Source organism: Netta rufina (assembly GCF_964035555.1).
Source record: "Netta rufina genome assembly, chromosome: 1".
NCBI classification, from domain to species: Eukaryota; Metazoa; Chordata; class Aves; order Anseriformes; family Anatidae; genus Netta; species Netta rufina.
The window spans coordinates 17,402,584-17,463,742 of NC_140123.1; the positions used below are offsets into that span (position 1 = coordinate 17,402,584).

The 61,159-nt window shown below is 43.6% G+C and overlaps 1 protein-coding gene across 1 annotated transcript; it reads right to left on the minus strand.

Moving 5' to 3' along the window:
* Nucleotides 1-24,944: 24,944 nt before the first annotated feature.
* On the minus strand, nucleotides 24,945-38,286 carry SLC35F2 (solute carrier family 35 member F2; the record flags this gene model as incomplete). The annotated part of the gene is made up of 7 exons (XM_084281983.1): nucleotides 38,127-38,286; nucleotides 37,445-37,572; nucleotides 32,248-32,407; nucleotides 30,624-30,780; nucleotides 29,772-29,824; nucleotides 28,954-29,108; nucleotides 24,945-25,163 (listed from the first exon to the last, which is right to left on the minus strand). The coding sequence occupies exons 1-7, from the start codon at nucleotides 38,269-38,271 to the stop codon at nucleotides 24,945-24,947; spliced, it is 1,017 nt and encodes a 338-aa protein (XP_084138109.1). The 5' UTR covers nucleotides 38,272-38,286.
* Between the last annotated feature and the right edge of the window lie 22,873 nt (nucleotides 38,287-61,159).

The window sequence follows — 61,159 nt, forward strand, 5'->3', positions numbered from 1 at the left end:
GCATAAAATATTAGGCATAAACAAGGGAAAGCAGAAAAGAAAGAAGACCATTCAGGCCCCAGATTTTTTGACTAATGGGCTCCCAGGCCTGATGACCTGCACTTCAGTGACTGCGAGTGACCAGGTAACACAGCCAGTAGTGCAAACTCTTAGCTCCACAGTATTGTGTCCTCACAGCTAACTTAGACTATGGCTGCAAAGGACTAAGTTTTCCTGTACTAGTGATGCTTAATATTGTGTAAGAATTGCCCATTAGCAAGCGTGTTGCTGGTGAATTAATTTAGCAGGCTATTTAGTTTTAAAGCTGGCTTGATTTGCCACTCTTCTAAACATTCCCATCACAGAGATCTCTACCAGCCAAGCTGATATGAAGATACACTCAAACAAAATGGCAAGACCTACCTAAGCTGCAGCTGTATCTCGTGTCAGCTCTGTTTAAGTACAGTTTCATCTGTACATTAAAAGCTGCAGCATAGCCAATGGCTACCTGTGAACTTCCCAGTAATATTCCTGCTGCCCTTTGATTTAGGACTTGAAAAGCGAAACATTAGCTTGAAAGGTGAAACACAAATTGCTGGGGCAGGAGGTCATTTTCTTGATGTTTTTATACCTTGGGAGTCCTATTTGCAAGCTCTTCTGACTACAGTAGTTTCACATTTGCGTTTCAGTTAAAGTGGAGTGCTCTTGTTTGTTAAGATGATTCCAGGTGCTGAAGCTGCAGGGAGGAATTCAAACATACCATGATGATCATTATAACCCACATGACCTGGCAACTCTATCCTAATTAAGAGTGCAACTTCTTAAAGATTTAACCTGGCCCTTGCCTGACAATGGGATCCCAACCATGTTAGATTTGTTTAATCTGTTTTAACAAGGGCAAGGAATTAGAGCGGCCCACTGACTCAGCCACAGTTTCAAGGAACAGTCTCAGAATTAAGACAACCCTTCTCCATTTCAGACTCAGCTAAGCCTCAATCTTTTACATGGGGAGCTTGTAGATCAGTCTCCTCATGTTGCCCTGCCTACCAGTTTATTTGGAAACCTCCTTCTGCTCTACTGCAACTAAGCACAGAATTTTGTCTCATGGTCAGAGTGAGCTCAATGTTGTTAAAGACATTTTGGTCTCAGTTCCTCCACCAAGGTGACTGTAAACAACTGTAGCACATCTACATTTACAAGGGAAAATTGTTGGAGAAGAATGTTATTTGAAAAAGATGTTATGCCTGTTTAAAAGGCCAGCTTGAGCTATAATTAGGCAGCACTCAGCTGGATGCAGAGGAGGTCCCTGAACTGTAACGTAATACTTGTGTGGAATAGGACTAGAAACAAATTTATAATGCCAGACCACAAAGCAACTAAAGTTAAGAATAAAATTGGGCAATAGAACAAAATAAGGCAGGAATGAAATCTACATCATGCTTACTAGCCACTTTTTAGCCCAAACCTACCTTTTAGCCTACAAATGAACTCCCTCCACATTCAGATATTTCCCCTGTAGGAAGGGGGAGAGGTGAAAGTAGAGTGGGGTGGCTCTGGGGAAGCTGGGACCATGCCAAGGTGTCCTGCAGTACTGGAGATGCTGGCAGGGGCACAGCCACCCTTAGAAGGAGGCAGGAGTCACGGCAAGGCAGAATCCTGCAGGTCCACCCCAGCTGCCCAGCACCGTCCTTCCTTACCAGGAAATTTGCTTCCAGCCAGTAGCACCTCAAAAACAGACCGCTGCTGCTTGGTGCGGTTTTGACCAGATATGAGTAGCTCCAAAACTCAAAACTGGGCTCAGAGGAGACCAGGTAGTATGTAGGGCACTGGGGGAAGCCCTGTTTTAGGCACCTCCATCTCCTGGTGGACCCCTGGCCATTGTTGATGCCCTGGGGCATCAATTCTGATGAAGAAAGGGAAGAATGTGACCTGAAATTCATGCTCAGCCTGCGTGTCCTGGAGGTGGTCACTCTGACCGGCTTCCAGGGCCTGTGGGCAGCCAGCGCTGGCCGGGGACAGGAGTGAGCCGAAGAGCTCCAATTCCAGGAGTCAGGCACATGGCTGGACCTACACAACCTACACATCCATCTTGGGTCCACAAAACAAGACTGCGGCACTGTGGCTGGAGCTACCCTGCTCATGCACACCCTGTGTTTGATTAGCAAGTGTGAAGGACTTATCAAGTTGCAACTTCCTTTTTTGTCTCATTAACTATTTCACTTTACCATGGGATGTGTAAATAAAAAGGCATCCCTAAGCTGTACTGCTGTCTTATTTCTGCCTGGCCTTGGGAGTGCTCGTGGCACTCCCCCACTGCAGAGAGGTCTCAGACCATGGGCAGCACAAAGGCACAACGTGGAGATAAACCAAAACGTGGAGATGAACCAAAAGAACAGGTATTTGGAGACTAAATCCACCCCGTTTATCTCTCTGATTCAGCATATTGCAAATTTTTGACCTTGTATCGATTTCTGGTTTTAGCAGGGATGGTGTTTACAAGAACCAATTGTAACTTGACCTACTTACGCTTTCTTGGTCTAAGAATAGCTCGTCCTGGGCTTCCATTGCCTGCCAGGACTGACAGCTGCTCATGAGATCACTATCAGACATATTTTAAAGGGTGTTTTCCACTTAAGGAGACCTACAAGATGCCTTTTGCCTTTTTTAGGTTTCACTTATTGCTATAAAAAAATAATAATATTCATTTAGAAGAGATTGTGGCCTAAAAATGACCTTGCAGAACACATCCAAAGGAATTGGTAAAGCAAAGTGAGAAAGAAAAATAGCAAAGCAGGACAGACCTATGTCTGTTTCTTCTTTATTTTTGGTTTCTAGGGTCCCAGCAGCAGCTTGGACATCTCTGCAGCCTGTTCCCTTTTTTGGGCTCTTTCACCCAATGCAGAGGTGTCTTTGTGAATGTTGGTCCATGCCTGGGCACACTTATATCCTGTCTTTCTCACCCTCCTGCCCCAAACCCCTGATACCCACACAACACTGGCAAAAATAAGGTGCACTTCCACTGACCAGCCATGCATGGACACCGCTGGATCTGCCCCACTGCCCACCCCCTGTCCTGCCAACACAGCCAGTGCAGAGTGAGATAGGGCCCACAGCCAGCCCAGTGCTGCTGTGGGTGCAGGCGCTGGTGGCTCTGCTCCCACCAGTTCTCTGTGGGTTCCTGGGTTTGGGGCTTTTCAACCGGGTTTGGGGCTTTTCAACTTCAACCTAATGTTTTTTTCCAGAGATAAATCTGTTCACTGGCACAGCTTGCCCAGAGAGGTTATGGGACCTCCCTCCCTCCATGGAGATCTCCAAAAGCTGCCTGGACGTGGTCCTGGGCAGCCTGCTGTAGGTGTCCCTGATTGGGCAAGGGTTGGACCAGGAGACCTCCATAGGGCCCTTCCAAACTCAGGTATTCTGTGATTCTGTGAAACATGCATGCTGGCCTTCTGGTGACAATTACATGTCTTTGAATTTCTACTTTTTTAGTTATAACTTTGTTATTTTCCTACCTTTGGCATTGTAATGCACCTTCTAGTTAATAGCAGTCAAATTTTCTTCTCTGAGAAATGAGACTGACAAATAACAGATGCAAGTATTGGAGGAAGGGGGGCTGTCCTGGTTTCAGTTAGAACAGAATTTTCTTCCTAGTAGCTGGTGGAATGCTGTGTTTTGGCTTGGGATGAGAAAACTGCTGATAACACCCTGATGTTTTAATTGTTGCAGAGCAGTGCTTATACCAAGCCAAGGACGTCTCAGCCTTTTGCTCTGTCTTGCCAACAGGCAGGCTGGGGGTGCAGTAAGAGCTGGGAGGGGACAGACCCAGGACAGGTGACCCAAACTAGCCAAAGGGGTATTCCATACCATCTGACATCATGCTAAACAATATATAGGGGTGGCTAGCCAGGGGGAGGGGGGCCGGACTGCGTGGGGTTAGGCTGGGCATCGGTCAGCGGGTGGTGAGCAATTGCATTGTGCATCACTTGTTTGTACATATTATTAGTAGTAGTACTATTATCACCATTGTATTGTTATTATTGTTATTATTGTTATTATTATTTTCCTGTCTTATTAAACTGTCTTTATCTCAACTCACGGGCTTCACTTTCCATTTCTCTCCCCCGTCCCAGTCCCAGAGAGGGAGGGGGAGGGGGAGCGAACGGCTGTGTGGTGTTTAGCTGCCAGCCGGGTTTAGGTTAAACCACGACAGGGGCAGAGCAACAAAGACTTGAATTCGTATTTGAGAGCAATCAGAGGAGGAGCCTCAGTTCCTCCCCTCTCACAGGGTGAAGTCCATGCATCTCCCCTGGGGCATTTCCCAGGGGTGCACTCCAGCTGCATGGGCCTGGATCTGCAGGCAGAGCCAGGCTGGTGCTGCAGCAGATAACTCCACCAGAAAGTTTATCACCAGGGCTGGCAAGGTGCAGACAGCCCATGTGCCAGCGGTAAGCTGTAGCAGTTTGTGGCAAGGCCACGAGCCCCAGCAAGGGCAAGGCCAGGCTCGCAGCATCCCACCCCTGCAGCCCCTCAGCTGCACACCAGGCCCTTTCCCTCCCTCCAAGCCACCCAGACCACTACCCCACTATGCAACACTGCACCACTGCGTACAGGAAAGTTAGAGTAAATCTCTCATTCTCCAAACCTTCCAAGACCAAGGATACGAATTATCTGACACTGTCCTAAAGGCAGGAGATGGGGAGTGGAACACCCCTGCTTTTTTCTTCTTGCTTCCACTGCTGTTGTGGAGACTCCACATGGCCAAGTACACACCCTGGTAGGCCATGGACAAAAACTCATCCTGACGTCTGTCTGAGACAACAGCAAGAAAGGAAGATTTTATTTGAAATATGAAGACCTCATCAGCAGAATGTGATGCCTATTAATGACATTTATTTGCATTAAGCTAGTGATATTTATTCATGCTCATCATTCACAATGGACATGTTTTGCAGAAACACGTTTTGATCCGTCATTTGTTGTCACCTGATTGCTGTTATTAACTGCTATGGCTTCGTGATTTGCTGCTTTTGTGTATCATAGATCACTTGAATCGTACGTGATTGTCATCTTCCTGACTGAGCACTGTAGATTTTATGAACAGGAATCTCTTTATGTCCTCAAGAAGTGCATACAGATAAATTAAAATTCTTAATTACTATCTCTAATTTATAAAGTCCCTTAACTATTTGTTAAATAAAAGTTGTTCACAACACCCAAAAAGAAATTTCATTATGTACCCTTTCGAAGACATTATTTTCATCACTATGTTTTGTTACTACAATGGTAGTATCAGAGTATCAGAGCTGCTTGAGAAAGCACTGAGCAGTTAAGTAACAAGAATATCCCTAACCTGAAGAACTTGAACCTATGCACAAGAATATAAAAAGATATAAAACATATAGATCTTATTTGGATCAGATAAATTAAAAAAAATAGATGAGGAAACACAAGAAAACTAATGGCACTACTGGTTGGGAGACTGGGAAAAAAAATCTACTGGCACAATCCAATATATTGTGCTTTATTCAAATTATCCATCAGAGAAAACTTGTGCATTCAAATACCTGGAAAATTTGTGACTCATATGATGTGTACTGGTAATAATATCTTCCATACTTTTTTTTTTTTTTTTTTTTTTTTTTTTTACTCTGTTTACCCAGTCCTCATCTTCAGGACAACCTGCTTTATCCCACCACAGCACCTGAGCACTCATCAGTCTTCTGGAGTGATGCCCATGGAATCCATGGCTGTCATGATGAAAGAGGGAAATTAGCCCGTCAGAGCCTGGTCTGAACTGGCTAGTTAGCTGTTTCTTTTGACACGAGAACTTAAGCAAAATTGCAAACTGTTCATAGAATCATAGAAATATGGACTATCCTGAGTTGGAAGGGACCCACAAAGATCATCAAGGTCCTGACTCCATGCAGGACCACCCAAAAATCTGACCAGATGCCTGAGAGTGTTGTCCAAGCACTTCTTGAACTCTGGCAGGCTCGGTGTTGTGACCACTGCCCTGGGGAGCCTGTCCCAGTGCCCGAGCACCCTGAGGGTGCAGACCCTTTCCCTAACCCCCAGCCTGACCCTCCCCTGTCCCAGCTCCATGCCGTTCCCTCGGGTCCTGTCACTGTCCCCAGAGAGCAGAGCTCAGCACCTGCCCCTCCGCTCCCCTCGTGAGGGAGCTGCAGGCCACCATGAGGCCTCCCCTCAGCCTGCTCTGCTCAGGGCTGAGCAAACCAAGGGACCTGAGCTGTTCCTCAAACATCATGCTCTCTGGACCCTTCACACCCTTCTTAGCCCTCTTTTGGATGCTTTCTGATAGTTTTATGTCCTTCTTATACTGTGGTGCCCAAAACTGCACACAGTGCTCAAGGTGAGTCTGTACCAGCGCAAATAGCGAAGTGTAGTGGAAGCACAGACTACACTGCTTCTACAAAGAAGAAAAATTGAGGGATATCATATTTGCCAAGTATGTAAAGTGTTTTTTCCCTGAGTGTATAAAGAGTCAGCTTAGCAACACACACAGTCTATGGCCACGACCTTCACCTGAAGTTTCATGCCTTGTTTTTTCGCCTGGTTTCACAGAAAGCACCCCTCTGGTTGTCTTCACATCTGGTCCTTGGTGGTTTCCCTCTTCTCACAAAAAAGCAGCAGCTACCACACCTTTTCTCCCGCCTGAGATTTTCACTCAGAGCATTAGGAAACACCTTGGACCCCAGGGTCCAAACACATCCCTTTGCCCACATGCATTAGTTTTCTGCTGTACCTAACCAAGGAGACATTCAGTCTTCCCTTGTTCTTCAGAATGGAAGGCAGCTGTCATGACTTCATCAAAATGTGAGCTACCAAATCGTATTCTGATGTGAGCTTCTTACATCAAAAAGACCAAGAGAAAGCCCTCAAAATGAAAAGTCTTATTCTGACTTTTATTTACAATTAATATGGAACTCGGTGAATGAAAACAAGCTTGAAAAATGAAGAAAATGCTTCACAGAATTACATTATGCAAATTGTTCTAATGGAAAAGCCTGCTTGCTTTATTAGAGCCCATACTGTCTGCTCAACAGTCATGTTCCTAATCAGATTAATTGCTCTTGCTTCTGCAGTTTAGAGGAAAGCCAGGGATGCACACAATTGTTAATGTAGATTAAAACCAATTTACAACCTGAAAATCTGCACCATGGTCTGCAGCATCTCAGCTGAGCCACATACACCTCCCCTCCTCTGCCCAAGCTTGATGAGATTGAGAGAGGCAACAGTCTCTTGTATAAATGCTGAAGTGTGGTTGTGCTAATGCTATTGCTCCCTTTTTTAATTTAATCAGGCTCTCTCTCACAACAAGATGACAAGCAAGTGCCCCAGGAATTGTGTTGGATATGCATGGACATCTACTGCATACATAGTAGCAGGACTAAAAACTTGTCCCCTAGATTTTGAGGACCTCTGTAGCAAATTCACACATGCAGAAAAATTGCTGTGTACATGCACAAGGTATAAACTGAATAAAAAGGCAGTTGACCACCCCTGTATTTGCCTGTTTAGGAAACGTGATTTTTATTTAGGAACAGAGTGTTGACGCAGAGTGCTGTTCTGGTTAGTCAATTTGCCATGTACGGTAAAAGCATCCAAGAGCTCATGCGCTCAGGTTACCTATAATAAAGATTTCCATTGCAAACCCAGTCTTCATATGGGCTTTCCGTGTGAGAAACAAAAGCCTACTCAACAAGATTGGATCTTACTATGCTTCAATATTGTACTATAGTGCCTTTTTATACAGTAATAATCCTAATAGCACACATTTCTGGTAGTTCCAAAATAAAGTATCTGCAAAATGACAAATAATTGTCTTTCCTTCTACTCTCTCATGCAGAAAATAACATGAGAAACATACAATTTCCTTTACTTACAAAGTAGACTTTTTTCTAGAAGAGCTGGATCTCAGTTTGAAACATGAAGTAAACCTTCAGATCATCAGGTCCAGCCCGCTGCTCTTGCAGGAATTTATGCCCCCAGATCACCAGGAGGGCTCCAAGCCAGTTAAATCAGCATACTACTGGATTTGGAGCTTGGGTTTGTTTTCCATCTTGTTTCACTTTTAAAACAGCAAAGGTCAAGGCTGTGCCATTACTGTGAATTCAGGCACTAATACGGAAGACTCAGCTCCCTGCATGCTGTCAGTACCGTGATTACTTTGTGGAGAGCCTGTGGAATTTTTAAGAAGAGAAACCAGGCTTACTTGGGTTAGTACTGCCAATTTCAAATAGTTAAATATCATGAGTCAGAACCTGAAAAAAAAAATAAATTCTTTGAATAGCAGCAAATATAGAAGTCTTTTGATTTAAGGCATTATTGTTCCCTTGGATCACATTTCTTCTGCAAGTGCAAAGGCAAAAAATATATTTTTTGTAAAAGGCTGGACCTTCACCTCATCTCAAGTTGCCAGGACCCACAGGTCTAAAAGCACCCTGAGGTGCCTAAGAAAATCACAAGAATTAGTAGCTTAGTGCTAAATAAACTTGTCTCCAAATGGAGTTTTGATTCCCAAGTACATTGACTTGGCTGCTATTCTCTTTAAACCTGGAACCTGAGTAAGTGATGGATTTCTCTTCTCTTCAGTGCTCTTTTGTTTCATGTACAGGGGAACAGTCATTATTCAGAAGGTAGTGTGATAACTTCCTTGCAAGTAAGTCAAGAATCTCTTCTTCCCCTTTGAAATGCCTTAGATTATGAGATAGTTTCAAGTTAAAAAAAATGCCAAGGAATGAAATTTCTTCAGAAGTGTCCTTTGAGTCAAAGATGAAAGTGATGCCCAGCAGGTACGGGCTAGCTGTAGTCAAAGAGAAGATGAACTCCCAGCAGAAGCTGTGAAATTCAATCCCTCTGGTTTAGCTACTGTGTAAGACTACACTGTTCTCTATTAATAATCCTTTTTTTTTTTTTTTTTCCTGTGCACTGGTTATACCAATAAATATGCAATAAATCTGCCTGTGAATCTGCCCTTTTATCCTAATTATCCTGGTGCTTATGGCGCTTTCCCTGAGAATAGGACTTAGACCACCAAAGACCTCATACGGTGACCAAGTGCCATTAAGGGATTACACATCTGCACACCTCTGCAGCAGATACAGGACACCAGGGCGGTGAGAGGGGGCACCAGCTTGTACCTTGGAAAGATGATCTTCCAGGTTTAGCAATGATCTGCTGATATATCTGTGAGCATTTAGCATCTTCTGCCTTGGTAAATGTGATATTCTGGGAAAGTTCATTGATATTCTGTGGAATCATATGTTTGAATTCAATGCTACGAATGCAGAAAATCTAAGATCCTCTTGCAGGAGGTGGAAAATTAACATGGAGAGGCTGGGTAAGCATCCAGACGAGAGATGCTGGCGGTAAGAGGAGTGTTTCTGAGAAAACCTCTTTCATCTCCTGCAAATCTGTACTACCCTTAAGCCTATATTCCTTGATTGCATTCATTCTAACCTCAGGGAAGGGAAGCTCAGGCTCAGTTTTGTGATGCTGACTCTGTTGCCAGCTCCGGTTTCCCCAAGAAAGCCGTGCACACAGAATAAAGACATGTCACAGCCTGTTCTGGTCAGGCAAGTTATAACACTCATTTTTTTTGGTGCTACAACATAATATCAATGTTGCACATTTAAGGGTCCTTTAATGGATATCAGGAAGGAAAAGCCATTGTTGTCTGACTTGAAAAATTAACTCTTAAAAATTAACAGCGTTCCCAGTAGATCTCTAACTCACAGTCCTCTAAGATTGTTGAGGATCAGAGCATTCCTAGGCTACTTCTTGTCTCTAACTTCACAAGTATTTGCAGACGAATCTGGTATCTTCTTATCCCCGTCTAATACCTGGGAAACATGAGTTTGGAAGATCAAATGACTTTCCCCAAGCACCTAGCAGTCCCGTGACACAGTCTCCTGGCTCAGCTCCTGGGGTCCTGGCTATCATCACAGCTCCTCAGACCACAGCAGTTCCATTGTGTTATCCGAGAAGCTGTAATAAAATAGCTTATTTCCATGCTTTCTGATTATCCTGTACTTCATGCACCTCCATCGTGCCGGTATGGCTGGCAGTAACCCAGTAAGCCCGTGCTGACTGCTGCATACCCAACCAGCAACCAGACAACACCGTAACCCTGCCATGCAAAGTGCTTTAATGCACTCCTTCTAAGTTAACTAAATGTTGCTGCTGTTCTCTGATAAATAAAAGCCCTCTAAACTGTTCCCAGTGGTACAGTACTGATCAGGGAGAAGTGTATCTCAAGGCAACTCCTTTACGTTGAAGTTTTATATAAAGAATATGCTGAAGCTTCACCATAAATAATTAACTCTCTTTTTAAAATATTAATGCAGTTTGTTGATAGCTTCTGTTTTGCTTATGGTGTTTCAAAGATGTTGTCTGTAGGCAAGTATAGATCTTATCTCTGATGAAAAAAAGCTTTGAAAATAGTCTAACACCTTTGCAGTTGAAAGTCTTCCTCCAGACAGGGACTTTCAACTGAAGTGTGCTGTCTGTGAGGCAGCGCTCCTGAGGAGGAAGATCTAAAGATCAAAACAGAATACAGCAAAGTCACTGCAAACAAATCTGTTCTGTGTTTGACCAGCTAATGTCAGCCACTTACAAATCCCAGAATTTTTGTTCTAAGGCCACAGTCAGAAGTATGCAATTATTGATAGAGATGGTCTGAGGCAATAATTGACATTATTTCCACGCTAACTAATACTGAAAGTGTTAATTCAAGGCAGCTCAGTGCTGAGCAATGAGAGAGCAGTCTGTAATACTTCATTTTCTTTACTGAAGAAAGAGCATATGGGCATCAAGGCTGATGGCATCTAACAAATGAGTACTATCCCCGTTTCTGGAGCCAATCATGAGGCTGCAGATAGTTAGAACTGCATTCTTAAGCTCATAGAAATGTGACAAAGCTTTTCCAATTATTCTTCTGTTTGGAAAGACTCAAGGTTTCCAACCAGCTGATGACGGGGCACCGAGAGGAATCTGGAGCATTCCAGTCTCGACCCTCCACAAAACAGAGGGCACAAATGCCACAGCTCTGGTGCCAGCTTTATGAGTCAAATACCTCCCAAAGCTCACTCTTCTAAGAATGGTCCTGCGTGGCCAAGAGCAACTTTTGTTGTCAGCCTCACATCCTCTGCTCCTGATAGCTCCAAGCTGATCCTTCACAATATTTCTGTGCTGTTTCTTGATGCAGCTTGGTAACAGCATCTATCTGGCCTGCACTGAACACTAGGGATTTCATTTTAAAATAAATATATAAATAAATAAAAAGTTTTTATTAAAGGAAACTGAGAAAAATGAAGTATAGAATAATAATAATAAAAAAAAAATTCTTCCTTATGGTTGGAAAGTTGACAATTGCCAGCTTATAAGCAGAGTTCCAGATGTGGAAAAGCACCCCTCCACATCCTTGCCTTTATGCCGATAGTAAAATAACCACTTTCAAAATGCAGAATTAAATTGCCTCCTGTTCCTGCAGTAAACCTGCAGATGAGCGTGGCTAATCTGTTGTACTGAACACAGGCGTCTATTGTTTGTGTCATTATCTGCTGAGCACAGATTCCAGCACTGAACACAAATGCAGGGCATTGGTATGCCGGAGCTCCTGCGCTCCACGGCTTGTGTTAAATGGGTTCGCATAAGTGCTAGTGTAAATGGTCAAGCTCATTATTCTCTCCCAGGAATGTGCTAGCTGGGTTTCAGATGAGAAGGAAGTGCTTCTGTTGACTCCTGCGGCTTCTTCAGACACCCAGAGCAGCGCTTGCCTGCAGCCCTGTCACTGCAACGCGGCCTCCAGTCAATTAGGCTATTTCAAAATGCAAAAAGAATATTCGGTGTCACCAGCAGATGGTGAAGCTCTAGAAGGAGATAGTCTGGATACATTTTCAGGGAAGAAGAATGAAAGAATAAGCACATAGAACTGAAATGTTGCTATACCTTAGAACAGAAATGTGGTTTTCTGGATATATTCTGCCTTGGCTGAGCAGTGGTGTACAAGGTGGCATTTTCCTGCACTGGATCATGGTCCTGTCTGCTGCAGTGACATTTCCAGAAGACTCTACTCCTGGCACAGCCTAAACAGAAAAATCAAAGTCCTGAGAGCTCCACACCCGTATAAAGATGCATACATCTTCTCCCCTCCTCCTGGTGGTATAGCACCTACCTGGCATCGTGCTGGGGCACTGGTCTTTTTTGGGTGACTGGTCCATATTCTAAATGGGGCACTTTCAAAACTACAATATTACCTTCGGCTTGCTTTTGTATCACACTATTAGTTCAGATCCTTATCTTAGCAAGTTAGCATCAAAATGTCACCACATGATCAAAGCACTGGAATTTACACTACTTTCCCTCTTTGCTTGAAGAAGTGAAATTATTAACTAGGTTATTAAAATAAAATTTTAACACTGTATGCATTTACAACATTTTGCTTCCACTAATTAATTTCCAACTGAATGCCCTGACAGAGGATCAGCTTACTACTGAAACAGAGGTCACAGCATGCAGAAGCTTAATTGGAAGAGAAGTCCCAGAGGGACACAGCCCCGCTGCATCCCCACACCAGGCTGGACCAACGGCTGCCACAGGCCAGGCAGAGCTGGAACTGCATGAGATTGTGCTGCTGTGGGGCTCTGTCCTCACTGCAAGCACCAGAGCATGCACAGGAATGTGTTATCTTCATAACGAAGAGCCTGTCCATGTGGCCTTCAGCCGGAGAGGGGGAAGGTTATGGGAAGAGAGGTTGTGCTCATCCAAGGGGCCACATCCCACCTGCCTGACCACAGTGTTGGGAGCCACCATAGACGTCCCTGCTTCCTCAGCCAGGATGTCCACAGTCAGGCAGGACTAACCTGGCTATCATGGAAAGGGGATACCAGCATGCTCAAGTTCATTTTAGTGATCATTAATCAATATGACCGGGCATGTGACAAAATTCATCCGGAAAAAGCATCCATAGGTCAGTCCCTTGCTGGGAGAAATTGGATTGGCATCCATCTGCTGCTGTCTCTTCCCTTTTTTAAGGGAAGCATGTGAAGGACTTGGTTTCAGGGACATCAGTCCATCAGCTTTGTCTGCAGGATATGGGACACAAACCTCTGAGTTCCTCCTTGAGGCTACAGGCTGATCCAGTAATAAGTAACTCAATGTGCAACATCCCCAATTTATAATTAAAATTGAATATTGGATTATTTTAATGAAATTTCTCAGATCTGCCACTTCTGCTAATTTGGCAGTCAAAGGACTAGGGAAATTTCCCTGTGGAAAACTTTGTAGTAGTATCACCAAATTAAAAAGCAAAATTCAGGTCTTCTTTAAAGCAATTTTAATTCAGTTTGCTAAAAAAAATATATATAAAAAAAAAAAAGCCTCCAAATTCTACCAGCCATCTTACAATACTACTAAAAGACTATTGTACTATTTTTGCAGAAAGAAAAGGTAGCAGTTCTTCAAATTCTCTTCTTTTAGTACAGAGATGAAAGGTCTTTTTCTTTACAAAAAGTTGCCAGCTCTTAGTAGACCATAATCCTTGTAATGGAGTCTTAAGGTTAACTGTTTGGGATGGGATATTTGTCTTTTGAAATGTCTTTCATGTTTGGATAAATCATTCCCTTCCCTCGATGTAGTACCTTCTTTTTTCCCAGCTGTCGTTCAAACACCATCAGAAAACCTGTGAAGGAACCGTAGAGGAGAGACAACAGACAAAATTACAAGGACTTTTGCAAACACCTAAAGAAAATGCAGATGGGTGTTTGATGCACATTTTACTGCAAAAAATGTTTTATTAGCAATAGTCAAAGTAGGTCACTAGAGTCTTTGAAGTGGCTCTCTCAATCCACTGGGTGACACCACAGAATTTGCAGAATTTGCAGAGCAGAATTAAGGGGTGAGGAGTGTGCTCTCCAAACTCAGCGCCTGTCCTCTACTAAAAATAGACTTCAGTGAAAGAAAGCAGGACCCAGGTATGCGCATGGGCTTGACATTTAAGAGGCTGTCGCCACACTGGCACTAATGAAGTTTGCACTAACACTTGTCACTGCTTGTTCCTGGATGAAGTACATACGGATTCCTGGCACCCAAAAGATTCACTGCAGAAACTACACAGCAGAGGGGAGAAAAGGACATTAAGAAGGCATCTGTATTGGGGGTGGGGTGGGACTCAGTCTCCTGAAATGGTGTCACAACAGGATTGTTCTGCTCATCCAGACCCTGGACAATGGAAGAACTGCTGGGTCCTCCCTGTTCTACTTCACCTGAGCTATCTGGTGGTGCAGCTCACCTCTACCACAGCTTTCACCTGATAAAACACAGAAAATAAAACCAAAGGCCATCAGATCCTGTCCTGTGCTGACTGGTCTTCCCCAGAAAAATTTGGGGAGGATGAGCACAGACCAGAAGCTCTTCATGGAAGGCAGATGCATGAGGCTCAGTTTTAAGGCAGGGATTTGATCCACAGGGACAGGAGCTGTGTCACACCACCTGTAGGCAGGGGCTTCTTCAAGCACCACTCCATATGGGCAGCAAGGGCAAGGCTGCAGCAGCCTGGGCTCCCATCGCCCTTGGCAGAGTCCGGCAGTCTCCTAGAAGACCTTGCCCATCAGACAGCCCCTCAAACCACGTGTCAGGGCCTGAAAGATGCATCCTGAGTTTGAGGACATAAAACCATTCTTCTGGTGAACTACAACTCAGCCTTCACACCTTTTCAGACTCTGTGAACAAAAGGAAATCTCAGAATAATAACTAACATCCTAAAAACACTGAGGATTTCCATAGAGACCAGGGAAGACCGGGACCAAGTACTGTGCAATGGACTTGGAAGCAAACCATGTGGACACCACACGGGCAGGATCCGGTGTCACTCCCCACTGGATGCAGTTTGCTCCACTTCAGCAGAGCTCCCTTCCAGGAAACCAGAACCTGAGCACCAGCCACAGTACGTGACATTTTTCAGTTCCCCAGAAAAATACTTACTGCAAGTCTGAGTGTGAAGAGACACCTAGTTGGAGAGTTCCTTTTCTTTCTCCTTCCTGGTAGACCAACCTCCCCGAAAAGAAGTTGGTTTTTACAGCATGTGGCTAGAATTATATTCATACCAAGCATATCAGGGAAAAGAAAAAAAAAAAAAAAAAAAAGGAAATACAAGGCAAAGACTTAATGTGGTGATCTTTTGGTGTTTCCCAGAGCCTGCTACATACCAGCTTCTGTGAAACCATCAATGCCTTTCTCTATGCAGAAGCAAATCCTCTGGTAGAAGCTGCAGCTCTTCCACTTGTGCTAGAAAATTGAACAGACCAAGTGTGGTGGTTTTACCCTGCTGGGCAGCTGAGCTCCACCACTACCACTCTCTCACTCACCTTCCTCAAAGGAAAAGGGAGAGAAATTACATACAATTGAAAGAGCTCAAGGGTTGAGATAAGGACAGGGAGATTGCTCAACAATTACTGTCATGGGCAAAACAGGCTCACCATAGGGAGATTAATAAAATTTATTAATTATCTTTATTAGAAATAATTATATTAACTATTAATTATAATTTATTGCCTATAACTAGCAGACTAGACTAGCAAGAACTAAAAACAAGCTAAAAACACCTTCTCCACATCCACCCTTGCCTACCTCCTCCCCCTGAGCAGCGCAGGGGAACGGGCAATGGGGGCTGCGGTCAGTCCCTGGCACTTCGTCTCTGCCGCTCCCTCAGGGTCCCTCTCTGCCCCTTCTCCCCGTGGGGTCCCTCCCATGGATGCCATCCTTCCCGAACTGAGCCTGCGGGGGCTGCCCACAGGCTGCAGCTCTTCAGGAACTGCTCCCACACGGCTCCATCCCGCGGGGTCCATCCCGCAGGATTAAGGGCCACAGTGGAGCTTGTGCTGCCTTGTGCCTGGAGCACCTCCTGCCCTCCTGCTGCACTCCCCTTGGGGGCTGCAGGGCTGCTGCTCTCTCAGCTCTCACCCCTCTCTCCCAGCTGCTGTAGCACAGCAGATTTCCCTTTCCTTCAGTCTGCTCTCCCAGAGGCCCACCCAGCATCGCTCATGGCTCGGCTCTGACCAGCATCAGGTCCCTTTTGGAGCCATCTGGAGCTGGCTCTGATCTGACCTGGGGAAGCTGCTGGGCTCTGCTCACAGAGGCCATCCATGCAGCCCCACCGCTACCTAAACCTTGCCACATAAACCCAATACACCAAGGCACAAGCTCAGGCTGTGTCCTGCAGTCATCCATATCACTAAATTTTGTCGTGGTTCCCAGCACTATTTTGGCTCTCCCATGTAGTCCCTAGGATGGCTCAGGGCTTGTCATAGGCCAGCAAACATTCCCTACAGGTACCAGCACTGCAGCCACCCCACTGGGCATGAATCTGCTCGGCTGTGTGGGTCTGAGCCTCTCTGTGCCATTGGTGTAAGAGTCCCAAAGCACCTCTTTTAGTTACCAGTACACGGTTTGCACTTATGCAGCCATAAGGTCTTGGCAGTGACTCATTATGTGGCAGTTACCAGCACCATGGAGGACCTCTGCATGTTGTGTCTGTAGGAGGTCCCCAGCAGGCCAGAGGGCTGATGTGGCTCCAAATCCTATTGCATGGGCCTCGTCTCTGCCTTTCCTGCTGCTGCAAATCCCTTTCAGTAGAATTCATCACCTGTGTATTTCAAAGGGGGTTTCAAAATTGAGGCTGGGCCCATGTTTAACTGGCATGTGAAGATGATTTTCAGCCTTGTACCTTCACCCCGTCCTCATGAGCACAGACCAGGTAGTGCTGCATGACACCCCAACTGCTGCAGTGGCTGCCCTCTGCAGAGCCCAAGGGACACCTCCCTTTGGCAGATGACCCTCAGCTGGAACTTGAGACCCAAAGCCAGTCATCCCAGCCATTGCACGTCCTACCTGCGATGGGCCTGTGGCTCCTGCCAGGCCTGGCAGTGGGCACAGCAGCATCTTCTGTGCAAGCCAAGCAAGCAGATCCTTCCTGCCCAATGACTTAGATTAAGGAAAGCAACCAGAATAAAAGCCATATCTCTTCAGTGGAGCAAAGTGTCACCGTTCACAAGTTCAGTGTCACTGTTCACAAGTTGGTGCGGCTCAGAGATAAAATGGCATCTTGAGTCTGCACACATGAAAGTCATGGGTAGCTCTCTGATTGTTTCTTGGTAATACAGACGTTTCTCATGTCTGCACAACTAGACAAATACTGTAGGGAGGAAGGCACCATATCTTTGTGAATGCTGATTCCTGTTTGACTAAATTCATAACCTTAATATCGCATTAACACGGCATGTACATTTATGCTGTAATTGCATTCCAACTGCCTGAATGCTCCTCTTAATTTGCTCATGCTCATGTGCTGTTTTGTTGTGAGTTATAAATCATTCTTGCTCTCAAGAAACAAATTAATTTATGGATGCTACAAGAGATAGGATTACCAAGCAGGATTTGTATTTATTTATTTATTTATTTATTTATTTTTGAGCAAATGCAGTGTATAAACTTTATTAAATGAAAGTAATTTCTTCAGGGAAGTCCAACAGGCACTTGCACTATGGCAGAGGGAGACAAATTACACAGATTTTTTAGCTTCAAAGAGCGTGGCAGTCTCCTTGTGACTGATTGGAAGGAGCTCTGCTGCAGATAATTCAGCAAAGCAAAAATACCAGTGATATCATGCACTGGTCCAGCTTTTCAATACTCACTGATTTTTCCAGGGCACAAATATTATGCATACATACATATTATCATCAGAAGCAATGGCTTGTTTAAGGTCGGTTGACGCCTTCTACGCCAAGCAAGCTTGAAGTCATGATTAAAAATCATTTATAATTTTTTGTCATGTTAGTTAATTTTTCAAGGATGGGGTGTTTTAGTGGCTCAATAGTTTGAGGCTAAAATGTAAAACATTCCTCACTTTATTACAAAGATCCATGTGTGGATGAGATATCTGGTTTCCTAAAAAACAGGAATAATCCGTTAAAGCAAAACCCGTCTTTTCTGGAGGACTGACTGGCATTCATGCTCGTGTGCAGTCCTCTGTCTGCCACGTTTAACCTGTTTGCTACCGTCCTCTCAGCCATGCACTGAGTTACATCATTGACTTCTGGAAGGCGCACTCTCAGAGTGCTCTGTGCAGAATCAAAATAACTAGGTGTGGTGTCAGTAGATGGTGCTGAAGAGCAGCAACATCGACCTGGACTGTTGTAGCATCAAAAATATACCTGGAGAGTTGCAATGGCTTTTGCTAGCTGCTATTTATATAAATTTTCTGTGACCTGCGATTCTGGGGATATTGCACTATTTCCAGCCTTTGATACAAAATCACCCTTAGTATTTCTATAAAATCAATTCTTAAATTAACATTCTTAAATAAACATGGCAACTTTTTTTTGTACAATAATAATATGCCTTCTTTTTTTTTGTTGTTCGTCTTCTCTAATGCCTTCTTGGGATGTCATTTGTACTGTAATTCCAGTATTCATTATCTGCTGTCTTGGAATACTCTGGGTGTTCTGACACAGTGATTTATTAGAACAAAATACACCTTTATTACATCATTTTTACCTACTTATTCCCAGACTTTTTATGCCTTTGGAAACAGAGAAGCTAAATACATTTTCTGCTTTAAAAATTTGGTCTGGGACAGTGAAGCAACACACACACACATGCACACAACTCCCAATCAGCCAGCACTGCCTGATGCAAATAAATATTTAAGCCTATTTTGAAAAAGGATCTAGAGATGATCTCACGACTCTTTGCTGGTATATAAAGAGATACTCTCACATCCAATCCAAGGTTCATTTCAGCTGCATGGGGAAGGTACAGCATGAGATGGGAGAGCAGGCAGGAATGTGCAGAATGCATTTCACCTCCCACATCTCCCACTGGTGGGGACATGGGACAGCTTCCTTCCAGCTAAAAAGGTTTTCCCTCTTGATTTTCTCTCAGTTCAGATGCAAAACATTGCAGTCACTAGTGGTGTAAGTACTGGCCACCCAATGCAGTGGGTATGTGGTAGGTATTATGTTTGCTGTAGCCACAGTGATTTTCCTGCTGTGCTGCACGAGCTCTGCTGCTGGTATCAACAGACAAGGAGATCCGCTGGAGATGAGGTGGAGGAATAAAGTTTATTTTGAATACAGTGATGTCATAAGCTTGAGTTTGGTGATACTGACCCCAGGTCCTACATTTAAGATGAAAATATCACAACTGTTCCCAGCTGGTGGCTTAACAAAAATACACCAGACTTGAAGGGCATGGGAACCTGCTCCTGGAGGCTGTTAACTCTCAGAGAGCTCTGAGCTGTAACTTTCTGTCTTCACTCTTTATATGACCAAAAGGCAGCTCATGAAAAAAAAATAAATAAAGAAAAGAAAAGAAAAGAAAAGAAAAGAAAAGAAAAGAAAAGAAAAGAAAAGAAAAGAAAAGAAAAGAAAAGAAAAGAAAAGAAAAGAAAAGAAAAATCAATTCTCCTACTTCCAGAAAGGGTGAATTCAACATTACTTTGGGAATTTAATGTCATAAAGAGATGCTACAGCTTAACTAAAAACTACAAATTTGATTCTGAACAATCAGCTGCAGTGCTTTGACCTGTGTTTTACAAGAAAGCAGATTTTCCCTTCTGGCTCTTTCCCATAAAATGTATAGCTTGAAGTCTTGAACAGTCTTTTATAAGAGAAAAAATAACTTGCATCTGGAGAGACGTGCAAGATGCACATTTCGGATACCACTGGACACAAATCTTGCTGAACCTCCCATGGGCTTCCATAGCTTCTAAGCAAATCTCTCTTTCATCCCTCCCATAAATTGTTAATCTTCCAGCTTGGGTAGTCCCTTACTACAGACACTAATATGTGTAAGAATGGGGCATTGAGCTTGGTTGGGATCTCCAGACCTGGGCTGATCCCACCCAAAACTAAGCACCCAAAATAATAAATCCTGATAAGGAAATATTTGCACCTCTAAGGGAGAGCTGAATAGACCCCCTCAGGGGATCTCTAAAGAGAGAGCTCAGGATGGTGAGGCTCCAACACCTCAAATGCTGCTCATTTGATTATATAGGTTTATGTGTAGCTCCAAGTTAAAAATTAAATTTTACATCACAGCTCACCAGCTTTGCATCAGCTCTAACAAGTAAGTTGCCAAGAACTTAAATCAGCTGTATTTTGGTGAAAGACCAAGACAGTCCCAGGAGACTTCACTTTGCATTTTTAGGAATCTTGTGTCTGCTTGCTCAAAATGGTTCATGACTGATCATGTAGCCTGTGCTGCTTCTCTCTGTCAAACTTCCTAAATTGAATGAAATAGATATTTACAAGACAGATATTTATAACTTGATGAAATAGCCCACAATACGTAATGTGTGAGTGAACGCTGCTGACAAGGACCAATATGCTTGTCCCAGACGTCACATCATATAGAACTAAGCGTATGCAACATAGCAAAGGTCAAAAACCTTAAAATAGCTGATGTCAAAAAGCTCATCTTCTCCCTCAGACTGTAGTGCAGATAATGTCACCACTCAATTACTGCCGCACTAATTTTTCCTTTTCCAACACATCATGACATTCTGATGCCAGATAATTCTTGACGTCCTTGTAACCAAACCTTGGAGGAAGACTGGATGTCACACGTTTTTATTTGGATACTTGGGTTTAACACAAGTGACAGCTGGACTGTTTCTCCAGCTTACTCCAATATTTAACAGATACATGTGAAGGAAACTTCTACACACCTTCTCTCAGAGGTGCCCGATGATCTGGCATCTGTGGTTCATTACCTGAACATTTGTCCCGCCCATGGGACAGCCATCCCACAGAGAGCAGGCTCCAGGGAACCAGCACGCTGTGCTTTGGGGATTGCAAGGCCAGGCTTCAGGTACCTGTTCTGTCATGGACACACACAGACAATGCAGCAAGTGCAGTCACTTCCTTTCTCTTGGGAAAACTCCTTTTCTTGGCTGTGGGCAGCGAGGAAGTCTAGGACACCCGGCGTGAACAACCACTGAATTGTGGCTGGCCACTGTCCTGGGCTACCCGAGGAGGCCCCGACCCCAACAGGGTCACAAGGGGACAAATGAGAGCCTTATAGCAAGGGCGTGGGGTCAGTGACAAAAGGACTGACAGAAAATATCAGCCTCTTCCTTATGGAAAGCTTGAAAGGCCTTCCAGACACTCTCAGTGACATTGATGCACACCCTGTTAGCTACCACCGGCGTGGCACAAAAACCTCTTGGCAGCGAGCTGTTAGGTCACGCCCTCTATCTGTGAAACATTTGGGAAGTTTTCAGTTCTGACTATAACCCAGCCAAGAGATGAACCTGTCCCAGTGTAAGCGATGGGGAATTGCCACAGGGACGGGTGGGCTGGCACGCTGCAGCCCTGCTGCCTGCTCCAGGCAGCTCAGCAGAAGTCCCACTAGGCCCAATTTTTTGTTTGGGGCCTGTTTTTTGTTTGAAGCAGATTACGATCTGCTATTACAGCCCTCTTTCAAAAACCCTAGAACAAATCCATAGTTGATAGGCTGTGCTTGTAATCCCACACGTGTTTTACCCAATTCTTTTTCCAGTGGTCTGTATGTCGAGAGGATTAGTTACCGCTTATCAACACACCACACCGCACCACAGCCCCATGTTTGAAAGCTGAGCCAGTACATGCTTCTGTGTACTTTCAGACAAAATTGGCATTATGTTACCACTGACTGTAGCAGTAATTATAGAGAATAAAATGCCACCCCCCTTAAAGGGAGCATTATACACGGTAGGGGTCTGAGCAGCCACATTAACATTAACCCAAACATGGAAATAATACCATGTTTAGAAATACGACAGACTGCACCCCCATAAGCATGATCTTTGTCCTACTGTGGTGGCTGTATGAGATAACCACTTAATTAAAACTTTTGGGTGTTTGCAGTACAAATGTCATGCCATCCAAACTTCAGTAATGTGTCTCTTTCCCCCTGGATTCTGCTGCAACGGAGAGTTCACACTCTTCGGATGCAGCCTGATCCCGCTGATGGATTTACATTTTGATGACATTGCATTTGTATTGCAAACACCAAACTGTTTTAGTTAGATGGTTATCCCATCCCATCACTACAACAGGACGAAGAGCATCTTTGTGGGAGTGTAGTATGTTACATTGCTGAGTGTGGTGTTATTTCCAGGTCTGTATTCATCTTGACCATAATTTGGGAGCATGGCATCCACCAGCTGAGCAGCAGGAAGCAAAGGTTGCACCCTGCTTTCAGGAGAACAGGGCTCGGTGCCTTCCCCATCAATAAAGAGCATTTCCCCTGGGGAAGCTGCCACGTCCCCTCCTGCTTGACTCAGCCACTCTGGGACACTGCCTGAGCCTCCTCCTTTAGTGGAGCTGCTGTGACGTGAGCTGGTGGCCCAGAGTTCCCTTTGGTTATTTTATTTTTAATTATTTAATTATTGCACAAAGGGGAAAACCTCCACCTACGTTTCTTCTAATGGGAAATATTAAAGGGGATGCCGCCAACTTAAGAGCTAACTGACTTACCTGCCAAGGTTAGCACGCTGTTGCCAGCCTCTGACTGGGAGCACTTTCAATCACACCCCCCTTATAACTGCAGCTGCTGCCTTGGGCTTTCTCCTGTCTGCTCCACGATTCAGAGCCTCTGCAAAGGGCTCTGCTGTTTTTCTTGCAGTGCCTACAATAAGACCATATTTTCATGCCACACTGCAAACGGGATATGCAGGCACACCGAAGCCCAGATACATGCAGCTGCTTTAGCAAAGCCCACGGAGATGCTGAAATGCCACCCAGCGACCACAGAAAGAAACTGCTGCAGGTCAGGCCATGGGCTTTACCTGGGATTCATCGAACCCAGCTTTAGCTGTGAAAATGTTAAATATCTAAAATAATCACATATGGCCCAACACAGTCATCAGGGAAGCATGCAGTGGCCCAACCACAGGCTTCAATGCTGTTTTAGAGACCTTAGGGCATCTCACCTGGCCTCCACCTGCTGCTCCAGGCTGGAGGTCTCCTCTAGAGCCTGGGTCCTATTTTGCGAGCCCCAACAAATACCACAGACTCCACAGGGTGTCTCTGTTGACACCTTTAGGGAATTGAATCATGCCCCACAGAGATACAGATTAGACAGGACCCCAGCAACTCTATTACACAAACTACACAGCTTGCTACGTTTAGGAGCTAAATCCCACTCTGCGCCCAAAACTGCAGAGTTCTGGAGCACTCACCTACAGATCTATAGATTTACTTGTCATTTGTTTTATAACTACACATAGTTAATTAACAACAGGCAACAGTGGGTGGGATTTAGCTCCAGATTGTAGGCATCTGAAATTAGGTATGGAGAACTACAGCTTCATCCAGATGGCCTCTGCTAGCTATCTACTGCCATCAGACTTCCCTGCCCCACATGGTCTCCAGCTCCCTGTTCAGCTTTTGATGTACAGATGTCTACCCAATCTAACCCAAATTGTAAAGCAAAAGGGGCCCAAATGCTGTTCATAAAACATCAGTACCTCTTTACCCTTCTGCGCGCGAACTACGCAGTGAAAAGATGATGTCTGTTGCTTTAGTACATGCTGAAAGTTTGCTTGCTATTGCTAAAGAAATTTGGTAAGATTTTTGCTGAATCATTTTGCTTGAATAAACTATACCAGAAATACACAAACAAGTCTTTGTCATTTGATCACCAGTACCTTCAAGAAATGTCACGTTTACTCGTTATGGTATGAAATTCAGTCATTAAAAGAATCATTTGGTCAGTAAAATCAACTAATACGAATTTTGAACAATAAAAAAATCTGAGCTTATAAAAATAAACAAACCAAGAGCCAACTCTTCAGCTGCTGAAAACTTTATTCATTGTTGCTTCATACGCCTGAACTGTGAAGACTCGTACAAAAAAGATCCCCATATGGTTTTACTGATGTGAAAACTGCAGCTTCATGAATTTTCATCATTTTATTGTAAATATGAAGAGGGGGAGTAAAACTGCAAATGAATCTACTGAAAGCATTTAACCTTTGGGAGATTATGTCATTATCGTTGCAATGAGGATTGCCTAAGACCTCAAAAAAATTTAAAAAATGCAAATTTTATTCAAATCTTTCTGCACAAATGTGTCCCATTTCAAGGAGAACTTCACTGAGAAGTGAACTTCAGTTCAAACACTTGCTGTTTCATCCAGAAAAAATAAAATAAAATCAGTTCTTACAGGATAGAGGACGGTCTGTCTCCTCCACCTAGTGGGAATGCACCAAAGAGCAGGCTACTGAGAGAAAAAGAAGGGATTATAAAAACACATACTCAAACTGCCTTTATAAGTAAAATTAAAAAATAAAATACTTCTTCTCTGTAGCAACCCCAGCTGCAACAAAGAATGCAGGAATATGAAGAGACAAACATTTAAGCTGGAATGTCAGAAGCAAAAGCCTTCAGCAGATAAACAAAGTCCATGTGGAAGGTATGTGCACATAACACAGCTCGCAGCGCTAGATCCCATGAAAAGCTGAGTGGCTTTTGCAAGATGCTATGTGAGGGTACCCACGTGAGGAGTGGGAATCATGAAGCCCTCCGATAACATCTTGCAGATTTAGGTCCCTAATGCAATATAAAGCGTATTTGCTCTAGTTAGCAACCTGAGAACATTCTTTGGCTTTTTCCCCCAAGCATTTGCTGTTAAGTTAATTAAGCATTTAAAAATAACAGTCTCTCGCCTCCCAGAGACTCCACATAAATATTACTCTGTCTTCTTCAAAGGGCCAGATTTTCTGCAAGGGTAAATCAATACAGTTTCACTGATTGAAGATCTGGCCTTAAAAAGTCTATCCAGTGCATTAAAACCAGCGCAGCATGACATACGCCTTGGCAGTAGAACAGTTCTCCAGATTAATATTTGAAGGAAATTCTGGCAGTAAAATAAAAGCTCTGTTTTGAAACGCTGCCATTTTTTTAATCAGTGCTGACCACCACAGATTCCTCTCTTGTGAACTGCACGGTTACAGCCGGTGTTTGGCTGTCGTTTTCCTCAAGCTTCAGCCCAGCGTTGTCCAAGCCGGTGCTGCGCGGCTGCGGCACGGCAGTGGGCTCTGCAGTCCGAGTCGGAGTGGAGCAGTACAAGATGAAGCCCACCATGATGATGACGAAGGACAGGATATAAAGACCTGAAAACTAGCAGAGGAAAAAAATGCATTAAGTCTTGTCTGACGCAGAACCATGCAAATACAGCCTTGGTTTAGGACGGCAAAAGCCACCCTCCCTGTTAAAAGTATTTTAATAAGGATTACCACCACTCTCTGCGTTCAGGGCTGGAAGACAAAGATGAGCAGCTCTATTCACTGATAGATTCAAGCCACTGTTTGTCTCCGCAACTCCTCCTTACAACTGTTGGGCAAATAATACATATAGGAATCCTAATATTTACAACAAATGTGGTGACAACTAGGGATAGTTGTTCTCACGTGTGAATGCTGGAACACTGTTCCCCTCAGAGAATATTTTTTCAACACAAACATTTCACATCCCCGCAAGAGATGGATCTCTTCCTCCTTCTGCAAGTCACCAGAACAGTTGGTCCTCTGCACAGCTCTTAACCAACTGCAGGGCCAAATAACTGTTATCGCTGGTCCAAAATTGGCTTGTTCCCTACACCCAGCAAGTTCTTGAAGTGATGGAGATTGTGGCACCCTTTACAAGGTGGGCATCTCTGCTCCATACTGGAAATGAGCAGTCAGTGGCGTGAGGTGAGGATATGCACTGCTGAGGAACATCAGACATTTGGATCACTATCAACTTGACTGTTGAAAGTCTAACAATTGCCAAGATCCATCCACCTTGAAAGAAAAATAAATGCTTACTTCATAACATTCAATTCAATAGAGCAAAGTGCTCAAGTTATGCACAGCCAAGAACACTTTCTCAGCAAGTTTGGTAAAATCTTCTCTATTGTCTTTGCCAAACCACAGATTAAGGAGTAGGATGATGGACACAGTGTATCTTACATCTTACTGTCATGCCAATGGAAGCAGTATCTCTACCCAGACTGTGGGGTGACAGTCCGAATTTTCAACACACCCCGAGAAATTCCAAAATATACCCAAATCTCCTTAGCTTCTTTGGATTTCTTTGAAAAATATGTTCTGGTTTGTCAAGCAGCAGAGCTGGCTGAAGTGAATGGAGCTGGAATGGCACTGGACTCTGATCCAAAACCACCTGAGGCATGCACAGTTAAGGCACTGCACTTCCTAGCTGGAAGTCACTTGGCCTGGAAACCTTTGGAAGGCACTGTGCAAAAGGAAAAGCAGCCTGAAGCAGCCTGGCCTTCTGGTATCTGATGCTGAACCCCGAGGCTGCTCAGAATTAACACATCTCTGAGAGGATTCTGATTTTACTCTGTGCAGCTTATATCCCTTTATTCAATACCAAGCCTGAAGAGTACTTGAGGTGTTACTGTAGGAGTGCAACTCCATCTAGTGTCTGTATTTGCAGTATACTCTTCCCAGAGGAGTTTACACAACAGAAACACTTGGAGACCTTCTTTAATATCTCGAGGGACTGCAGATATCTGTGTATAATGATCTCATTAGGACCAGGCACAGAAAAGATTAGCCGTGGAGTAAAAGGGAAAAAAAAAAGAAAAAAGAGCTTATCTCTTAAAAAGAGAGACGCAAAATTCACATTCCACCTGAAATGGATTTAGTCGGGCTGAAAAGTTGACAGTGTCACCAAAACACTGTGCTCAAGTCAAAAACTCAAATTCCTGTGCTCAGTCTCTGCTGTAGCCACTATACTTTTCTGTAGCTTCTGTTTCACAGCAGGCTCGGACACCAGGAGCTCAGAGCTCTCCATGCCTCATTCAGGCCCACAGCCCAGTCAAGGCTTGAGTGGTTCACTGTGAAATATCATCTGGTAATGGGAAAAATCTTTCTGTATTGAATAGAGTTTGATTCATTGCATTTTTATTTGAGCTGCTCCCAGGAAAACCTCTTCCCCAAATAAGCTAAAAATCCTACAGTTTATTGTGTCCCTTCCAAAGCTCTTGCTTACTTCTTCCTCTTTTCTATTATGAACATAGATTTATAACGTATAAGGTGCAGTCTAGTTAGAGGTGTCCCCCAGGGGTCAGTACTGGGTCCAGTCTTGTTCAACTTCATCATGAGGGGCATGGATGAAGGGTCAGAGTGATGACACAAAACTGGGAAGAGTGGCTGATAGCCCAGAGGGCTGTGCTGGCATTCAGGGACCTGGACAGGCTGGAGGGTTGGGTGAAGAAGAACCTCTTGAAATTCGACAAAGAGAAGGGCCCTTCACCTAGGGAAGAATAACCCCAGTACAGGCACCAGTACAGGCTGGGGGCTGACCTGCTGGAGAGCAGCTCTGTGGAGAAGGACCTGGGAGTCCTGGCGGACAGCAGGTAAACCATGAGCCAGCAATGGCCCCTTGTGGCCAAGAAGGCCAACGGGATCCTGGGCTGCATTTGGAAGAGTGTTGCCAACAGGCCGAGGGAGGTGATCCTACTCCTCTGCTCAGCCCTGGGGACGCCACACCTGAGTATTGTGTCCTGTTCTGGGCTCCCCAGTACAAGAGGGACATGGACATGTTGAAGAGTCCAGTACAGGTCTACAAAGATGCTTAGGGGACTGAAGCATCTCTCATATGAGGAAAGTCTGAGAGAGCTGTGAGGGTGACAGAGCACTGAGACAGGCTGCCCAGAGAGGCTGTGGAGTCTCCTTCTCTGAAGATACTCAAAACCCTCCTGGATGCCGTCCTGGCTATGTGCTTTAGGTGACCCTGCTTGAGCAGGGGGTTGAGCTAGATGGTCTCCAGAGGTCCCTTCCAACCTCAGCCACTCCATGACTGTGATAATCACTTCTTCAGTTAAGCTATTTGGTGCTGAAATGTTTAGAAGTGACTTAGAAAGGGTATTTTTAACATGTAAGTACAGTTCATTTCCTACATTTATTTTTGTTGGATGCTTTGTAGTTTTTAGCAATTTGGAGCAAATTTTGGAACTCAAAACAAGGAGGAAAGCTGAGCGAGAAGTCTCCTGAACATGAAAATCTAGCTGTCATTGGGTCCTATCATTACCAGACCTCTCTGCCATAAAACAAATTGGCCTTCATCATCAGAAACAAGTCTGACATAAAAGCTTCTGGCTCTCCATAACGCTGAAGAGAAAGTAACCACGTGGAATAACACAAATTAAATGTCTCAAGCAAAGTTCACAGGCTTCTCACTGAGCCCCTCCAGTCACTGAGCAACTGACTTGATTTCTCCAGTTGCTGTGACGAGCTATGTTTCCACAAGTGATTCTGGACGGAAAGCATAAGGTGGGTTGAAACATTTTTAGCACTGTCATTTAGCTTGAAAAGGCACTTCATAAAAGTATTTTAGGGAGCAGTAAAAGTAATTGCTTTTTATATATGCTTTATAAAAGCATACGGAATAACAGATTTATCTACACTTTTTTAGTTCGTTTAGTCACTACTAAGCAGCAGTACTGAGAGAGCTCAAGTCTTCTGAGATGTTTGTAGTACTGAACAAATGAAATTTCTAAAAGAAAACTATGATTCTGTAAATCACACTAAACTGCTACTCTTTCAGGACAGTTAGATTCAAATCCTCCCTTTGGACACTCAGAGAGATGAACCAAATCTAAAGTACAGCTCCACACAGCGAGTACGGCAAGAACTCCACCATTTACCTCAGGAAATTATTTACTGTCTCTCAACTAATGTATTCCATGAAGTGTAAAATTGTTTTTAAAAAATCATTAACTGCCTAATGGTGCAACATGAGGTAATTAACTATGAGTCCTGACTGACATCTGTCAGTGACAACTCATACAAGCTGTAGAAATACACAAGTGCAAACTATTGTTCAGGGGCTCTTAAAGTGCTCTATCCCTAATTCTGGGGTAAAAACTTAAGGTAAACTACAGGGAGAGAAAGAAGTGACTTACTTTGTAGTAAAACAGGAAAAGTCCAAAGAACAGGCTGTAGAGGTCCGCAGTCAGAATGCCCAAGTTGACTGAGGTTGCACTCGTAACTTTAATCACTACTGGCATGAAGCTGTACAGCCCAAACATACACAGGGCAAACACTGCGAACAGCAACGCTGAAAAATAAGATGACAATTGACTCCTCAGGGATGGAATAATGATTTTAAAGAACACTGATATTCCTCAGATGTGTCAAAACTACGTATGTTCATCTTTCAGGATAAGGTGTCCTAAAAGATACAGAAATGTAAATTTAAGAAAAACGCAGCAAAAACATTTCTCTTTCAAAACTACCCTGTACTGCAGAAATGACTATACAAGGTTGTTCTTTCCCAGCTAACATGACAGCTGACTAAAGCAATTTAGATCCATATTTCTTAATAATGTACAGTTCTGGACGTACAGTTCTGAGATCTAAATGTGTCACAGATCCCATTTTCCCAGTATGTCATCTAGGAAGAACCAGAGAAAAATATTCTTGCAATGTTCCAACACCAGGCACGTTTGTGATTAAAGGGGGTTGATTTTTGCAATTTATTTTGAAAAATGATTTCATGCTGTATGTAAAATGCAAAATCTGAGCTCAAAGTTCTAATGTTCGACCCTGCACTCCCTATGTCTTTGTTAAACTGCAAAGTTTGCAGAAAATAAATGTGCAACAATATGAATGTTACTTAATAACTAGAGAAAGGAAATGAAAACCCCAGCATTTCAAGTCTAAATCATCATCATTTTTCCAGTGTTCTGTAAAAATGCACATCATTTTGCCATACACATACCAATTTTCCAGTTCCATTGAATTCTCATTATATCCCTATGTTCCACGATGGCTCTAGAGTTAGAGAAAAGATATAATATAGTAAAAAAGAAAAAAAAAAAAACACATATTATATTGTATTCAAAGAGTGAATTTAATTAGCAGAATACACAAGAAACATTTTGATTTGTAAGCCCTTCATTTTTGTTTGAAATGTTATTGAATGGCACTAACTCCAACCTCTAACAAGCATGAGGAAAGACTTGAAAATTAAAGTGCCTGAAAGTCAAGAGCACTTTTATTGAATTCTCATGCCTTCTTCCCAGGCCTTTTCATCCTTCAGATTCACTCTTATTTGAAATATAATTTGAGGAAATTATTAACTATAATGATGAGAAATGAGGAACACAAAATTCATTAGATAGGCTTAAGTGTATGTGGTCTGTTCCTCTAACGAGGTTATTTGTAGAAGTATACATGGCTTCATTTGAAACTGAAGTTTAATACGGACGACCTCCTGCTAATGATTATCTCCTAAAACTATCCACTGAGAAAAGCCATTAGGAAACACATTCCCGCAAGCAGTCCTCAGCGAGCTGCATGTCCTCATCAAGGTCAACAGATCGAAAATAAAGCCAAGTATCACTTGTACTCAATCGTAGGATCTGAGCTTTACAATTGCTGTAACAAGAGCAGTGCAAACCAAAAGGATATAAAACAGATGCTGATCAGCAACAAAAATAAAATTCAAATAGAAGGACTCCAACATAGCCCAAATGCAGAGGCAACAAAGAATTAACAACATTTCATTGAAGACAAGCAATCATCTGCAGAATATTCTTAATTAGTTTTAAAATAAATATTAGATCCTTACAGCTGTAGACCGCTGATAATAGTCCCAAACAAGCCCACCATTCCTAGAAACTCCACTCTGCTCAGATTTTTCACAATGTATTCCTCACTCACATTAGATATGGCATACAAAGAAGCACCCAGAAGAACTAAGACATCTCCAATCACCACGTCACTTCCTGTACAGAAATATTAATCCACAATAAGGGTAATGCTGCAAACACTTTTGTTTTAAAAACTAGACAAGCAAATTTATCTCTAGCATCTCTATTTTCCTTGCACTTTTCAGGGTAGGGGGGAGGGAAACATCTGTGTGCAGGCGAGTTGCTGGCTGACTCTGCTAACTGCTCGCATCCCCCTGCACAGTCTGGAAGGAGCTGAACTTGGCATTTAAATCACATCCTGACCAAGCTGCTGTGTAGGTCCAGGTCTGCTTCTGCTGACATTAGGCGCTGTCGGAGCTGCAAAGCCCAGGTTAGAGACGCTCTCTGCCTTGCTGAACAGCATCCCGCCTTTTGCCATAAGGCAAAAATCCATCTATTGATTTCAGCGGGACCTGGACTGCGCTTCAGGCTTCTGACAGATGGTAAGTGGGCGCTGCAGACAGGTGGTATCAGGTGTCACACTGAGCTATGTGCGTGCTGGGCAAGTGGGACTCCCTGTAATCCAACCGGTCATCGAGCAAATGCCGTTGTGCAACAGCTGAACAGCAAGGCAATTGCTGTTGTTTAAAGCCTTGAATTGCTTTCAAATTTCCTACCCTGAGCCAGTTGGCAATCACTGCAGAGATATGTCTGGAATCTGCGGGTAAGCAATAGTAAGGACATGCAAGTTGTGCACAACAGGCCTAAAGTCTAAGGGAAAGAGGATTTTTCTCCCTTAGGGCCAAGGGGTTTGTAGCACACAGCATTATAGCTAAACCTGTTTGTCTTTCTACCTTACCTACAGCAGTGACCCCAAAATAAGGCCAAAAGGCTTAGTTTTATGCTGCCTGATGAAGGCAATGCTACTTTCCTGCCCCTCTGAAATTTGCCTTGCCTCATACCCTCTGGCTCTGGAAATTCTCAATTCTTATTCAAAGTAAGATCACTGGGGTTCTGGGCATCCTTCCTCCCTACTCCTCTTGATCTCATGCCATAGGACAGCACTTTCCAGGCTGGGGACCTTGGGGACACGGGGACTATTTCTGCTGAGTCTGCCAAAGACAACCAGAGAAGCGAGCCTGTTGCTAAGTAGCTTCTGATTTGCTATTTGTGCTCAGAGAAAACGGCCCACCAGCAAAGTCTGAAGCATCTTTTATCAGACCCCATCATATGTAAAATGAACAAGCTTTTGAGAATAAGGCCTGTCATCAGGTTTCATAAACAGCAGCAAAATTTAAGCTTATCGTGAGGGTTTCCCTTTTAAGGTGGAAGAAATAATCCAAAACCACAAGCAAACAAAATCTCACAGCTCTCTATAAAACCAACATCTCCTCAGCCTCTATCTTGTTGAAGAAGAAATACAAATAGCAGTGTGTCTTCTCCTTTTCTTAAAATCAAACTACATCCTTTCCCCCTGCATTTGCCTCTCTTTCTCCTTTGCAAGTTGGACAATCACGGAAACTGTGACCCCTCTTTTCCCCCGCGTGATAAGCGATTCCTTACCTTCACTGTCTTGCCTCCCTGCCAAAATGTCAGCACCCACCATTGTTCCCACACCCAGCAAGCAGACGGCAACTGCGATAAAATGGATCAGTCGGTATCTTGCACGGAGGATGAACCAGGACAAAGCCATCAGCACGGGGATCCCGAAACAATCCAGCAGCTGTGAGCACAGAGAAATGAGTTTCACTAGAAGCCCATCCCAAATCTGCATTTCACTGTCCTGAAAGCAAACGTTCAGGATTTTATCTTCCATCATCACCAGATGTTACTGAAAACCACAAAACAACCCCCGTGGGTTTGTTTAAATGCAGGAGGGGTCAGACCCACATTTTACCATGAAAAACACATTAAGACCAAAGGGCCTGGGGTGGAGAAGGAGGCACTGTCCCCTCTCTCACTGACCTAAAAACTCTTCCAGTGATGGATCTCATCAATCCTAGCAGCTTCCCAAACGAATGCTAGGACATTGCAGTGAAACCACACTGCTCCCCGTGACACCAATACGAGGAAGTGGCTCACCCACCCAAATCTGGACCTGCTAACAGACACAGCTGATCTGATTTTACAGCAAAGTGAGGAAGGCAAAAATCTGACCCTGCAATTTTGTTATTTTTTTTTTCAAGCGGGTCCTACTGAAAAAGCACTGGTACATGTGCTGGAAGCCGCATGCTAAATTGCTGGAAGGAAAACAGGATGGGAGGAAGAGGTTTCCTAAGCCACCTTCACAATCTTCCGGCTTCTCAAAGTCATGCACAATCCACCAGTGATTTTTCAGCCCACCTCAGCCAGAAGCAGGTAACTGGAATTTATCCATGCCACAGCAGCAAAGACACACAAGGCAGCTGGAGTTCAGAAGCACTTCAGATGTGTTTGCAGACGTTGCCCTGAGCAGATTTAACAGCCAAAGTTCAAGGATGTCTGCACTCCATGACAAACACTGGCTTCTCTTTCCTTTCTTTGTTACCCCCTCCCTGTGTGTTCCTCAAACCTTGTGTATCTTTGCCTTGCTGTTAGCCTCACCCACGTTATGGGTAAGAAAATAAAAATCAAAAATTAGCTAACCACTTAATGCAGAAAAATAGGTAGCAGCATACAACAGACTTAATGTTCTGTAATAACCAAATAATACCAAGAACACTGAGCTAATCATAATTGGTTCAATATTTAATTCGACATAATAGATTCTGTTTCCAAATTTGTCTAGGGAAAAGAGAGGTGGATTTTCTGAGTACCGTATAGAAGGGACCAGGCTATAGCAGACCAGATAGTCGGCCTTCCAAAGACTGCTCACAAATTACTCTTAAATGTCAACCTTTAAATCCTGGCCTCCTGAAGTCAATACCAAGTGTTAGGTTCAGGTCACTGTGACTGTGGCAGAAGCATTCCAAACCAAGGCCAGAGTCCCCTGTCCTTCTGTAATGTTCCTGTCCAACTTCTGCCAGCTTCTACCCACAACCATGGTCTTCTGCTTCTGTGGGTTCAGCCATCACCCACAAGGGTTACAAGCAAACTTTCTTAAGTCTGTTTTTACATTTGTAACTACAAACATTAAAGCCTTACCAGCACAGCATTAAGGGGGTTGATACAGATTAAATCCTAATGGTTCTCTCTAATCCTTCCATTTATTTGTCTTTGTTTCTTGGATTGTCTCCAGCTTGTTCAGCTTCAGAAGTCTGTGTAAAAGCACAGGTACTTCCCAGGCTGTATTATCAGACATTAGAAGCACACAAGTCATAATACATGTATTATGTATTTTTGTATTGCAATACAACTTTGTTCTATTGAAAAAGTATCGTGCTGTGAGTTTCTGTCTATTCATCAGCCTTTTTCTCTACCTCACCTTTTGTCTGGGTTCAAAAAAAAAAACAAAAACAAAAAAACACCAAAACAACAAAAACTTGTAAGACTTCCTACGAGTTTGGCTGTTTTGACAAGTATCAAGAAGTGTTGATTTATCTGTTTCAGCACCATGTACGATTTAGCTCTCCTAACTCTGTTTTTTCACCTCTGGTCTGAAGCAGTTCTGTCCTGAATACAGAACTGTATTTGAAAGCACTGAGTTCTAACCAAAGATCTCTGGTGTGAAGTTGTAATCATGGAAATGAAGAAATATTACAAAAATAAAGGAGCAAAATGTTTAACCCTCTCATAGTAGACATCTATTACTAAGTAAGCTTTCATTCCCCATTTATCGAGTTGTTACTTTGCAGCTTTCTAACCTCCAAGCAGTTTTTCAACCCAAACAGAAAGAGCGGAAGAAAAAAAACCCTTCAGTAAAAAAAAAAAAATAATACTTAATTAGGATGTAAGGAAGTAGTAGATAATGTCCTCTTTCAGTAACACCAGATGGGGAACTGCTGCATCCAGACCAATAACATGCCGTAGAGCTACCGCATCCTGGTTAGTGGACTAGCAGTCAGGACATGCAGGCACCAAATGATGAAGAACACACGCTGGTAATCTGTTGCAGGGGACAATTACCCTCAATTACAGCCAAAAAAAAAAATCTGATTTCCAACTACTGGATCTTGACTTCCCTTCATCTACTACGTTACTAAGCTCTTTGGTGGAAAACGCTCTCTTCTGTACAGGATCAAGATCAAAGAAGTGCAAAGCAGATGCAACATGGCAATGAATTGTGTCAATGGAACCATTTAAAAGAATGAAGTTTATTTATTCCAGATTCATGACATTTCCACCAGGACCGTGGCTCTGATTACTACTGCCAGCAGAGCCTCAGCAAACTCTCATCTTCCTCAATCCTAGCATGCATCTTTACAGGGGGGAAGAAAAAAAAAAAAAAAAAAAAAAGATAACCTGTTGATTTGATTTACGAGTGTTTTGCCTCAAGCCAGGCTTTGGCCACACTTTTTATAGGAAGGTTTTAAAGGTAGGGCGAGTAAATTATTAAAAGACGTTTTAATATGTGGTTAATCAATTATCACAGATTGCTGGAGGTTGCTGGTTTGCTGTAACTGCCAGCCCCAGACAGCTTTGAGAGCACTGAAGCTCACCAGCTCCTGCTGCTCGCTTCCCCGCATGCCTTCCAAAGGGCAGCCTGCAGCTGAGCCCAGGGGCTCACCCCGCAGTTCCTCCTGTTGAGGTTCAGACTCTTGCACAAGCTGCTCTGCCTATAAAACGTCCCCATCTGAATTATCAATGGAGAGAATGCTAATTGTGCCTCCTAATGTGCTGACAACACGAAGCCACAGCTGCACTGCTTGCTTTTTGCTGTGAAATGTGTGGTCAAACAACAGCACAATCGGGTCCTGCCTCCAGCCTGGAGCACACCAAGGCTGAGGAAGTCTCACCCAAAGCTGAGACCAAAGTCTTTCTCTGTTTTTACAGAGCAGAGAGCTGCCATCCTGATGTTATCTCTGTAAAAACCTCCCAAACCCCTCCTTGCAACACTAGCCTTTGATAACTAAAGAAAAACTTTTTTTTTTCCTGTGTTTGTGTGAAAATACATGGAAGTTCCTTGCTGAGCGGAAACTTCTCTTTGAAGAAAACCACTGGGCTGAGCTAAGCTCCAGCCCGCCAGCATTTTCACAACGATTTCACTGTACTCAGGAAGGTCTCACATACTCCTGCTTTGCTCTTTCACTCCCTGGGCATCCGTTTACAGCCACTACTAAGGCCAGAAGCTCTGAACAACAAATTCTCACATAACTGCTGAACTGCTTGCTGCTGACAGAGAGCAAAAGCCTTGTGCTGGAGCAAATCACGGGCTTTTATTGTCCTGAATCTCCTTTCTGACAGTGGTGAGAACCTGGTAACTCCAGAAAATGTGCAAGAAACCTGGCTGCAACAGGCAGTTGTAGCAAATTCACGGTTGCTGAACTGGCACTTGAAACATCAGTCTGAAGGTTATCACAAGCAAAAAAGGTTCAGCAAATGCTTGAATTTGGCAATTGAACTCGATGACCCCCTGTACCTATTCTTTCTTAATTTCCATGAAAGAAGTCATGGGAACAGCTTTATTACTGCTGAGAATTTGGATCAAAGTCCTGTCTTTTCCAGCAGTAAAGTACATGATCAAACAGTGTCTCAATTATCAGCTTAGCTTGGTCCTGAGACTGAAACATGTCATTCTTTAGACCAATTTCTGAAGCATTATTTGTAAGTAAATTAAAGGCTCAATGAGCCATAACACTTAATTACAAAGTGGAAATGTGACAAGAAGAACCCATAAGGAATATTACTGTTCTTTTAACAGTGCAAGGAAAAGTTACTGCAGCTCCCTAAAAGGAGCCCAGACCGCAGGAGTTTATTGCTTTACGGGTAACTCTCTTAAATATTAACCCTTGTTGCTTTGACTCTGTAAAAACACTGACACCTAAACACTCTTTTCCACCTAACAGCTAATTCTGCATCACCCAGTATGCCTTTATTCAGGTAAACGGGGCCATGATCCAAGCCACAGATCCACCACCAGTAACAGCAGGCAAAGGCTGGCACAGCTCCATCGCCCTCTGCTCTTGCTGCCACGCTGTCCCCACCTTGTCCCAGAAGATGCAGCTGATGTCCATGAAGGGTTTCAAAAACAAAAATGCACCCTTGGTTCTCCTGCTGATTCAGGACAGGAGATGAGTCCTGGTGCAGCAATGCAGCACTGGCACTGCAGGGGACATCGCTGTTAACTGGCACTTTGGGTGCCCTGCACACCTCCCTCCCTCCCATCTCTTACAGAGAGGAGTCTGAAGGGCCACATCTGAAAGCCTCGCTGCATGGTCAGAAACACCAGCTAACTTCCAGTGTGTCCTCACGTGTGGGATTGCATCTCACAAAGCCTCCCACTGCTTCTAGGACTAGGCAGGAGATCTGCTTCGCTCCCATCAGCAAGAACCCGAGCTGAGTCGGTGCTATCCAGTCCTAAATCTTTATTCTGTCTCATGAAAACAAAAGCAAAACAAAACAAAGAACCACCTGAGTGGCTGTCAGCAAACTCTTAGAAGTGCTTTCTATCAAAATAATTAGAGTTCAACTCAAGAGCTGGCACTGGGTAATACCAGCCAATTTTCCCTGCTTCCTGGAAATGTTATTCATGAGGCAGGATGCTCTTCTTTGTACTGCAGAGAAAATAGATATTGAAAAGCTTTTTCAGGTTTAAATAGCTTCCCTATCTGTCCTATGTATCTCATTTCAGAAACAAGACCAAAACTGTAATCAAAGCAACAGTCCAGAAACTGGTCCTTACCTGCACACTCGTGAGGGTCGTGTACTGGTAGGCTTTTACAATCGTGTAATTGGCTTCAACATCAGCCAGTCCCAAAAATAGGTACTTCCACCACCTCTGCTTCAAAATTTGAAGAAGACTGTCACCGTCTGTATAGAAGAAAGCAGCAATCAACATGCTTCCTTGCATGGAAAGGAAAGAAACTTGCTTTTTAGAAGCCTAAGTAATACTGAGGTGTTCGGTTTGGATTGTCCCTGCTTAAGAAAGGTGTAACAACAGCAAAAGGTAGCCTGGGAAAAAACAATGCAAAGAGTGAAAAGCGCAGAAATCCTTCCACGTGAAAAGAAAAAAAAAAAACAGGAATGCTTAAACAGTAAATTAATAATATAGGAACAATATTAAATAGCCTCTGGTTAAAAAAAAAAAAAAAATATTACAACAATTCCTACTTCCTCCTAATATAACACAGAACTTAAACCCAAATATAAGAATTTTAAATAGGTATGAAGCAAAATCTAATTAATTGCACATTTAACCTACGAAATTAATTCCCATATGTTATTATAAGGCAGGAATTTCAGCAGGATCTTTAAAAAAAGAGGACAAATATTCAGTAAGTTCTATGGCTTCAAAATCTGAAAGGAAAAAGTAGAAGAGAAAGAAGAAAAAAACAGCATAATCTCCCATCCCATATTTCACATACCAGTCCTAAATGCCAGTATTGTTGTATAAACTAGAAGAAGCAGAAAATAGTTGATAAAACTTTGCAACATCGGAGTATTCACTTGGTATTGTTCTGCTAGGTACTGGCTCGTAACAGCAGTCCCACAGATAAACAAGGAGAGCATCTGGCCCAGGAGGATGGTTTTCAGAATATGCCTGTAAATATAAAGGACAACACAGCAAGCTTAGAACCAAACGCTCAAGCTGGTTTTGAGAATGTTTGGTTCTTGTAAAGGGAAAAAGACGTTTTTTAGTTGGCAATTCTTTTTTGACTGCCTACCAGTGTTCCTCCATTCCAGCAGCAAGCGGTGCTCTGTCTGCACAGATCTCATCCAACCCCGTAACAGCCAGTAACAATAGGTGAGGCTCAGCCCGAACCAGCAGTAACTGAGGCTGCAAAACATTTGCAAAGATCTTCACGCAGCTCAGCCCAACGAGAGGATCTGTTCTCATCACGAGAGATTTGGATAAGCGCAGCCTGAGTTACACCCTCCATCCTTTTTGCTCTGTTCTGTTACATTCTGGTATAGCTGAGGACGGAGTTAAGAGCATATTTTGGCCACAGACCACATCAGTTTGTATGGTGACTTCTAAGTCCAACCCACAGCTGGGAAAACAACACCAACAAACCACCTCATGCTCTCCTAGCAGCAATTCTTCACTTAATATGAAATGGCCTTGGACTATTCTGGACGTTCTCAGATGAGTAAGAGCACGCAGAGATGGCCGTGTATCCTGTGGTGAGGCTGGCTTTCCTGCCACAGGAGCTACATGGCCGTGCCACCCTGGTCCCTGCCTGCCTTCCCACAGACGCTGTCCAGCAAGGTTGGCTCGATGCTGCACTGCCCGCGTGGATCTGCACAAGTTCACATTTAATTTGTTTACTCTGAAGACTACTGATGACAACTTAACTGCCTGCACAACCGATTCGGTTGTTGCTACAGAGTAATTGAGCAAGGAAAGAGCATCTAGGAATTTGCACCTCTCCGCAGCTCTCCACTGATCATTTCCAAGCCACTCCCGCGTGCCAGACACACCACAGGACGGACACTGGTTGTTTTTCCAGCGCGGGGGACTCCAACGCAGTAATTACCAGGTGACCCAGCCACGATGTGCAATCCGGCTGCCAACGTCATCCGTAGGAAGGGTGTGTTCTGGGGTGCTGAAGCCAACTCAAACCATGCAAATCGATCCCTTCTTTTGGAGCCAACACATCATCTTTGCATGGACTCAAATTCAGCTGCCTGCATTTTGTTTTCAATTCAGCCTGGCACCAAGGCCCATCCAGCTTTAAAAATGCTGCTAAACACACTTCTGTCTCCAAATCCATTCTGATGAGAGAGCAAATCTCTGAAGTCTAGCAGTGCCGCACTTCCAAGAGACAAGAGGCCCATGTTTTGCTACAGCTTGCCTTGAACATCCCAGCAACTGTTCACGTCCACGCTGCAAGTATTCATATTTCTCATGGCAAGCTTTAAGATCCTCTCCAGCCTGGTGTGAACACCTCTTTCTGGCCCATGAAAGAAATAAACATTCTCATTTCCAGCATTTGGAAGGCTGAAGTAAGCAAGAGAAACCATGTTTCAGATGGAAATTTATCATGGCTACTTTGTGGCACAGTCTTAACTGTAAATACTGCTGTAAAATGCACATAAAGCAGAAGCTGTGCTTGCTGGAAAAAAGAAAAAAAGCTTTGGAGCTATCCCAAAAGCTATCCCATTTTTGTCATACTGGATTTCTTTTTACTCTAGCAAGTACCATTTGGTGAACAAATTAGCAAAGACTTCTTATATTCCAGCTAATCCTTCAGACTGACGCAGAAATGTCTCTTTATGTACACCCAAAGAACTCAGGCCATCAGGTGCCATTAAGAAGAATTCTTAATTAAGAATTTCAGAGCTGAGACTACCTCTTCTCTCCAACAGACACAAGCACAGCTCCCGGCTCTCCCTTTGCCAGCCCTGTGAACTCTGGCTCCTCTCATAGGTGCTAAGAGGACAGAAGAGCCACTGAAATATCAAGGAAGAACTAAGGTGGTGAATGAGAGTAAGGGAAAATGGGGTTTCAGTAACAAAGGCAATGCCACCCCACAGGCAGCTGGACTGTTTAATATGGATTTCTGTGGAGCAGGTTTTTAAACATCCCCCCAGGCTATGCAAGAGGCAGCTTTGCTTCACCTGAACTTCTGCACCCTCTTTATCACCCTCTTTATAGAAGAGGCCTGGACTCTACCCGCACGGTGTTTTGGCTGGGTACTGACCAGGCTCCGGTGAGAGGCTGAAAGGACAGAGAATTTGCTGTCATTCAAATTTGCTAAGCATTACTCAGCTTCAAAATCAGCTTCGTTTATCAAAATCAAGGATGACCTGGTTGTCTCAGTGGAACTGACCGTCAGCTTTCATAATAACTAAGTTCCTCCAGTTTCGAGGACCTAGAAAATTCTCTCTTTGCATTTTTGCAGGTGGGAAGAGAAGCAGGTCCAGAAGCTGCAGGACTGTTTGCTTGGTGGTTACTGCACCAGCAAGCATATTTAGTTAATGTGTGCTCAGGCACTCCTACAGCGCTTGCTTCTGCTGAGATCAAATGATGCAAATACAAACACTGCTCACAGACGGTGGAAGTCCATCCTCAAAAAACATCCTGAGAACCCCAAAACACTGTATTTCTGGCAGCTTTCTCAGCCACGCATACAATGTGGGCCTCTTGCATGGATGCTCTGTGCCACGACGAGGTGCACACCTGCCAGGAAGCAGCAGCACGTCCTCCTCACTCTGTTTATCCAGGTATCAAAGTGAACTTTTTCCAAGCAGGATGCCTACAGGTACCTGTGGTGTGACGTGGCAGCAAGGCAGAGGTTTGACACAGTAAGGTTACTCATGTTAAACGTGTGATCAGGTGCTTTACTTGAGTTTTAGGAATTCAGTGCTCACCTAATTTCCATAACAAATGAAAAAACCTTTCCACAAAGTGCTCCTCTGCAAAAATTTGAGAGTAAAGTAAATCCTATCGGTTTCATTTTGCAAAACAATTTCTCATGGGAAAAACGCTTCAGAGACATGCTTCCCTTCATTCTTGTATTGACATGACTATTGATTACCATGATTCTTATTAATAATTCAACTTTTCTTAAAATATATTAACTTCTCCATGCCAGAAATTGGTCCTCTCTACCTTTTTTGTTTGTTTATAAATGCATCAGTAAGGACTAAACCACTTGGGACTCCGGTGACACAAGGTAAGTGGTCTGAAATGGCCTTTTAGTTTTATAGCTTATTTTTTTGGTAGTATTTTTGTTCTGTTGTATTTATTTATTTATTTATTTTTTATGAGGGTACTTTGTTTTTTTTACTGCTTGATAATTAGCTACTCAGTAATTATTTCTCCTCTCCATTTAAACAGTGTATCTTATCTGACTATACCTGTAAGCAGCTCTGAGTCCTTGGATTTGCAGAACATATGATGATTTCCCACAGAGGCCAGTGCTGACCAAGCCTATTCAGGGTGGAGCTCTCAACACCATGAGAAAGGCGGAGTAGCTTTCTGTGGCTCCATGTGAAATGCAGAGGAAAAATACCCCAGGATACTAAAATATACTGAGAGTCTGTATCTGAGGAAGTCAAAGAAAATCTGTTAGGCCCACTGTTAACAGTTTTAGTGGCTATTTTAATAAATCCTATGATTTCGATCTGATTTTTTTCCCAATTAAAACAAATACTGCTTTCCTTTCAGTAATTAAAATTTATTTATGCCAGAAGTTAAACAGTAAGAGGTAACACTTGGCAACACTCCACGTAGACAGCTTACTCACATTTTAACTTTAACTACTACTACTGACCCCTTCCTGAACAAGAAAAACAAAAAGGAGACAGACTTTCATTTGAACAATCCCACATTGTCATGTGAATTGATATACAAAATGCAGGTTCAGACTGAAGCCATATTCCAATATGATGAGTAGATAATTCAGGAGAGAAAAAGTTTTTTTCCAGAGTTCCACTTTTCAGTGTTTTGATGCTCTATTTTGAAATCGAGGTTAATTTAATTTGTAAAAGGTAAGGAACTGGAGGAAAAAAAAATAAAAGTTTTGCTTCAAGAACCAGAAAGTATACTTCCTATGTTTTTTCCCCATGTATTAAAAAAAAAAAAAAAAAGTCCAGCTCATTTATTACATACAAGTATCAAACCTCCATATACTCAGACTTCTAAGAAATCTCAGGTGGCTGAGCATCCAACCACCTGGAAAAAAAAATTAAAATTCAATTCAGTAACTCAGAGAGGACCTTGCAGAAGTCAGCGAGAGCTACTTATTTTCTTCCAAGTACCAGCAACAGACTCAGTACAGCCCTTTGGCAACATTTTGGCAAAACCACTAGTACAGGTGAGGTTCCTGAGCTCCTCATTCCAGCCCTATCCTGCCTTTTGAGGAATTCCTGGCACGCAGGAGGAACTGGAAGAGGAAAAACTTGTAACCGAGAACAGAAAGGCGGGTTTTACCCTCTGGAATGGGTCTGTACCTGACCACACACAGCCCCATGCAGTTCAGGTGTTAAGTGTGATGCTGGCAGGACAGCAAACGTCCTGCTTGTCAGCTGAGGGTACCTGAGGACTTCACAGAAACTCACCTGCAGCCCTAAAAAGGTTTTTAAACAGAGATCCCCTCCAGATGAAGGCTGAACATGCGGGCAAGGGGTAGTTCTCAAAAGCGGTTTGTGCTCGCTGAAGGCAGCCCTTGCCCTGCACACGGAGGCGTGCGGCACCTGCACAGCCCAGTGGGCTTCTCCCCCCAGATTTTCTGTGCTTTACCAGTGCTGCCAGCGGAGGTGACACACATTCCAGGGGCTCTGTCCCAAGATGATTCAAGGGATAAGGGGATGGGAGACCTTGGTCTTTGTAGACTCCGCACTCTCAGGTATTTTCTGTTACCTGTCTCCCCCCACCCCCCTTTGCCACAACGCCGCTAAAAAGAGAAAAGCACGGATAAAGAGCAAAGCATCACAGTAAACCGGACCTACCAAACCCAACCCAACGACCCCGGAGCAGCCCGGCCCCTCTCCACGCCGGGAGCTGCAGCCCAGCGCTCCCCTCAGCGGGGCTCCGCTCCCCCACAGGCTCCCCCCCGAAGCCCCGCAGCCTCCTCCCCATTCCCGATGGGGCTGAGCAGCTCGGCAAGCAGCCCGGCAAGCAGCCCAGCTCCACGTGGAGGCCGGCGGCCGCCGACTCACCATGTGCACAGCTTGGCCCTGAGCTGCGCCAGCAGCCGGCGCCGAGAAGGAGAAGCAGCAGCAGCGGCCCCTTGGGGCGCCTCAGCCCCGGCCTCGGCTCCGGCCCCCGCAGGCTCCATAGCGCAGCGCTGCCCCGCAGCCCCCTGCCCGCCGTGAGGGAAGGAGCTCGGCAGCTATGCCTGGCGGCCCTGGCCCAGCTTTCCCTTCGCTAGAGGCCGGGCCCAAGCTTTGTGCCCGCCGAGGAGCCGCCCCCAGGCGGGGCATGGCTCGTCGTGAGGCGGGAGGGTTGTGGGGATTCGTGTCTGTGTGGCAGGAGTGTCCGAGCTCTGCCTTCCTTGGGACCAAGTTACCCCAGAGACGTAGGTTTGAAGTGTTCCCCGATCTCTGCCACAGCTCCTCCAAGTCTCCAGTTTGCACTGATGAGCCGCATCCAGAAAGATTTAACCCTGCCCTCGTCCTCTTCACCCAGGGCTCTCACAGAATCACAGAATTGTCTAGGTTGGAAGAGACCTCAAGATCATCAAGTCCAATCTCTGACCTAACACTAACAAGTCCTCCACTAAACCATATCCCTAAGCTCTACATCTAAACGTCTTTTGAAGACCTCCAGGGATGGTGACTCCACCACTTCCCTGGGCAGCCCATTCCAATGCCTCACAACCCTCTCAGTAAAGAAGTTCTTCTTAATATCCAACCCAAAACACCCCTGGCACAACTTTAGCCCGTTCCCCCTTGTCCTGTCACCAGGCACATGGGAGAACAGACCAACCCCCAACTCTCTACAGCCTCCCTTGAGGTATCTGTAGAGAGCGATAAGGTCGCCCCTGAGCCTCCTCTTCTCCAGGCTGAACAAACCCAGCTCCCTCAGCCGCTCCTCGTAGGACTTGTTCTCCAGACCCTTCACCAGCTTCATCGCCCTTCTCTGGACTCTTTCGAGCACCTCAATGTCCTTGTAGCGAGGGGCCCAAAACTGAACATAGTACTCTCAAGTACTCTCAAAGTAAGATTAAAAAATAGAAGAATTATCATCCATTACATATGTTGTCATATCTGATCCCTCCAACTGAGGTACTATTATCTTTGCCTTTCATTTTATTTGTCATATATTTGCAATCTGCTGCAGATTCACCAGCGATGGGGAATCGTGGGTTTGGTGCTTTTGGTCTCCACCTAAGCTCCACACTTGGAGTACAACAATCCAGGTAGGCTGCGGCTGTCCCACACCTGGGAGCTGCTCTGGTGTAACAAACTCGCTATCTTCGGAAAATTGTATGGTTTGTGGGTAAGCGTGGCCATGAACACAGAGATAATGGGATATCTAAGAGCCAGGAGCTGGACTCAGTGATCTTTGTGGGTCCCTTCCAACTCGGGATATTCTGTGATTCTGTGATGACTTCATGCTGAGGCACTCCTGCTTCAGGCTCTTTACCACAGTTCAGTGTTCACCTCAGGTGTGACCAGAGCTGCATGGTGCTGGTGAGGCCAGTGACAGAGACACGTCCCATTCAGCCCAGGACTGGCATTATCGCTCCCTTGTGCTGCTTCACAAGCAGAAACTTGTGTGTGAACACAAAGGCTGTGCATCCTCCTTCAGGTGTGACAGCTCTGCTCCTGGAGATCTACCACAGCAACTGGGCTCACTACAATGTGGTTTACTCTGTCTTTACCAGGATGAGTGGTTAAGTTTAACCACATTCAGGATGCATTTTGATTTTCAATGGTCCTCTAAAATAGGATACATCTCTTTTGACTTTGAAAAACATGGGTAAAGAACTATTAGCAATGTATTTGCAGAATTCTTTAAAAAATGAGGTATATTCAAGATTTATGTCAAACTATTTCAAAGTCTCATTGAAAGAATTGAGAATCTAAGTATTTCTTACAGCTGGTTATCTTCTAGAATGGTTGGGGGATACTCCAAAAGTAATGGCATAGCTACTTTTCAAAAAATAAAAATACAGATGAGAGGATATAAAAGTATTAGCGCAGCCATTACAAATGAGACTCAGATGTACCTTGCATATCATTATCTGCTTTCTTGTCCTTTTTGTTAAAGTTTGACTTCAGTCTGTTGGATCAAGCTGTTAATGCTGCTAAGACAAACTTAAGTTTGAGCAGGTGATAAAAGTAGGTGGGGGGAGGAGTCTCTCCTGGCTTCTTCCTACCAAAATCTGCTCAATGGCTGGAGTCAATCTGTTCTCTCTCACTGTGCTATTTGTGTATTATTTTCAATAATAGCAGGTAAAAACAAATAATGTAATTTTTAAGTTGACAGGATCTGCTTTAAGTTCCAAGGAACTTAAATCAAAGTGCCATTGTACACCCTGACACTTTACCATATATTGCTATTTTCTGTTTTTACTTTATCTACAGCAAGAAACACAAAATATTGTAGATGAACTTAAAATCTGAAACTGCTGCTGTGGTTCCTAATAAAATTATGAGCAAGCAAAATTGTGAGTTTTTTTATCAAAAGCATTTATACCACTAGAGGTCCTTCATGGTCAGATTATGATTTCTCACACATTTTTTTCTCCACTTCTTTATGCATACTACATATGAGAATTACTGTTTATAAAGAAATTATAATTTCTTTATAATATAATCTTAGAATGTTCATTATAATATAATTGTTCATTATAATATAATCTTAGAAAAATTGTGATTTTTCTTGCTGAATTGTTTTATGGGAAGAAAAACAAAAGAATATATGGATTTTTCAAATAGAATATTTAATGGCAACTCCTTTTTTATGAAGTAAAATGTAATTTTATTTTGTAGCTCAACAACTGCACATTTAACATTTCCAATTTTTCATCAACTTACACTCTGCTTCTCCAACAAAACCTCTCTTCTGTTAGAAAAAAAATAAATAAAAAGAAGCGAAGGTCAAACTACTGAGACAATTCAGAATAAACAATTCAAACAATAAAAAAATATATAAGGTAAATTTTGTCTGCCTTATTTTCATGGCTTTCTTCATATTTTTCCAAGTTAGAAGACGGTTGATAATGTTTGAAAACTGAAAGAACTGTGCAACCTTGGGAACTTGGGTAGTAGGACTGAGATTAGATGTATCTTTGCAAAACACAATACCGCTTATCTGGAAACCAGTAACAAAGATTTGCAGCGTATGCTCATCGTTTGGAAACAATGAGGTCCTAAGACAAAGAAGTACTTGCTGTTCCCAGGATGGCCATGAGCTGGAAAGGCCTAGTAGCAACACAAAGGGCAAATGGTAATCCTAGGATGCGTCAGCACCCAGAGCCAGGACAAGAAGCAATGGGCACAAAGTGGCACACAGGAGGTTCCCTCTGAACATCAGGGAGCGCTTTGGTACTTTGCAGTGCTGTACTGTGCAGCACAGCTGTACTGAGCACTGTGCCTCGCTGGCACAGGCTGCCCTGAGAGGCTGTGGGGTCTCCTCTTTGGAGATCTTCAAAATCCACCTGGATGTGGTCCTGGGCAGCCTGCTCTGGGTTTCCCTGCTTGGGCAGGGGTTGGAGCAGACCTCCAGAGGTCCCTGCCAACCTCAACAATCCCATGATTCTGTGGGCCTGTGATCAGCTGGAATCAAGACAGAGATGCACTGGACTATCATCAGTCCTGGAGAGAATTCTTCTGAAATATGGCGTACCTGATGATTATTCATGTTCAAGAAGAATGCACAAAAATATGCAAAAATGGAGGCCATGAGGGCATGGCTTATTAGTCTAGCTGAGATGCTGAGATGGACAAGGCTGCTGTCAAAAAAATGCACTGAGAACAAACCTCAGAAAAGGAGATAAACCTTTACAAAAATAAAAGGCAATGTTAGCAGAAGAACAAGCATGTATATAGTCAACTTTATTAATTTTAGGCTGCAAATGAGTGACGTGTGGAAAACGGACTCCACAATCAGTAAAATGGTAAAGTAGGTATGTTTATTCAGCACTGGGCAGCACAGGGGGTAGTCCCACCGAAGTTGTGCGCACCCCAACGTGGCAACTTGCCTTGGTTATATGCAGTAAAGAGTTACATATGCAAGGTTTCCCAATACACCTATACATATGCATAACCTATCTCCACTTCATATTAAAATTAGTTCCAAGAAGTTATTTCCATAAACTTCTCCCATCTGCGCTTGCACAGTGTCTCCTGGTGGTGGTTACCGGGGGTCGTGGGGATGAAGGCTGGCTGATAACTCTTCTTCATCACCACTGGCTGACCCCCTGCCTTTGTGCAGACTCAGCTGCTCCGTGGCACTTGTCCAAACCACAGGGTTGGTCTCAGCTGGCTTTTGAGACAGGTTTCCCGTTTTTGTCAGGAACCTTCCGTTGTGAGGGGCCCCAAGACTTCTTGTTTTGGTTTATTTGCACAGTGGTAAGCACAGACATTCAGTAACATCTGTTTTTAAGACAATTATCTAGGTGTTCGTTAACTGTCTACTAAGACTCTCTTAATTCCCTCTCTCATGTGAAGACATATTTCATACTTGCAATGCAGCGGCCTTTATCCAGAAAATCAGGCCCTGGAATAGATAATTCTTTGGGAGTAGTAGAAGAAATAATCACGATAAATTACTTAGTGCAACGTAAGCGTTAGGCTGACTGACTCAGGGCTAAAATTCCAACGTTTATGGTTCCTAACGGGCCTGTTTGCTGACAGCAGGCACTTATGGGGAGCGGGTGGCGGTGAGGCGCAGGACCCCACAGGCTGAATGCCGGGCATTTGGTGCTGAGGGAGGTGCAGCAAGCAGGTGGAGGGATACGCCATGGCCCCTACGCCATGGCACCAAGTGCCACCATTTCCCATGTGCTGAGTAGCCAATCAGCAGGCTCTGCCAGAATTGCGCCTGTGGCTCTCCCGCTTTGATTGGTCAGCCCAGCCGTCACTCCATGAGGTGACCCACTCAGCAACGCTGAAGGCGGAAGTGGGGCGGGGCCCAGGCACGAGGAGTGAAGGCGTCAGGGTGGGGGCAGCTGTGGGCTCCCTGAGGGCACCTGGCTTTGTGGGGTCATCTGAGGTGTGACCCCAGGAAAATATCCATTGTTTTTGCAGATTTACTGCCCCTGAGGCCTAAGTAAACTCATGAGAGTGCTGGTTTCAGACATAACCAGTTAGATCTCACAGGGTTTCACACCCAGCCCAAACATGACTGCCTCCAACCTTTGGTCCTCCAGCACTGGCACCACCATAAAAGAGCTGAGGGGATGCTGGAGGTACAGCTTCACCAGGGCAGCTACGTCTTGGGAAGGCAGGCACAGCAAAGCCCAAGTAGCACCGCAAATTGCATCTGCTCAGGACGTGTTGATAGCATGACTTTTTCCCCACTCTACCACTGAAATGAAGGAAACTGTTCCTCAACTCCCTAGCAGATTTCTTTCCCTTTTCAGAGGCATTCTCCCAGTGGCTTCATGGAATAATATTTAACACCTCCAGTTATGCGGCCACAGCCTGCAACAAGACCTCTTTGACTTTAACCTCTTCTATGGACTAAACAAAATCTTTTTTTTTTTTTAGTTTTGTTTAAGTTGGTCACCCTGATGATGATGAACATAATACTGGAACCTAGCAAATTGCCTCGTGTCCTGGGTTGCACTTAGTCAGCAATTATAGCCTAAGGAATATTCCTGAAGTTTGGAAAGATTTTTCTTTTTGTTTTCCAGGGAGAAACTCCTGCCTACATGAATTCAGTGGGGATCAAACAAGTGCACTTACACTTCCAGTGCAAAAGCATATGGGGTATAGGGCTGGAGTTCCAGTGCATATGGGGTATAGGGCTAGAGTAACAAGAACAGCTCTAGTGTAGATCTGTTTTGTTAAGGTTGGGTTCTTCTTGGTGAAGCACATTTTTCTGTGGTCCCACCCTATTTTTAATATAATCAGTTTAGGAATTTTAATGTTGAAAAGAAAATCACTAATTGCTTATTTTCAAAATTATCAAAATACTTTGTGACAATACTCAGCCTTGATATTACAGAATAAGATACTATGGGTGTATATTTATTTGCAAACCTTGCCATTCTGAGATCTGTCTTAACCAAGAGTGCATTGTTTCTAGAGTATTTATTTCAGACCACTTGTTTGTCGGCGATGGCACACTGAAAGAAATTATCACTAAACGTATCATGGTGAAGGCCAGAAAATACAGCTGATCTGAGTGAATGCCAGACGTCGCATTCTGTGTAGTTTATCCTTAAATCTTAACACATGCATGCAGACCAAGACTGAGAAGAGACTAACCAGGCACTGCCAAAACCAGGTTTAAGGCTGTGATACTAAAACCTAGTTCTTTCCTTCTTGTCCATTTTTGCTATATTCTTGTTTTCAAGTATTAACACAATCAGAACTATGAGAATTGAAATGCATTCTGAATTTTATTTTATTTATTTTGCACAAGCTCCACAAAGAAAATGAATATCCTAATTGTTATAAGGTAAGCACATGAATGGAGGTCTCCAACTGCTCCGGCCTGATGAATGTTCCTTTCAAAGTGTTTCTTGGCTGCCCACTCGAGCGGAACCATGACAGTTTTATCAAAACATATTTTAGAATTGCAGAATAGTTTAGGTTGGAAGGAATCTCTGGAGGTTATCAGGCCCAACACCCTGCTCAAAGCAGAGCCAGCTAGAACAGGTTGTTCAGGGCCATGTCCAGTTAAGCCTGAATGTCTCCAATGCTGGAGATTCCACAACTCCAGAGGCCCTTGTCCCAGTTTTTAAGTACCCTCATGATATGTGAGAGAGAAAGATATGAAGAGAGAGAGAAACAGACAGATTCTCTCCTCTACTCAGAAATTCCCTTATTGTAAATGGTGACCGCTGTCCTTTGTCCTTTTGATGTGTGCCTCCAACAAAAATCAGGCTCTGTCTTCTCTACTTCCTCCCAACAGGAAAAGCAAAGACTGCAGTAAGATCGTGCAGCGTGGTTTAGTAGTTTCACCATTTAATGTCTCAGAAGCATGGTTTCTGCCAGTTTCTTTTTGAAGTCTTACATTTTCTTATTTCTTATTAACTGTTTCTTAGTTCTTTTATTCTGTTCACATCTATATTGAAAGAAGGGTTACTTATTCTTAGGAAAGACATCGTTCTTAAAATCAATGCATGCCTTCTGACACTGAGAACCACGCTTGGAGGAAGAGTATTCTGTAGAAGAATATTTGGTGTTACACAAGAAAAATCAGATATTGCGTATCAACCTCAATATGGAACTAAGATCAAATTAATTTTTCTTCATCTTAAGTTTCTGTCAGTATCAACAAAACATGAGTAGTAGCAGACATTCAAATGGTGTAAAATAAAACTCTACTTGACATATTAAAATACATGGTAGAAAATAGATACTGTAAGCTCATATAAATAATGCAGAAGTAAACAGAAATAAGATTTTTTTTCCTAATTTTCCTACATACACAAAAGACGTTTTATTCATGTTGCCTGCTTGAAGAAATTCTAGTTAAAAAACATGATCTTGTGTCACATCATTTTCCTCTTAGAACAATAATTACTTTTTTCTCAAGAACATTCTATTTCAGTATTAAGTATTTAAAGATTTTGTTGTAAATATCAATCTGTTCTATTATTAATGTTGGATCTTGGGTTTTGGTATTTTTATTCTGAAGAGTTCCTAAAAACCTTCTCTAGGAAGAGAAAGAGGAAAATGCTTCATAACAGTGGAATAAAATATAAAGAGGTTAGATGTCAACCAAGACCTGTGGAACGGCATTCCAGTCTTTGTTTTAATCCTGGCAAGACATCCGGCTAATGAGCAAATGATGCAAGCTGCACCTTTAACACCGCATTACCTTAGCTGAACTTTCGCTGCATTGGAAAATACTGGAAGATATTTGAAACCTACAGTTTAGCATACATCCAAAGGGGATTTTGTTATTGTTGTTGTTCATCTCATAAATGAACGCCAAATGAGCAGGTTTTGTTTGTTTTTGTCAAAAGGAGTCTCAGAAAATAGTAGTCTTGCAGACACTCAGGCAAAGCTCAGCTGCCATATTAGAAAAACATTCAGTACATACTTCACATGCTTAAGTGCTTTCCTAAACATTTTTACTAAGAATTGTAACCAGCTTGGTTCAGCCATTCTTTTTTCCTATTCCTAGAGCTAAAATTTATCACAGAATTCTCTTTATCTGACACTCTTCATATATATACAACTTTAGTAAAATCAGTGTTATGTTGAAAAAATAAATCAATGAAGAAAGACTAATTCTTGGATATTTGTTAGGAGGGAAGAGTTTACAAAATAAAATATGCTCCTGTCTAAAATCTCAACTGTTTCATAGTAAAATGGTTAGGATTTTATCAGGATTTTATCTCACTTAAAGCAATACAAGGTAGCAGTGCTCTATGAACTTTGATAGTGTTACACAAAGATACTTGTAACATTGACCAGAATTTTGTTTGACTGTTTTTTCTTACAACTTTTCCTTATATTCCTGGCCATTAGTTTTGGAAACTACAAGTTAGACCTTTAGACCTCTGGAAACTGCAAGTTAGACCACTTATACCACTAAAACCTTTGCCACCATTTCCCAGCCTTAAAAAAAGCAGACAGTGTCAGCCACAACAGTCACAATGTGACACCTCAGTATTACAGTGATCACTTCTAAGACACGTTTTATTTCTATAACCAGTACGTACAAATCAACGGTTATTCAGTTCTCACAGCATGCTAAATTATACTCCCTTGTTATCTGCATTTCATTAGCAGTGACTCAAAACTTTTTCAAATAGCTCTGATTACGTTTGCCTTTTGAAAAGACCATTGTGCTTCCTGGAGCTGTAAACAGTAAAAGGTATTAGAGAATGCACACTCAGGAAAAAGGATTTTCAAAATTTGTAGGCAAATATGTATTTACTTGTACTTTGACTCACCTGGAACTGTCAGACAATTTCCTATTTCTTAACGGGTAAGTCAGAACTTCACCTAAATCAAACAAAGGGCTAGGTAGCCAACTGCTCACCTGACCCTGATGAGCTGCAATTATTGGATACCTTCAAGGAAAAATGTAATAAAAAATGTTCCTATGAACCTGATATAAATGCTTCTAATTGAATGAAGTATGAAAACCAGAATGTTTGATAAGGCTTAATCACTGCTAGCGAAGGCAACCTAGCTTTTATCTCCAGGTCTGGCATGAAGAGAGCTGCTGAATGACCTGTAATGCTGCCAGCAGAGCTGAGCATGCCTAGGACTTCCAAAAAGGGGGCTTGTTCATAAAAATAACCCTTAAACTCAGATAATTGTCTTCCAAATTATTTATTAGTCTCATATTGTCAGCTGCTTGTACTAACAAACATTCATTATTGTGTTACTGTTAGAGCAGTGAATGTGATGCTATCATTTAAGGAGTCTTCAGCAAAGACAATGGGGGAAACCCATCTTACCACAGCTATTGGAATTTATTTCTGGAAAAAAGTCACTTTTCTAAAAATGATTGGTCTGTAAATCTCTCTGTGGGTCCAGTCCTATAAAACGCTGAGAATCTCTGCAGCACAGATGTTTTTTCCATTGGCTTTGACAAAAGTAAGAGGAACACTTCACTTAGGCAAAGTGGTTGTTTGGTTGGTTGATGTTGTTTTGTTTTGTTTTTGTTTTTGTTTTTTTTTTTTGTTGTTGTTGTTTGGTTGGTTGGTTGGTTGGTTTGGTTTATGTGAAATTTTTTTGTTTGTTTTTGTTTGCTGTTTTTTTTTCCACCCTGTCTTAAAATTACGTTGGCTACAAAAAGAGAGTCCCATCTCCATGACACACATTCTTTGACATCTCCGGCATAGCACCTCACTAACACATTGTATCATTACAACTTCTGAACAAGCTTAATTACTGCCAAGGCACCCCGATAAACCCAGCATGCCCTGTAAGTCACGACTGGCTAAACAGAACGTATCTGAAGGTAAAGCACTGAGTTTGGCAGGTAAGACTTTGATTATTTTTTTTTTTCTACCACCATGCTCAAACGTTTACTTTTATAAACTTTTACTTCATGAAGGATTTTCATCACCGCCCCACACGGCAGCAGCGGGGTCTTAGGCGCCAAGATGGCGGCTCCCCGGCGCCGCCTGGCGGCTGGAGGAGCGGCGGAGAGCGCGAGCTCGCGCGCCGGGATGGGGGGGGAGGCGGGCGCATGCGCAGTCGCGCGGACGCCAGGCGCGTTGGCGGCGGGATGCTCGCCCAGCTTGGGCTTTGGCGCCAAGGGTGAGGTGTCGGAGCCATCTTTGGTTCCCTGAGTGTGGTTTAAGCTTCAGAGCTTTACCGGATTAGTATTTGCTAACGCCCTCCACACCACTGCTTACAATTTATGGATTGTTGTTAATAAACAGTGGAAATGTTTGGTAGCAGTACATCCAATATTAGGTACCGGTATAAAAATCACAAAGCTGGCGCTGCGGTTTGAGCACCGGTGGCCACAGTTGTGGTGTCCATCTCTGTGGAAGCAATTAGGCTCAAGAGCTCTCACATGAGAAACCACTTCCTTTCCAAGCAAGAAAGATGATATGCAGGGCTACTTCAGTGATAACTAAGATAAAAGCCCAAATATCCATGTAACAACTATTACGATAATGTTAAAAAAAAAAAAAAAAAAGGCAAATGCTTTTCTATTATAAAGCTCTACCTGTAATTCTGCTATCAGCATAAAATATTCAAGTGTAGCTAATAGTAAATATTAACTCTTTCATTGGTAATGTTTGTTTTTTAAATGAGTAAAGAGACATTTCCTCAGTATACACCCCACTTGTTCAGCATGCCAGGCCGTAGCATATGTGTCAAGGAAGGAAAAGTAATTTGATTGTTCGCTTATCTGGGATAAACTTTTAACATTCATCTTCATATTTTCAATGTTAAAATGTGGGTTCTGCCAATAAAACACTCGGAAGGCACATGTGGTAACATGGCAGATACACAGATGCTAAACTGTCATATTATGGAGTAGGTATATTTTGAGAACTGAGAGTGTTGGATATACTCAAAGATTTTTCCTTAATTTCTCAAGTGAGCTAGAATGACAGAGTCAGTTCATGCACTTCATAGAACATGAATTATAAAATACCCTGAGTTGGAAGTAACAGACTCACAGAGGGCTTCTCGTACGGCTGAGGGAAAAATGAGATCTCCCAGCCTGCATGGGGTTTGTGCTGTCTCCCCACAGGGATCCTGCAGCTCCTCACCCCCTTCTAGGCCTGAATTCATCCCCAGGCTGCAATTTCCTTTGGGGCCATATCTGACCCTGCAGGGGTTCCTTCATCAGCTGCAGTCCCTGCAGGGAGGACTCCTCATAAGTCTCCTCTTGCATCTCCTGTCGTCACCTCTTGAGCCTCCTTCTGTATCACTGCTTAAACTTCCTCATGTCTCCCATTGTACTTCCTACCTCCAGCAGCTGTTTTTTTTTTTTTCTTAAATATGCTTTCACAGAGGGCAGTGTGGTTCTCTAATTGGTTCTAGTTTTGGTGCAGGATGGGTTGGTGTTGTCCATGCCAGCTGGAACTGGCTGTGACTGAAGGGCTGCCAGTGACCTTCTCCTACAAAGGTCGCCCGTGTAGCTCCCCTGCTACCAGCACTGCCAGTTATGCCCAATATACCAGTTTCTTTCAGCACTGGCAGCTCAAGATCTAATTAGCCACCGTATTTAGGCAGAAGTGTTCTCAGCCTCACCTCTGCTGCTCCACTGGCCAGATTTCCTCTGTCTCTCACTGCCACCTGGTGGATAGTGCTGCTTGTCAGAATTGTCTACCGTGGCACATCAAGCAGACAGACCCAGGGAGCTTCCTTTCCTTCGACACAGTATCCTTTGGCAGATAAAAAGAGAGCTACATAGCCATCACTGTCAATATATTGATTCAAACCAGTCATAGCATGTAAGTAGCAGCATTCCAAGACTGAACACTGAGAATCCCTAAAAATCTTTGACTGATTCCTGAAAAGAGTTTTCCTTGTGAACCCAGACACTTTCTGGGCCATAAGAACTGAAATGCTGAGAACAAAGAGGTGTGGGTGATCTTTGAGAAACCTCAGGCTGGAGTTAGTGTGAGGGTTTGACTTGTTGATAATGATTTTCATTTTCATCCCAGGTGTCATTCAGATTCAGATTCATCCCTGGGACCAGGAGCAGGACTTGAAAAGAGGCTTCACCAATGAAAGGTTTGTCTGTGTTTTATCTGAACTAGAACAATCTCGTTTGGAGGGCCGGTAATATCCCTGACAGTAACAAATGACTCAGAAGGGGTAGTGGAAGTGAAACCCTCCCTTCCTGGCAGGGATCTCAGAGAGCTGGTTCTGCAATGGTATGCAAATAAACCCTGCTTCAACAACCTTACTTCCCTCCACACCCCTCTCCCCCCTCTTTTTGTTATCCTGTTCCCTCATCCACATTCTGCTCAGTCCCTTCAGTGAGACCACGGGCAAAGCAGCAGGCTGGGGTTGGCGCATGGTGGTTCCTCCATCAGTAGCTGCCCCTTTAGTCATCCCTGGCTGGGTTGGAGTTGGGGTTTGTGTCGCAAGCTCCATCCTGTGGGAGGGATGGTGCAACCCCGGTGGGAGGTTGGGTGGCTCAGCCTGGAGGTTCCTGCTGTGCTGGGTGTCATGCTGGCATGGGGTCATGAAGTTGTACCGGGCTCTGTTCCCCTCCCTGGGCTCCCCACAAGTTGCAGAGATGATCCTGGTCATGGGTCTTCCCTCCCTGTAGTCTTTTTTCAGCCACAGCCGATTACCCCAGTACCTGGCAGTGCCCTTGGGTAAGGGATTTGCTAGAGAATACATTGTGGATAATTAAGCCATTTCTTTTCTGGTTTGCTCTCACCGTTGCTTATGTTCACAGTCTGCTTGCTCCAGTCTTTTCTGGATGCTTTTGCAATTCTTGGTGGTCAGTAGGTCATTTGCACAGCTTGGCTGTGTCCTTGAGCAAAACCAAAAGCCCTCTGATTATGCTTTAACTGAGTAAAAAGTCAGTTAATGTTCACAGTTCGTGCTAACAGCTACGCTAACTCAGCCTAACCCGTACTAATACCCACACACAGCAGCTCAGCTGCTCTCTCCAGCTGCTGAAGCCCCAGGTGTCACTTGGGGCTTCTTCTGTCTATTACACACACTTGCACACAGAGAGCCCCCTTTCCCAGGAAAATTTTTAGAAATGCTATTTTATAATAAGCTCAGACTAGATCTTCCTAGACTGAGGGAGACAGAAGGAAGGTTCAGGGTATTGCCAGACAAGCTGTCATGGTCCTGAGGACTCTAACAGGCCTGAATTGCCCTGATCAGCCTCATATGGGGCCTCCCCTCACTCCCCAGCCCATGGGAAACTTTATTTAAACTCTAGTCAGCTTTAAGTGGCTTTCCAAACCCTACCAGAGTGTGAAGGTTCCCATCACAGGTCTGCCTCTGACAGCTGTACGGAAGCTGTAGTTCTTCAAAATCTCAGTTCTTCAAAATCTCCAGTAACACATTGGGGCAGCAAAAAGTCTTGTGTACCATAAAATATTTCCACAGCTTGGATTTCAGCATTTTTAAAATGTTCTGTGGCTGAGCCTCTCACTTTGCTATGAGTAACAGGATGGGGAACATAACACTGCTTAACAACTTGTTTAGAAGGCGGTTTGGAAAGTCTTTTCCTTCATCTGTCTGTAGTTTCTGCTGCGTGCATTCCCTGTTAAGAGCAGTTTTTAAAGTCCCAACTATCTCAGAGCCCAGCTTGCCTTTCAGACCCAAAGTCAGGGCCTATTTGGATTTTTAATTTATATATATATATATCTCACTGCCAAGATGTGCTTAACACTGGCATTGCATTTGGAAAACTCTTGAATAACTACTGAAATACACCCTCCATACATTGAACATCCCCCTTTTGACACAATCACATTGTTTCTTCTAAAATGCTTTCTTGCAGGCCTGCAAAAGCTTTAAGCACTCCTTGTTTATGAGCCATTTTGCTCACCTGGTGTCTGTTCAGATCAATGGTTTGTATTTTAGCTGCTTCAGAAAATAAAATTCCAACACCAGCACTCCACATCTCTCCAGGAGCTAGTAAATCTCTTTGGCCAGACACTCTGGCATAGGCATGTCCAGTAACACACTGATAGTACACCTGCTTGTTTCTTTGTTTTAAAAGAAAAGAAAGGAAAGCGCCAGACAGGCAATCTAAGTCATGGTCAAAGACACCATTAACGAGGTATCTGGGATCTGGGGGGTTGCCTGTGTGGCACCTTCAGACTTCTTTCTTTTTGAACACCACTGTCTTTGACCTTTCTTTGAATGCTGCTGTGCCAGGCAGAACTAAAACTGGTAAGAAATGCTGCCTTTTACTCAGACAAGTTCAAGTTTTGGAAACTTTCTGCAAAATCTCTTTTGACCCAATGACAAGGAAACACAGCACACGTATGTAAGACATGAGGGTATTATGAGTAACTAGAGTGGAGATCCAATGCCTACAATTTACTTCATTTATTTTTCTTTCTATCAGGTGATGTTTCTTTGGGATCACATCTCCATCCTTAGATCTGGGCTCTTCAGCAGAAGGTACAGCTTTAAGAATTGCAAAGACTTTTTTTTTCAGATGTCTCATGAAAAAACAATGGCAGTAAGTGAGACTTCAAACTAATGGAGCCAACTGTAGGAGGAACCTCTGGCTTTGTCACCACTGTGGAATTCCCTTGGGCAGAGGGAGGACTTCCTGCCCTGAAGGCACTTGATCTACCTCCAGTGTAAGCAAGGTGGGGCTCCAGCTGGCAGCGTAGGGGCTGGCTTTTGGGGTGCAAGACCCTGGGACCTACTTGCAGTTGCTAAGCCTGAGACAAGCCTTTGCCCTAGAAGGATGCAGGGCAGCTGACATGTTTTTAGGATTTACATTGCCCCTAACCTACACCGTTCCTCCAGCGGTCAGAGGGAGTTGGGTGTGTGCTCCTGTGCTCATTCTAAAACTGTTTATCACTTTCTGTATTAGATCATCAATACCTAAGCTGGCAATGACTCTGCTACTCATGTGTCTTTGTTGTTCCCTGTCCCTCAGGCAAACTAACAATTGCCACTGCAGTTTCTGTAACCCTTCAGCCTTCCACCCAAATTGCAAGGGAAGAAACCTTACCTGTGCTACCAGCTTCTGCTGGCGTAACCTAGTCAGCTCAGGCTCAGCAGATGTAATTATGGCTCATTTGTCTGGGCAGTTCTTCCGGGCAGGTGAAACTCAGTGACACCTACCATGCATGGAAGCTCTCTGTGTAATTTTCGTAAGTGGTGCAGGGAGAGTTGTCTTCCCATCCTGAATTAATTCAGCAATTCCTTTTGTGTATCAGCGTCTTCTGTGTCCTTTGTGAGGCCTGAAACAGCACAACGCGTAAGAAGAGTTGCAGGCAAACGACAAGGAAGAGCTATTGGGAAGGCAATTAAAAATCATATTCCTCTTCAGAATTTATCAAAGAATGCAGCTGGGGCAAAGGTGGAAATTTGCGAAACACAGATGAGCATGAGAGTGGGCAATGACTTACAGGGTTCCTTCAGAGGTGCAAGGCTTACAGAAGAAAATACTGACTTTGACCAGCGTACCCACAGGGTGTATGGCACAAAGCTGAGACAAAAAACATCCTTTGTGAGCTGAATTCTACATTGTTTCATGCCCTGGCACTTCCCAGACTGAAAAGAGATGTAGGAGGTGGACGTCACCAGAGCAAAGAATGTGCAGAATCTCAGAAGGATTTATTCCAAATGACAAATGGAGAAGCTGAGTGAGGTTACAAGTAACAGAAAAGAAGGCAGGAAAATGCATTGCTCATTTTAGATAGTAGAATAAATTGCTGTTTGGATTTGGTTCTTAATCTCACCTGCCAATGTGCGTGAATTCAGTTGAGTATTTCAGTGGGGCAGATCGCATGTCCCTAGGTTTTCCTGACCCCTCCCTGAGCTAATTGTACTTCTGTAACTGTGATGCCTAACAAGGCCAGATTTGGGGAAGTGGAGACCATCTACTACCGGAGCAAACAGACATTTGGGAGGCAATTGTTGGAAGGCTGATCTAGACACAGTCAAGGTGAAACTGGGAGTGGCTGCGCTGGGTGTAACAGTATTACAGCATCGTGAGGGAGGCAAAGAGGGCGTCTGCTGAACCAGGTGACAGGCCTATGGATGGGAAGCTTACTTGTTTGGAACAGGGGTGGCTTACCAATTGGTGAGCTGTGAGACAAACTACACAAATTACTACATGTTTATAAAACATCAATTAAGTAAATACGGAATTTCTGGCTTTTAATGTTCTGAAGAATTGTGGCTTTGTAAGCCTGTCTCTGAAACTATGGTGTTGGTCCTTCTGGAATACCAGGTTTGAGAAGTTGGGAGAAGTTTTCCTTTTTCATCTGGGTGTTCCTGAGTGCCTCTGTGAGTTTGTTCCGCTGTGGAGTTGTTTCACTTGTGTCATTTGCACAGAGCAATTAAAATGCCTCATGAGCAGAGCAGCTCTGAGCTATGTATGTGTAGGATCCGTGGATTTTGATGATTCAGTTCTGCAGCATTTTCTTTCTTATTTTTGCAGTGTTTATGCATTTGTTCTAGCACGTACACATCTGTCTCAGCAGCACAGGGAACACCTTCACATGCATCAACCAAGGACAGCTTCTGAGAGGACAGAGCGTACCTTTGAATGAACCACCGCATTACCACGCAGAGACTTAGGAGGCTAAAAATACCCTCACCAACCATTTATTTGTGTTGAAATGACTGGAGACTGTTATTGATACCATAAACTGAAAGAAGCTTATAACTCCTACCATGTTTTCCCAGAATCTTCCTCTCTCCTTGGCCTGTGAAGAGCTCCAGGTGTTCCAGACACAGTGCCAGAAACAAAGCTCCAGCAATACATAACAAATGAAATAAGATTGTGTTAAGCAATAAATACAGGAATTTCTGACACATTTCCCTTTACTCAGTGGAGGTTTTATGATGCATTTTTTTTTTTCTCAACCACCTCAGCTCCTTCTAACACATCAGCAACAGGAATTTGCCACCTGTCCCCAATACTGTTCCACAGGTCTGTGGCTTTTTATGGTGGACATGCTGTCCCACAAAGTGTAACTGCTTTTCTGCATGCAGTAGCATCACTTAGGTTATTCCCCAAACAAAATGCTCCCAGTCTGTTCTGAAGTTTGAAGCTGGAGCTGTATCAGAGCTGAAGAATATATAATTAGTGTTTGTATCTTCCAATAGGTCTGTTGGTTAAATGGAAGATACTTTTCTCCCCTTACAAACCTTGCCTCTATTACAAAATAGAAGCCTCTATTCTTAGAAAAATGTTTTTAGTTATTCCTAAACTTTGCTGTAGAAAGATGAGCTGAAGGTTCTCATACAGAAGGACTATTTGGAGGAGGGAAAACACAAACAAACAAACACCAGCAAAAGGCCAAGCAGGCACATGTTGGCATTCTGGTAGCTCAGTCATGAGAGCTGCGTACAAACCAACACAGGGCAGAGACGCAGCAGACTGCCAGAAATACAGAGCACAGGAGTACTCTCATTATGTACAAACCAAAATTTAAGCAGGATTGAACAAAAAATGTTCATTTTTATTTAGTTCTGTTCCTACAGAACAGAAGGGGATGAAAGGAAATTTTTTCAGCTAAGAAGGCTGAGTAGGGTAGGGTAACACCAGAAGTTCACATGTGGTATCCAGTCCTGCAAAGGCTGCCTGGGGGAGCTCAGGCAGGTAACCTGGATCTCACTGCCTGAGCCCCACTTCTTGACATGGAGATGGCACTGTAGCATACAGAATGTAACTACACTGATATTTCTTACACATTTCCTTGTGATTTCGATGTGAGTTCAA